Source organism: Lucilia sericata, unplaced genomic scaffold (assembly GCF_015586225.1).
Source record: "Lucilia sericata isolate MDLA Ls3-8-SP2 unplaced genomic scaffold, ASM1558622v1 Contig001310F_arrow, whole genome shotgun sequence".
NCBI classification, from domain to species: domain Eukaryota; kingdom Metazoa; phylum Arthropoda; class Insecta; order Diptera; family Calliphoridae; genus Lucilia; species Lucilia sericata.
In genome coordinates this window covers 1-72,089 of record NW_023995257.1, presented here as the reverse complement: position 1 = coordinate 72,089, position 72,089 = coordinate 1, and the positions used below count along the sequence as shown (strand labels likewise).

Here is a 72,089-nt window from a genome sequence, read left to right as displayed (position 1 = left end):
TTGACTATAGATTAGTCTATAGTCTTCACTATAGATTAGTCTATAGTCTTGACTATAGATTAGTCTATAGTCTTGACTATAGATTAGTCTATAGCCTTGACTATAGATTAGTCTATAGTCTTGACTCTAGATTAGTCTATAGTCTTGACTATAGATTAGTCCATAGTCTTGACTCTAGATTAGTCTATAGTCTTGACTATAGATTAGTCTATAGTCTTCACTATAGATTATTCTATAGTCTTGACTATAGATTAGTCTATAGTCTTGACTATAGATTAGTCTATAGTCTTGACTATAGATTAGTCTATAGTCTTGACTATAGATTAGTCTATAGTCTTGACTATAGTTTTTATAGTCTTGACTATAGTTTAGTCTATAGTCTTGACTATAATTTAGTCTACAGTCTTGACTATAGTTTAGTCTACAGTCTTGACTATAGTTTAGTATATAATCTTGACTGTAGTTTAGTCTATAGTCTTGACTATAGATAAGTCGATAGCTTGGACTAGGATTAGTCTATAGTCTTGACTGTAGATTAGTTTATAGTCTTGGCTATAGGTTGGTCTACAGTATTGATTATTTCTATAGTCTTGAGCATAGATTAGTCTATAGTGTTGACTATAGTTTAGTCTAAAGTCTTGTTTATAGATTAGTCTATAAACATTGACTATAGTTTAGTCTATAGCAATAACCAGATTTTTCTATATTCTTGACTCTAGTTTAGTCTATAGTCTAGACTTAGATTAGCCTATAGTCATGTCTATAGGTAAGTCATAGTCTTGACTATAGATTAGTCTATACTTTTAACTATAGTTTAGTCTATAGTCTTGACAACAGTATATTCTATAGTCTTGACTATAGCTTCTACTATAGATTAGTCTATAATCTTAAATACACATTAATATATAATCTTGACTATAAATTAGTCTTGACTATAGTTTATAGCTATTATAGATAAGTGTTTAGCCGTATATATTTACTTTTATATTAGAATTTGATTTATATGAAGTTTGGGTCTTAAATCTTTCGTCAACTCTTCAACAAACTTTTCATTTCCACAGTTCTCATAAATAAATCGTTTTAATAACAAACATTTAAATGACAATTTTCATGAATTAAAAAAAAAACAAAACATTAAAATAAATTTAAAATACAACAAATTTTTCGTTTTGGTGAGAAAATTTATGATTTTATTATGAACACAACATAAATTTAAATTAACTGTCAACAACAGACGAAAACCAAAAAAAAAAAAAGACTTCTTTTACAAACAACATAAATCAAGCAAAATTTAACAACAACTTAAAATTTAAACAAAAAAAAACAAATTCTCATGTTGGAGTAGAGTTTTTAAGGTAATGAAAAAAAAAACTGAAAATTAAAAGAAGCCGCTTATTTATTAATAACAAAAACTATACCTCCAGACCCAAAAAAAAAGAAAGAAATTTCACTTTCATTTAGAGAAAGAAAAAATATATAACGTTATAGGAAACCCCTCTGAGTTTAAAAGAATTAAGAAAAAAACGAAACTTTTATTAACAACAAAGTAACGAGAGTAATACTCCCTAAGGACATGTTAACAATATTTTATGTTTAAAGGAAAAAAAGATGAAGAAAAAAGCCAAAACAGAAGATCCCTTTCTACGGCTCCCAACAATTGTCAAAAATTGAAAAAAAGCCCACCCATGCAATTTGGTATCTTTATTTTGTTTTTTTTTTCTCATTTTAAAACAACAATGATGCCATTTAATGATATTGTCTTCCCAATTGCCTTTATTTTGTTCCCTTTTTGGTGGCGGTATCTTTAACACACTCACACCACTACACTGTTGCCAACTTTTTTCCCAAAAATATCGCTAAAGTCGACTGAAAAATAGCTAGAAAATAGCTAAATTCAAGACATTTTGAAAAATTTAGCGATAAATCGTCAAAATAATATTTATTATATGATTCTGAAAACAAATAGCTAAAAAAACTAGATAAATTTTTCAGATTTTTATATTATTCTAAAAAGTCAGCGATTTATCGCTAAAATCTATATACATACGTAGGAATGGGATAGTGATACAAACACATCTTATAACAAACACATAAGAGAACCTTTTTTATGTTAAATATTTTCACTTTGGGTTAGGAAAAATGTCAAGTTGAGGTTAATTTCGATATGCGACCCTATACAGATTGCTTTAGAAATGTTGTAAAGATAAATTGAATTTCGAATTGCTGGCCTTTATGGATCGAGAGTATTATTTATTATTCCATTACAATACAATTACAAATTATATTCTTACCTAATTTACCGAGCAGGGTGACGATAACCATACGACCGTTGTAGTGTAGCAGACCAGGATCTCTGCTGGGAATCGAACCCACAACCCTCAGACTGACAGGCTAGCACACTACCAACTAGCCTACCGGGGCACCCAAGATTATTATTATACACTCCTTTTGTGGGAATTTTATCTGCAATATCGATATGCGGCCCTATACGCCTTAGAAATGTTGTAAATTTTTAGGACTTCATGGATCGATCCTTTCGTCACTTATTTCCAATGTTCACTAATTTTTAGAATTATGGTAAATTTTATTATCATATCACTCATTTACTAAAAGACTAGAATAATTAAATATTCGTTTTTTGAGTACAACAAAATATACCCCTTTTAAAGTTTTTCGTATAACTTTACCTGTACGCACAAATATTTGCTCCTAATTATGTTCTTCAGAACATTCAAAATAAGTATAATACACACAGCTAAAACTGAAATAATTTACATTGAATGCATATTTTTATATACATACATATATGTAAATCGTCATTCGTAGCAACTTTTAAGCGATATTATCAAAATATAAATGAATAAAAAATGCCTTAAAATCTAAAGAAAAATCGCTAGATTTCCCGCTAATAGCTAAATCATATTTTTCCCCGCAAAATGGGATTAAAAATCGCTAGATTTGACGAGAAAATAGCTAAATTGGCAACAGTGCACCACTACCAGCAACAACAACAACTTGAAAACCCTTTAAGCCAATAATCATACTACATGCACGCACATTAAGTTGTACGAGTAAGCTCAACTACATGTTGCATCTTTTCTGATTGTCTTCCTCCAGAAACTTACATGACCACACAGTGCAAATTGTATATAAACGCCTCAATGATTTTATAAATGATATCGTACGATTTATATCATTTCTTCCTTTGTTTAACTTTATTTTTAAGAGGGGTTTAACTCAAAATGTGTGTAAGTTAAAGACTTAACTTACACCGCCGCCAACCACTAGCACCACTATTATCCCATGGTAAGGAAATACATGCTCAGTTACTGACCAACCGACCAACCATTCTTTCGTTTATCATATTTTTATGCGCTACACCACTATAGTGGAAAGGAAATTATGAGTTTTGCTGATGTTTGTAACTAATAGAAATATTAGTTCTACAATATCGGTTCATATTTTTCTGAGTGGATTTATCTGTCCGTCGAGACACCTATTTAAACCCTAAAATCAAATTTTGGATCGCAATTTTGAAGATGTTGAATGTTTAAGGTGTGGATCAGCTCATAATTGCTTATAGCTACCACAGCAGGCCCACTACCAAATATCGGCTTAACACTCCAGAATCGAAAGAAATGTAGGTGCCGAAATAAATTAAAAAACAAAAAATATGTAAAGAATTTTATTATATGATTCGTGCAGTCAGGCATTACTAAAGAAAATTATTTTCATAGTTAGAGGGTTCCCAAAAGGCGAATTTGACCGTTTTAACTTTCTTGCTTTTATGATGTTTAAAATTATTTAAAGTTTTGTATGTCTGTATATTTGATTTTGAATTTAACATTTCAAGAAAATGAAATATGTATATTTCTCGAGATGCATTGCAGCATCTTTTCTGTTTCGTTGGTTGGTCGTATGATAATGTAATAAATTTTTAATGAAGTTGTCATGACTGGCTGGTTGGTCCTGTCATGTCACAAAAAAAAAAATTTATTTTATTCAAAACGTACCAATAAAATTTTCATAAGTAGAAATTTATAACCGATTATGGCCTATATAGGCTAGGTTATTGAAATAAAGAATTTGATATTGATAAATAAAAAATTAGATTGGAGTGGATATTGACCAGAAATTCTCATACTGATAGTTAGGTGCTTTTTTTTAATTAAATGTCGCAATATAGGTCAAATTATTCCCGATATTGGTAAACTTATCAAAAGTTTTTTTAATTTTACCCATAGGGTCCACATTTCTTTGTGGTCTTTCAAAATATACATCTAAAATGATTTCCACAGTTACCAGTAATAAATGAAATCAAGGTACTCAATTGAGGCCTTTGTAGGCCTATAAGACAAGATGATCTGAGCATATCCATACTAAGCCATCAAGACCCAGTGGTAGTGCAAGAAAGTACTTGTTCTCTTTTGAAAATATAAATCTTAAACAGAACTAGAACAGAATTAGAACAGAACTAGAATAGAACTAGAACAGAACTAGAACAAAACTAGAACAGAACTAGAACATAACTAGAACAGAACTAGAACAGAACTAGAACAGAACTAGAACAGAATTAGAACATAATTAGAACGGAACTAGAGCAGAACTAGAACAGAACTAGAACAGAACTAGAACAGAACTAGAACAGAACTAGAACAGAACTAGAACAGAACTAGAACAGAACTAGAACAGAACTAGAACAGAACTAGAACAAAACTAGAACAGAACTAGAACAGAACTAGAACATAACTAGAACAGAACTAGTTATGTTCTAGTAGAACAGAACTAGAACAGAATTAGAACAGAACTAGAACAGAACTAGAACAGAACTAGAACAGAACTGGAACAGAACTAGAACAGAACTAGAACAGAACTAGAACAGAACTAGAACAGAACTAGAACAGAACTAGAACAGAACTAGAACAGAACTAGAACAGAACTAGAACAGAACTAGAACAGAACTAGAACAGAACTAGAACAGAACTAGAACAGAACTAGAACAGAACTAGAACAGAACTAGAACAGAACTAGAACAGAACTAGAACTAGAACAGAACTAGAACAGAACTAGAACAGAACTAGAACAGAACTAGAACAGAACTAGAACAGAACTAGAACAGAACTAGAACAGAACTAGAACAGAACTAGAACAGAACTAGAACTAGAACAGAACTAGAACAGACTAGAACAGAACTAGAACAGAACTAGAACAGAACTAGAACAGAACTAGAACAGAACTAGAACAGAACTAGAACAGAACTAGAACAGAACTAGAACTAGAACAGAACTAGAACAGAACTAGAACAGAACTAGAACAGAACTAGAACAGAACTAGAACAGAACTAGAACAGAACTAGAACAGAACTAGAACAGAACTAGAACAGAACTAGAACAGAACTAGAACAGAACTAGAACAGAACTAGAACAGAACTAGAACAGAACTAGAACAGAACTAGAACAGAACTAGAACAGAACTAGAACAGAACTAGAACAGAACTAGAACAGAACTAGAACAGAACTAGAACAGAACTAGAACAGAACTAGAACAGAACTAGAACAGAACTAGAACAGAACTAGAACAGAACTAGAACAGAACTAGAACAGAACTAGAACAGAACTAGAACAGAACTAGAACAGAACTAGAACAGAACTAGAACAGAACTAGAACAGAACTAGAACAGAACTAGAACAGAACTAGAACAGAACTAGAACAGAACTAGAACAGAACTAGAACAGAACAGAACTAGAACAGAACTGGCGCTATTATAAAGTCTCAAATATGGCCTAAAAAAGGGTTGTTTCAATTATAACGACATGATGTCTGGAAAACATGATGTGATGAAGAAATTCTGAGGCCAAATTCAGATAGTCGCATTGTGTTATTAGAGATATTTTATAACTGCATTTAAACAGTTTCCAGTAGCAATTTTTAGCATGATTTCTCCAATAGCTTAATCTTTTTACTAATAATAATAACCCAAGAGGATTCTCTAATAATAATTACAAGTTCAAAGCTTTTTGACCTTATTACCCTAAGTAAAATAATTACATATCAAATTATCTAATTTAATTTATTAAAACAAATTAACCAAAAAAAAAAACAATTGTATTAAGCCACTTTTGGTTAATATTGTCCAAAAGAAAAATACAAAGAAAAAAAAAATATTTTAAATGTAACAATTTTGTCAATTTGTATATTTACAGATCCCCTGACAGCAATGATTACCGATCGCAACAAATTGAATTTTGTTACGATACAATGGTTGTGGTTTTTATGTCTCATATTGGTTGCATTTAGTAGCGGCAACACATGGATACATTATGCCCAGGCCACACAATCGCAGACGCCACAACAACAACAACAACAGCAGCAGCAATTGCAATCAACTTTACAACTGCAGCAACAACAACAACAACAAGAAGTAGTAGCAGTAGAGAGCAATGGACCAACAACAACAGCAGCAGTACAACAAAAACAACAAGATGTAACAGGTATGATGACGATGCCATAAGTTTTCATAGTCATACTCCATACTAGTAGATGCAAACATAGTTAGATATAGAGACTGAATGAAAAAAATTGTCTTAAAAAATTAAATAACCATTATTGGTCACAAAAAGAAAACCAAAAATCATCATCCAGAAAAACAGAGTCATAAATAAAAAAAATAATATTACAATTATTATGAGTGATTTAAATGGAGAGCAAAAAATATAAATAATATCGTAAAAATGATTGCAATTTTTATTGTTGTTAAAAACAAATCAAAAACAATTAAGCCGCCATAAACTCGCTAGACATGTCACATTGATTGACATTGACTGGGAAAGTGGGAATTTTTTCAGGTTCAACCGATTTAGTGAGTTTTTTTTATATTTAAGAAAATATTTTATAAACTTAATCTTAAATCTTTGAAAGTGTAAAATGTTCTAAATTTTTCACTACTTAATGTTTTGATTCAATACAAGAAACCGACATATTTCTTTGAATCTATTGCATGATCGGTTGTTAAGAAAAGGATTATTATATTGCCAACTAAATATTGAAAAACTTCACGTTCCGAAATCAAAATTTTTCAATCGGATCACATGTTTTGATTTAGACTACAAAGATCGCATTAATTCAGCAAAATGATATTAGTTTGCCAACTTACCTTGTATGAAAACTGTCAATTTAACCTTAGGATAAAATATAACCAGACATTGAGATAATGGGGGTTAATGTTGGTAACTTTTCGTAAGGTTAAAGCCTTAATTTCACGATCGCATTATAATCTCACACTAACCCATAACAAACTCAATCATTATATGTAGCTCTACTTGCAAATTTATAATTTAATCATATTTATGATGAAATTTTAATGATAATTGTAAATTATTTTCTAGTAATAATGTAAAATAAAAATACATAGAGATATTAACAAAACATTTGAAATTTTAATGCAATCAAAACAAATCCTATTAGAGAAATAGTTTTATTTTTGTTTTAAAATTTATATTTGATTTTGAAATCAAAAGTAGTAGAAAGTAGTTTTATTGTTTCTGCAATTATGCAAGGATTTCATCTTATGTGTGTTTTTTCAGAAAAAAAAACTGTCTATTTACTGTAAATATAACTGTGATTATAAGCACAAATAGAGTAACTCGAAAATTATAGATAGACAGACAGACAGACAGACAGACAGACAAATAGATAGATAGATAGATAGATAGATAGATAGACAGATAGATAGATAGATAGATAGATAGATAGATAGATAGATAGATAGATAGATAGATAGATAGATAGATAGACAGATAGATAGATAGATAGATAGATAGATAGATAGATAGATAGATAGATAGATAGATAGATAGATAGATAGATAGATAGATAGATAGATAGATAGATAGATAGATAGATAGATAGATAGATAGATAGATAGATAGATAGATAGATAGATAGATAGATAGATAGATAGATAGATAGATAGATAGATAGATAGATAGATAGATAGATAGATAGATAGATAGATAGATAGATAGATAGATAGATAGATAGATAGATAGATAGATAGATAGATAGATAGATAGATAGATAGATAGATAGATAGATAGATAGATAGATAGATAGATAGATAGATAGAAGATAGATAGATAGATAGATAGATAGATAGATTAGATAGATAGATAGATAGATAGATAGATAGATAGATAGATAGATAGATAGATAGATAGATAGATAGATAGATAGATAGATAGATAGATAGATAGTAGATAGATAGATAGATAGATAGATAGATAGATAGATAGATAGATAGATAGATAGATAGATAGATAGATAGATAGATAGATAGATAGATAGATAGATAGATAGATAGATAGATAGATAGATAGATAGATAGATAGATAGATAGATAGATAGATAGATAGATAGATAGATAGATAGATAGATAGATAGATAGATAGATAGATAGAATAGATAGATAGATAGATAGATAGATAGATAGATAGATAGATAGATAGATAGATAGATAGATAGATTAGATAGATAGATAGATAGATAGATAGATAGATAGATAGATAGATAGATAGATAGATAGATAGATAGATAGATAGATAGATAGATAGATAGATAGATAGATAGATAGATAGATAGATAGATAGATAGATAGATAGATAGATAGATAGATAGATAGATAGATAGATAGATAGATAGATAGATAGATAGATAGATAGATAGATAGATAGATAGATAGATAGATAGATAGATAGATAGATAGATAGATAGATAGATAGATAGATAGATAGATAGATAGATAGATAGATAGATAGATAGATAGATAGATAGATAGATAGATAGATAGATAGATAGATAGATAGATAGATAGATAGATAGATAGATAGATAGATAGATAGATAGATAGATAGATAGATAGATAGATAGATAGATAGATAGATAGATAGATAGATAGATAGATAGATAGATAGATAGATAGATAGATAGATAGATAGATAGATAGATAGATAGATAGATAGATAGATAGATAGATAGATAGATAGATAGATAGATAGATAGATAGATAGATAGATAGATAGATAGATAGATAGATAGATAGATAGATAGATAGATAGATAGATAGATAGATAGATAGATAGATAGATAGATAGATAGATAGATAGATAGATAGATAGATAGATAGATAGATAGATAGATAGATAGATAGATAGATAGATAGATAGATAGATAGATAGATAGATAGATAGATAGATAGATAGATAGATAGATAGATAGATAGATAGATAGATAGATAGATAGATAGATAGATAGATAGATAGATAGATAGATAGATAGATAGATAGATAGATAGATAGATAGATAGATAGATAGATAGATAGATAGATAGATAGATAGATAGATAGATAGATAGATAGATAGATAGATAGATAGATAGATAGATAGATAGATAGATAGATAGATAGATAGATAGATAGATAGATAGATAGATAGATAGATAGATAGATAGATAGATAGATAGATAGATAGATAGATAGATAGATAGATAGATAGATAGATAGATAGATAGATAGATAGATAGATAGATAGATAGATAGATAGATAGATAGATAGATAGATAGATAGATAGATAGATAGATAGATAGATAGATCAAATACGAAGAAATACACCTAGGCCTTCATCTGGCATGCTGTACGCTCCTTTACCTATGTCTCTGGTGTTAACCGAATCCCCAAACTGCGGTCTGACAGGACTGAACACTAACTAATAAAGTACCAGAGGCACACAACTCGAAAACAATATATTTGTTGGGAAAATATCTATATATCAATAAAAATTAATGTGTGTTAGTATGTTTGGACTTTATAGATAGCTAAACGGCTGGACCGATTTTTCTGAAATTGTTACAGTGCCTTTCCCATATGATTTAAATATTAAAGTTCGTTTATCTGAGAAAATATTGGAGATAGAATCTTAAAATTTGGCACAAAGTTCTTGAACATCCACGTGCATATTTAGGAAAAAAATGGTCGGACTTTCATAAGGGGGTCTTGGTATCTTCCATATGGATTGAATATAAAAATTCGTAGATCTGTGAAACTATTAGAGCTAAATTTTTTTAAGTGATCTTAAACGTATAACACTTGTAACCACAGATCTAATGATATTTATTAGTATGTGTGTGGTGTTTTTTTTTCTTCTTTAATTTGAACACTTTTCTTTAAATGTCCATCATAAGAAAGAAAAAAACCATAAACGAAATAATGTTCAATAGACAATAACACTTTGTTGTTTTAAACAATTTACAAACGACAATCTCATTGCCACAATCATAACTGTCATCAGTGACACACGCTGTTACATTATTACCATCACTTCGTCTCCACTTCATCATCATCACCATCACCATCATCATCTTGGTGGTAAACATTTTGAGCTTTTTTTTCCAATTTTTTCTACTTTTTTCTATTTGCTAACACACGTATAATCTCAATTTCTATGGCCATCAAGTTTTGAAAATGTTAACATGTTGCAAGTAGTGAACAATAAAAAAAAAAAAAAAAACAAACAAAACACAGTGCCTACTGCTGTGCCGACCTGTCTTGTTAGATTGTCATTTTAAAACATTTTTGTTTGAGTTCATTTGCAATTCTCAGGAGGATACACTTGTGATTTATTTTATACGTTTATATTTTCGTTTAAAATTTCATACAATAAGTTGTAATGCGATTGAAATGGAGAATGAATGATGTCTTGAGAGAATAAAAACATTTGTATTTAAGTTTTATATGTTTACGACAGATATTGGGGAAAGAAAAAGAGTTAATTGTTTTCAGTATTTCTGAAAGATCAATTTATGAGGAGGAATTTTATAAAAGAAAGTAAGTTTAATATAGGTATTTCATAAGTTATTATGGAATATTTTAAAAGGTTATATTATTTAGAAGTATCAAGATTTTGGAAGAAAAAGGCCAAAATTCGATGAAAACTGCTTAGATATAGCACGATCGGTATTAATTTGCCAACTTAATACAAATAACTTCCTATAAGGCTAATATCTTAATTTGACGATCACGTTGCGATATCTCACTATTTACGATCAAAAAAAATTTGATTCTCGTTGAAACAATTCCTTGATCGGAATTTTACGATCAGATCCTGATCATTAATAATCTAATGTTTTAAAAATTTTTACAAGATTCTTAAAAAAATTCCAATAATTGCAAAATTTGTTCTAATCGATTGCATGATCGGTTTACAACTTAATGAAATTAGTTTGCCAACTAAATGTAAATAACTTTTTGTAAGGCTAAAATCTTAATTTGACGATCGCGTTCCGATCTCTCCCTATTTATGACCAAATTCATAATTTTTCAAAATTTCTTTGAAACAATTGCCTGATGGGCTTTTTACTAAATGATATGATGTTAACAACTAAATTTTGATAAATTCACGACTTCACGATCATATCCAGATCATTAATAATCGATTGATTAAAAAAATCGAATTAATTGAAAATTTTATTTCAATCAACTGCATGATCGGTTTTCCACTTAATTAAATTAGTTTGCCAATTAAATGTATATAACTTCTTATAAGTTTTAAGTCTTAATTTGACGATCGAGCTCCGATCTCTCACCATTTACGACCATAATCAATATTTTTCAAAATTTTCTTGAAACAATTGCATGATCGGTTTCAAACTCAATGAAATTAGGTTGCCAAGTCAATGTAAATAACATCCTATAAGGCTAGTCTTAATTTGGCGATCACGTTCTGATCTCTCACTATTGACAATCAAGATCTAAATTTGATCGACTGTCTACTAAATATTGATAAATTCGTAATATTACGTCCATCGACAATCGAATGTTTTAAATTTTCTTCCATAACAATTTGTTCGGAACTTTATACTTTAAGGTCAAATTCAGTCTTATAGTTGATGATCGTATTTACCAATAGAAATATATATCAGGTCTCACAAGATACACAATTTGTTTGATCATTACTACTTTGAGGGCTTACTACCAATTCCTCTGGTGTCAGGAAATCAAAACTTGAAGTAGTTTTAAATTAACAACTAACTACAGCCTAGTGCTGTAATATTCTACTACTTTTGATTACTCAATACTACTCAATACTTTTCGTTTGGGTACTCAATACTACTCGATACTTTTAACGGTTTTATTTTAAATTAAAAACGAGGAATTTTTCCTTTTTTTAAGTAAAGTTAGACCAGACATCACACCTCTTTTGAGACATTTTATTTTTTTAGATAGCGTCGATAAATATTTGTAACTTTTTAACTATTATTGCAGTGTTTAAATTATTTTTACATTGATTTGATATTGCTAAGAGTTGCATTTCTAATAATGATATGGTCTATATTAGATTTTAGAGCTGTATTTTTTCACATCATAGCCGTTAAATTTAAATAAGTTAAATCCATATACAAGTCTGAAAGTATTGAGTAACTACTTTTTAGTATTGAGTACCCAAAAAATAGGGCAAATACTCGATACTCGATACCCACTACTCAATACTTTAACAGCACTACTACAGCCCTACATAATGAGAACTTGGACTTGTCCTGTTTTCTCGGGGCTGCTACCGGTAGGGAAGGGGTTTAGATAACTTTTGCAGGAAAGCTGTTTTCTCGGGGCTGTTACCGGTAGACAAGCGTTTTAGATAACTTTAGCAGGAAAAACTGTAATAATCCCTTCAATATTCTTACAAGGATCACCTCGATCGAAGATCTTCATCTTCGAAAATTGAAGATCTTATTAACGAATACGCACATGATTCCCTGGATCAATATTACAAAAAGTTAAAACAAAGCAAAATAATCAAACAAACTTACTTTACACAAAAATTAAGTTTTTATTTAAAAACTCCCAGCATTTATGACATTTGTTTACAAACATTGAAAAATTGTCTAACATAACAGACAGATCGTTTGTCTAGTAGTATTTGTATTAACAAAACATAAACAAACAAATATTTGTAAACAAGCTCCCGAGGTAAAAGACCTAAAACTTGAACTTATAATAAAAATTTAATGAAAATAAACTCTCATAGAAAAAATTTTTTTCAACAGAGTATACTAGTATAGAAAAAAAAAAGATTAAATGATCTTACTTACATAAATTCGTGAGCAACAAATAATAACTTTAGTTTAAAGTTGCCACATAATTAAAATGAAAAATTATTATACAGAAAAAACCAGGTGTAAAATTTTGTCATTCGAAAGCGATGGAAATCTCTATTAAAATATTTTTTCAAATTTAATTGTAATTACGAATGTCAAAATTTGAAACCTATTCTCATATTAATACTCAAATCTGGCAACAGTTTCTATAACAGCCGCAACAACTTTATGTGGTTTAAACAAAACGACAACAACAACAACAACATATTTCTTAGCCCAACAAGATCATGAATCAAAAAAACAACATATTGAATAAATTTTCATGTCTGTCTTAGAAGTTAAACAGGAAAAAATTACAAAAACAGCAACAAAATTAGACAAAAAATCACACAACAACTTTAAAAATATTGCAAAAAATAATTTTCGAAAACAAATGGATATTTCACAAACAACAAACACCAACAGAGAGGATCACAACAAAAAATCTATTTTGATGGTCAATCACTCAAAGATCACAACAACTACGACAAGAAAAAAAAAATTAAAAATAGAAAAATAAACAGGCAATACAGACAGACAGATAGATATGAACGTATAGAGATATAGACACATCAATAGTTTCAGTTACTTGGTCAGTCACTTAAAATACATACACTTTGTTATTATTTAAAGCCACATTTTACATGTGAATAACTGAATATGTGACTGACTGACTAGCCGGCTAAATGACTATTGACTGACAACATTATGTTGGAGCAGGTGGCACACAAATAGCAGTATGAATTTGTATACAAATATTTATAAAAGAAAACTAGTAAAAGTGTTATATTTGATGGGAGAAAATGATCAATACTCTCAATTGTCATATTTTCAGTTTTTTTCTCTTAAACGATCACTTTGCGATCATTTGTATTAATTTAAGTTTTCTTTCAGGAAAGCATTGATTGTTGATAGTCTGCTTGTTAACTCTTATTTTCTTAGGGGAAGTTATTGTTGTTTGATCGGTAACATTTCTTATAGAAATCTATCGATCACTTTAAGATCAATCCAATCCACATCTCCTTTTTGAAAAACTCAGTAAAAATGTATGTTCTTCGAGAGAAAATTATCGTCCTTGTCAATACTCTTATTTGTCTTATTTATATTATTTGATCACAAAAGATCACTTTCGATCATTTGAGTTTGGTTAAACACTCTTGCTCTAAAATGTCAGTGAAACATTTTCTTTAAAAAACTTTAATTTTTCTATTAAATTTCTATCTATTGTTGATTGATCGGTAATAGTTCTTATAGAAATGTATCGAACTTTTAATGATCAACTGAATCATCTTCTTTTTCTTTATAAAAAAAAAGAAAGTGATCGCTCTGATCAATGCTCTATTTTTTCTTCGGGAGAAAATGATCATATTGATCTATACTCTCAATTGTTATATTGTATATTATTTGATCACAAAAGATCACTTGCGATCATTTGAGTTAAGTTAAACTCTCTTGCTCTAAAGAGTGAAACTATTTTCTCAAAAGATATCTTTAATTTTCTTATGGGAATTTTCTCTCGGATAAAGGTAACTTTTCTTATAGAAATCTATCGATCACTTTAGGCTCAACTGAATACTCTACTTCTTCTTCTTTATAAAATCTATGTAAAATTTTATGTTCTTAGAGAGAAAATTATCGTACTAATCAATACACTCAACTGACAGATTTATATTTTTTATCATAGAAGATCACTTGCGATCATTTGATTTTAGTTAAACTCTATTGCTATAAAAGTAGTTGTGAAACGATTTCTTATAGAAATCTATCGATCGTTTCCGACACAGCTCAATCCTTTTTTATCATTTAAAAAAAATCAGTAAAATGTGATGTTCTTGAGGCGAAAATAATCTTTCTGATCAGTACTCTCAATTGTAACATTTTTATTTTTTCATTATAAAAGATCAATAGCGATCATTTGAGTTAACTTGAGCTCTGTTGGTCGAAAATATCAGTCAAACGAAGTAACATTTTTATGGGAATTTTGTGATCGTTAAAAGATCACTTTAGGCACATGCCAAGCTATCGTCTATAAAAAAAATTTATAAGTTAATAGTTTGATTTTCAGTGATCGTACAATTTTATAGAAATTTTCTAAAAGAACATTGTGCGAATAAAGTTTTTAACTAAGAACATTTTCATAACGTAGAGACATTCTCGCATTAACACTCCATTACTGTTATATGCTTTGTATAGGGTGGAGATCAGTATATCCTAAAATAAACTACCTTGATGTAAGCCGATTGTGGCATCAAAAAGGCGCAGCTATATGTCACGATCAATTCTTTATAAAAGTATTTAATGATACAAAATCCGAAATAATTTTAGTATTATTTTTGGATTTTCTGTGGGATATGAAAAAACAAGTCAAATTTAAAGACCCAGAGCTATGTTACAGATGGTAATGACGCATCATGATACCGTTAGACCTTCATACGTGTTATGAACGAAAGTTCCAAAAGCTAATTTAAAAAGCTGACCATTTCTTGTTTCTATTAATAAATCCTATTTCTTTGTAATTTAGATAATGCAGCGGTAAAACTATCTTTAGAAATCAAACTTTGCACAATGATTTCTACAACAATAACAGATAACCGCGATCACTAAATTTCACATCACACTAAGTCATTTGATCCTTACAAAATCGTTAAAATAAATTTAAATTATTTTTAAGTTCTCAAGCCTTCTGATCGTGAGACTTTAGCGTATTGCTTTCCAATACTTTTTAAGATCGATACGATCGATTAATTTATCATTATTTAGCATTACAAAATAAATATTATAATAGAATTTCTGTAAAATATAAGAAATCAAATTTATTTTTTTATTTTTCAAATTGAATTCTCTGCAATTATGTGTGACAAAGTTGCTTCCATCATCATTGTCATCTTACCCAATCGTTTAATATTAAAATGGAAAGCGATTTGTCTGGTTTTGGTAGCGAATAATTTATCAACTTTATGTATAGTTGTTGTAATTTTTTCTATGATTTAAAGAGTTTTAAACGTTGCACAGTGTATAAAATATTAAAAAGTTTGAGAATAATGAAAGAAATACTTATAACACAATTTGAAAAGCAATTGTGTCAAATGGTTTAAACAAAAAGCTAACGAACGAATATCTTCAGTTTCAGATAGAGTTCTTTTCATGATCATTTTACTCGAGAAAACCTTATCGATCGAAAGATTTTTCTATTTTGGAAATTTTTAATTAGCCATTGCGAGTTGTTTGTTTTAAACATCTAGATCTAATGCTCGAGATTCGTCTGTGTAAATAAGCTTCAAATATCGTATGAGATTTATCGTTTTAGAAAATTTTGATAGTGATTTTCCTTATAAGATAATCTTAAGAAAGATTGATGAGCGTCTGTATATTTTAGGAGAAAATAATGATCACGATCTTTCTGTTTAGAAGATCTTGAAGTAAAGACTAAGATTTTCTTGATTAGAAAATTTTGATCTAGCGATCGAGTTTCCTCAGAAAATCGTGTGCTATTGATTAGAATTGTGTTTTGAAGAAAATATTACACTTCTGATCGAGGTTTTCCAGTTGAGAAAGTCTTGCAGAGAAAATAATCAGCTAGAGATCAGTGATCGACATTTTATTAAGAAAATCCTGAGCTGAAAATTTTTCTGTTAAAAAAATCTTAAAATTTTTGATCGTGAGATGTTGAGAAAATGTTGAAATCTTTGATCGTACAATTATGTACTTATAAAGTTTTAATTTTTCATTTACTAAAGGTTGAGAATAAGAAACGATCGATTTTCTAAACTTTAAACAAAGAAAAATAAAGTTCATCATTCGCCATTGATTAACCATAATGTTTTCGCATTGAAAAGTTAGAGCTAACGATCGATTCGTGAAGGTCAGAGATAGTGGCACAGTTTCTGTTAAGAAAATATATTATTGATATTGAAACAAAATGTGTACCCATTTTCTCATTGTCTAGTTATATTTTATCGAAACGATAGATTGACAGTTTTTATACAAAAATGATCTACTGGTTAAACGATAACCGGAGGTTGAGACAACGGCCCTAAATGTAATGATCGAGTATTTCTTCGGTAGAGCTTTTTAAAGTTTCCGCTTATAAAAGTTTCAACTAACGATCAAGTGACCTTAAAGAAAGCCATTTCCTGTGGATGCCAGTAGCTCAAGCTTGATCTAATGATATTTAAAAACATGTTCGGTTTGGTTGTTTATTAATGTTAGAGGAAATGATCGATTTAACTTTGGAGAAGATCAAAGCTGGTGATACATTTCCAATTAAGTTCGGTTATAACTTAATCTTGAAGAAGATCGGAGCTAGTGACGTAGTTCCAGTTTAGAAAGTTTTGATAACAATGAAAAACGTTTAAACTAATGATCGAGTTTTTGTTCGGTAAAGCTTTTAGCCTTTAGGAAAGTTTAAGTTAGCGATCATGCAATGAAATTTAAAGCAAATTATACAGTTTCTATTTGAAAATATTGATCCAGTGACCCACTGCTTTTATATTGGAAAACGCTGAAACTAATAATAAAGTTTGCATTTAGTAAAGCTTCACCTTGCAATCGTTTTGGAATGCTTGTTCTAGCGATTAGATCTACTGATCAAGTTTCAGCTAAAGATCGACTTGAAGAAAGTCAGAGAAAGTGATACAGTTCGATCAATTTTAAAGTTTCTGCTTATGAAAGCTTCATCTAGCGATTAATTTGCTTAACCGTTAAAGAAGGCCAAAATAATAATTCAGATTTAACTTGAAAACCTTGATCGAATGGCTTAACATTGAAGATTACTAAAGTTAAGCTAGCAACAATGAAGAAATCCAAAACAATGATCCAGTTTCAATTTGAAACCATTGATCGAATGGCTCAACATTGAAGTTTGCTAAAGTTAAGCTTCCAACAATTAAGAAATCCAAAATAATGATCCAGTTTCAATTTGAAACCATTGATCGAAAGGCTCAACATTAAAGATTGCTCTTGGATAAGACAATCGATAAATTTCCTGTTTAGAAACTCTTCACTTAGTCACTAAGTTTCTTTTCGAAAAACTAATGATCAAGATTACATTACGAAAAACTTCATCTAGATCTTTCTATATAACAATTTCTCCGTTTAGGAGAATATTTGAATACCAAACCCACCATGACCTTTTATAAACTTTCATACAAAAACCAAAATTATTTAACACAACCTGTCTTCTAAAATTGCATTTTACATTAACACTGTTTAATTTACAACAATTACAATAACAACTGAAAATTAAATAAAAAAAATCCTTTGCTCAAGGCTACAATTATATGATCAAATTACTCTCTAAATGGAGCAAAGTTGTTAACGAAAATTTTGCTCTTGTAATCTTAAAAATGTCTAAATATTCAAGCAACTATTAAATCAGTATAATTTGTCTGAAAACCAGACACTCCTCAGACTATGGCCAGACATCATAGTGGTTGGTGTTCACTCATACAGAAGCCAACAACAGTAGTTTTTTTTTATAGCACTACAAGCAACAACAACATACATACACAGATACTTGAGTTAACTGTGTTAACTGTGCAGACTAGATAGATTTTATTTAGACAATCGTAGACGACTTGATGGTAAAGTAGTCATAGTCACAATCATATAACTACTACTAGCATCTGAGTAAGTAAGTGAGTGACTGACTGACTACTTGCTACAAAAAGTTGAAAAAAAAAACATACATACGTGAAGGTGGTTGGTGACGATTTTAGGTGATGGTGGTCATATGAGTAGTGTCGGCGGTGGTGGTGTTGTCTATGCCCAGGTTGTGGCAAACATTTGTTAACACTTTAACAAGTTATGATTTAAGATACAGAAAAAAACACTGTACACCAGTTGCAAGAAGGTGCACATATCATGCCACTTATACAACTGATTTAGCACGACACAACACAGCAGCATAACACCAGCTTAGACAGTCTAGTGGTAATAGGAGAAGAAATTAAAAAAAAAAAACTTAAATGAATTACAAAGTTTTAATATACCCTACAACAATTAAATACGTTTCGTCCTGATGTTGGTAACGCATAGAATTATTGGTCTTACACCCAGCTTAAAAAGTATCGTTTCAGATTCAGGTTATGTTCTTCCGTCAAATATCAAGTCGAAACTTTGAAAATACCTTAGCGAAGCTTGTGATAACCGGCCCCGAAATGGTCTTAATTATAACTATGATCAGTTGTGAACCGATCTTTACAAAATGGTTGAAGCTTACTTCCGAAAATCACTTACAAATGAAGGATCTTTTCCACCAAAAAAGAAACATATTTCCGTAGTTATTTTATCCTCAAGTTGACTTCGGTCTATGATTGAAACTTGTATCAGGTTTAGGGGTGCTGATGTCAAGCTAGTTAACGATATCAATCACATGATCGGTCATTCTCGAGGTCGACTTGACTTCCACAAGTGTAATGTTCAGTATTTTATACTCATACTCTACGATCTTCTCTTCCAAAAATAACCTTCTGTCTGTAGTAATTTTAGGCTTAAATATATGGTGTTCTGTCTAGCCAGTCTGACAACCCCGGTAACATTGCCGACTATCAAACCCAGGCTGTCCCTCTGGTTATCGTTAATATAGCTTCATCTCTTGTAGTTCACCAGTCTTTCTTGTGCAGTTCTCCGCCCTTTTGCGATTAGGATTTTCCACATTTAGCGGATTAGAGTTCATGAACAACTCATCGGCGGAGCAATGGCAAGTCAGGACTCATGGCTTGACAGTTTGGCTAACCGGATTACAGTGCAGATTACCTAACCCGGGGTGTCCGTCTGGTTAGTGTTAGTCACAGTAGTTTCAACGTCTAAAAAAGACGTGTTTATACGTCGCCCATCTATTTCGTTCAGTTTTCCACATTCAACAACTCTTTTTCGTTTTCATAGAGGTTTGATCCTTGCATACCTAAGTTCCAAATCTAAGTTGTCCTGCCATGTCAGTCTGGCTGACTATCGAACCAAGAGTGTCTGTCTGGTTAGTAGTGGTCTCAGTAGCTTCACTAGTATTCAGACATGAGACCTTCGTTTAACTAACCTCCCTACCACCTCCACCCTAGAAAAAGGCATATGACCGCTTTTCTCCTACCATTTCCATAAAGATAGGATGGAGGTAAACAGTTTATACCTCAGCTTTAGGTAAGAAAGAGTGCTACTCATCTAAAGTCAGACGCTGACCAGGATACCGATCACTATGAATCACACCCATCATCGATTTTTAGAAATTGATCCACAAAAATTCGAAATATAAAAATCGAATCGAACACTATGAGAAAGACTACATGCCCTTGAAATAGCGAACAAATACTACTAAGTCAATGTATCAGTAAAGCAGACACTGGTAGTGCTTAGTTGGATGATTAAGACTCTGCACCGTGTTCGATGACTAAATGAATGTTGCGTAATTGGCCTTAGCTCCGATGTAGGACCTAAATCTTTATACCACTGTAGGCTATCATATAGTCGTACTTTACCAAGACTTTACTTTCATACTAGTTTCATCTGCCATACAATCAAGATTTTGCTATAGGCCACCAATGTAAATTTGATGGCAATTATAACAATCATGTAATAATCATTGTAAAACACATGTCCAATAATTGTACATCTATACTCAATACAATATTTTGGAAAATATTTTTTAAATTGCATTATTTTCTTCAAAACTCTTTACAGTGCGCAACTTTTCGCCACGCATGGACTACAACAACAATGAATGGCGTCCAGTAGGACGTGGAGATCCCTTGAAAAATGATCCTACATTTGATTATAGTCCTCCCACCCTGGATCGTGTTAGATACTGGGCTGATTCGGATAAGGAAAAAGACAAAACGGAAGAGGTATCAGCAGCCTTAGTAGATGCAAAGCTAAAAAAGGCAAATCCGGGTAAAAACGAAATCTTATTATTGGGTGTTACAGGCGATAGAATGCGTGGTGGGGCACCGGTGCAGCAACATGTACCGCATGTGTTAAAGAATGCTAAGGGTGAAACGCCATTGTTACAACCAAAATACACTTCGATAAGACGCTCATATTATGCTCATCAATTGCCCACCCATTTGATGCCACCACCCATGCAACCAATGCAACCAGCTACACAGCAAAATCAGTTACCATCATCTTCTCAAATGCAGCAACATCAATCGCAACAACAGCAGTCACAATCTGCGGCACAGTCACATTCCCAGCATCATCAAGTATCAGCAATGCATATGGTAAAACCAGCTCATTCGGAATATCGTCATAATATGCCGGGACATTCTTATATGACCTCATCTCCCATGAGCTCTATGAGTGTTCATTCAAAACCCTATTATATGTCTACTGCCACACAACCTTGGATGCATACCACTAGTTCAGCTTCCAAGGGTGGGGCATCCACTTCGTCTTCTTCCGGCCATTCTCCCTTAATGATGTCTGGCAATTCTCATCGTTATTCACATCCCCAGACACATGATTCTCACCATCAAGAGTCTGTCAACTATGTAACCTATCACACTCGCCCTAGTCTAACGAGTACACCCTCCATTATGTTGGGCATGAATATTGCCAGCATGGGACATCATGAAATCTATTCTCCCAATTCGATTAGAGGTGCCTCTAGTGGTCATCATAAATCAACGTTGTCTAGCTCTAGGAAACCTTGGATACACGATTTATTACAAAAAGAATTCATCAAACCCGTAAAACCTACACAGAACCCCAATTCATATCATGTGGAAACTATTAAATCTTCACATATGGAGCCACAGCAGCATTTCGAACCGGTTATGCGACCACAAGGTATTAGCACTACCTATGCTCCAGTAACATTTGTAACACCTACTATGCCTAGCACCACTAGCACTACCCAAACTGTTTATATAACCAGTACTACCCAAAAACAAACTACTACAACTACACCTCCCTCTCCCATGTACAGTTCAACTCCATCAACGTATACAACTACCCATGCTCCCCGTACTACTACCACTTTAAGTCCAACCAGATTATTAATACCGAACACCAGTAATTTAGCTTATCGTCCAACTGTGGCACCCGTTAAAATGACTACCGACTCATTGTTCTCGCATTACAATCAACCGGAGAAACCACTACGCGGACCCATGTATTTGATTATTGAGGGTCATTCGAAGGTCAAAACTTATGGTAAAGATGAATTAGATCCTCATAAACCGAAAATTGTACCCGTTATACCGAAACGTGAACCAGTGGTAAGAAAGGCTGATCCCAATGAAAAGCGGGGTACACCAGAAACTTTCCAAGTTAAACATTTGCATACAAAAACCACGAAGCCTATGGAGACATCAGCTACAAAACCAACAACCACAAAACCAGCAGTAACAAAAGCTACAACTGCAAAACCTGCCGCCACAAAAGCTACCACTGCAAAACCATCGGCTACAAAAGCTACAACTGCTAAAGCAGCCGTTGCGAAAGCTACAACCACAAAACCACCTACCGCCACAAAAACTACCACCAAGCAACCTGCAATGAAAACTACTACCACTACTACCGTAAAGCCTAAAACTACCGTCAAAACCACAACAACTACAAAACCAACACCTAAGAAAGTAATAACATCTACAACAACCACAACTACCAAACCTACAACAACCAAACCTGCTCCCAAAATAAGCCTTACAACTACGGCCATCCCAGCAAAACCTAAATTTGAAAAAATCGACAGCAAAGAAGTCAAAAATTCCGCTAAGAACGAGTTAAAAATGTCTGCCAAACTTACAAATCCCAATGCTTTAGAAGCTCCACAAAAACCCAGTCAAACCTTAATTAACGAACCTCCCACGGGTATGCAAGGACTTTTAAGCTTTTTAGACTCTTCTCTTGATAGCATTTTTAAAGAAGAACCCATAGCTGATAACGCTCCTAAAATGGAAATTAAGGATAGCACAACCAAACTAAAGCCTATAGCAATGAAACCCAGCAGTCCTCAACAAATCGAGGCCAGAGTTAGCACAAAATTGGAAGCGATAAAAGCAGAAGACTATGAGGATTATGTAGATGATAACTATTTCCAAATGACTACCGAGTATATACCACGTGAAACTCGACAAGTTTTTGACTACGATCAATTACCCGAATCGAGAATAAACCTTAAAGATGATGCCAATTTCGGAGATTTCTTAGAACAAATTGATGATGAAGATGATTTGTCGACTTTTAATTTCGATGATGAATACGAAGATGAAGATGAGGAGGAAGTTGAGGGTCAAAAGCCTACAGCTGTAAATTCCTCCAATAAACCGCACAATCTCATAAAACGTATTGATTCCCTAGTTAGCAGCAGTGTAGAAGATGACTTTGATGATCTTTCCTCTTTAGTTGATGGCGATGATGAAGACGCTTTATCCGATTTGGCTAGAAATCAACCACGACAACAACAACAACCCCAGGCTAAAAAAGCGTAACACTAAACTTGTAAAATTTTTGGCGAAAACGAAAACAACTATTTTTAGTTTTATTTTTAAAGTTAATAATCTATAGTTTAAAAGTATTTTTTTATACTGTTCTATACCAAATCTTAAAATATCTTTGAAATCTTTTTTATTTCTTTTTGCACAAGTTGTAGTATTTTTTTTTTATAATTTATTTTTTGTATTGTTGTAATTGTATATAAAACAGCTTTATTTTGCAAGAGAAATCAAGTAGTAACAGATGCAGAAAAATCCTCTGAAGAGTCGTTTAAATTTAAGTTAAAATACCATCACGTTTATTTTTGTGATTGTTTATTTATTTTAGAATTTAAGTGTAAATTATTGAATAAAAATTATTTATTAAATAAAAATTTTTAAAGAAAATGTCTTTTATTGGGTAATTTAGAAGGGTTTATCAGTCGCCACATATGTATTTAGATCGGGACAATAATAGGTTGACGAAAAACAGGAGAGAGAGGGAGAGAACTTAATAAGCCTGAACTCATGGTTGCCAATTGGCGATTTTCCTAATCTAAAGATACACTATAGACTAGTCTATAGTATGGTCTATAGTTAGTCTATAGTTTAGTCTATAGTCTAGTGTAGTCTATAGTCTAATCTATAGTCTTATAGTTTCTAGTCTATTGTCTGTAGTCTATTGTCTCTAGTCTATAGTCTCTACTTTATAGTCTCTGGTCAATAGTCCCTAATCTATAGTCTCTGGTCTATAGATAGTCTCTACTCTATAGTCTCTAGTGTGTAGTATCTAGTCTCTAATCTATAGTATCTAGTCTATAGTCTCTAGTCTATAGTCTCTAGTCTATAGTCTCTAGTGTGTAGTATCTAGTCTATAGTCTATAACCTCTAGTCTATAGTCTCTAATCTATAGTCTATAGTATCTAGTCTTTAGTATCTAGTCTATAGTCTCTAGTCTGTAGTCTCTAGTCTATAGTCTCTAGTCTATAGTCTCTAGTCTATAGTCTATAGTCTCTAGTGTGTAGTATCTAGTCTATAGTCTATAGCCTCTAGTCTATAGTCTCCAGTCTATAGTCTCTAGTTTCTAGTCTATAGCCTCTAGTCTATAGTCTCTAGTCTATAGTCTCTAGTCTATAGTCTCTAGTCTCTAGTCTATAGTCTCTAGTCTATAGTCTCTAGTGTGTAGTATCTAGTCTATAGTCTATAGCCTCTAGTCTATAGTCTCCAGTCTATAGTCTCTAGTCTCTAGTATATAGTCTCTAGTATATAGTCTCTAGTCTATAGTCTCTAGTCTATAGTCTCTAGTCTCTAGTCTATAGTCTCTAGTATATAGTCTCTAGTCCATAGTCTCTAGTCTATAGTCTATAGTCTCTAGTCTATAGTCTCTAGTCTATAGTCTCTAGTCTATAGTCTCTAGTCTATAGTCTCTAGTCTGTAGTCTCTAGTCTCTAGTCTAGTCTATAGTCTAGTCTATAGTCTAGTCTATAGTCTAGTCTATAGTCTAGTCTATAGTCTAGTCTATAGTCTAGTCTATAGTCTAGTCTATAGTCTAGTCTATAGTCCAGTCTATAGTCTAGTCTATAGCCTAGTTTATAGTCTAGCCTATAGTCTAGTCTATAGTCTAGTCTATAGTCTAGTCTATAGTCTAGTCTATAGTCTAGTCTATAGTCTAGTCTATAGTCTAGTCTATAGTCTAGTCTATAGTCTAGTCTAAAGTCTAGTCTATAGTCTAGTCTATAGTCTAGTCTATAGTCTAGTCTATAGTCTAGTCTATAGTCTAGTCTATAGTCTAGTCTATAGTCTAGTCTATAGTCTAGTCTATAGTCTAGTCTATAGTCTAGTCTATAGTCTAGTCTATAGTCTAGTCTATAGTCTAGTCTATAGTCTAGTCTATAGTCTAGTCTATAGTCTAGTCTATAGTCTAGTCTATAGTCTAGTCTATAGTCTAGTCTATAGTCTATAGTCTAGTCTATAGTCTAGTCTATAGTCTAGTCTATAGTCTAGTCTATAGTCTAGTCTATAGTCTAGTCTATAGTCTAGTCTATAGTCTAGTCTATAGTCTAGTCTATAGTCTAGTCTATAGTCTAGTCTATAGTCTAGTCTATAGTCTAGTCTATAGTCTAGTCTATAGTCTAGTCTATAGTCTAGTCTATAGTCTAGTCTATAGTCTAGTCTATAGTCTAGTCTATAGTCTAGTCTATAGTCTAGTCTATAGTCTAGTCTATAGTCTAGTCTATAGTCTAGTCTATAGTCTAGTCTATAGTCTAGTCTATAGTCTAGTCTATAGTCTAGTCTATAGTCTAGTCTATAGTCTAGTCTATAGTCTAGTCTATAGTCTAGTCTATAGTCTAGTCTATAGTCTAGTCTATAGTCTAGTCTATAGTCTAGTCTATAGTCTAGTCTATAGTCTAGTCTATAGTCTAGTCTATAGTCTAGTCTATAGTCTAGTCTATAGTCTAGTCTATAGTCTAGTCTAGTCTAGTCTAGTCTATAGTCTAGTCTATAGTCTAGTCTATAGTCTAGTCTATAGTCTAGTCTATAGTCTAGTCTATAGTCTAGTCTATAGTCTAGTCTATAGTCTAGTCTATAGTCTAGTCTAGTCTATAGTCTAGTCTATAGTCTAGTCTATAGTCTAGTCTATAGTCTAGTCTATAGTCTAGTCTATAGTCTAGTCTATAGTCTAGTCTATAGTCTAGTCTAGTCTATAGTCTAGTCTATAGTCTAGTCTATAGTCTAGTCTATAGTCTAGTCTATAGTCTAGTCTATAGTCTAGTATATAGTCTAGTCTATAGTCTAGTCTATAGTCTAGTCTATAGTCTAGTCTATAGTCTAGTCTATAGTCTAGTCTATAGTCTAGTCTATAGTCTAGTCTATAGTTTAGTCTATAGTCTAGTCTATAAATTTAACCAATTTAAAAAGTAGGAACTTTTTAAACCTGAATAACTACTAAATAGCAATTTTGTCCGATCTTTCCAAAAGGATTAATTATGCTAAAATAAAAATTGGCGAAAACCTTAAGTCTAATCTTCGAAATTACTTCCAGAATACTTGATGCCTCGAATAAGTTTCGGATGTTTTATAGAAAAAATTCGAAAATCACTGGCACCTCAATTCCACACCTATGAAAATGTGGAGGAGAAGATTGTATACGACGTTTAAAAGAAGAATTTCCTGACAGGGATGAATTGTGCCGAAATAATCTAGTTTGAAAAAACAAATTTCCTCTTTACACCTCAAACTCTTACCGTAAATGTACTTACTAGGGTGATCGACTCGATTTTTCAACCGGTTTTAAAACCGGTTTTTTCTGCTTTACCAGTGTCGGTTTTTTCTAAATGTTGATTTTTCGAATATCGAATAACCCGGTTTTTTCACTTTTTAAAAACCGGTTTCGAATACTTTTATTTGCTTTGTATTCAAAGATTATTTAAATGAAATTTTGAAGTAAATAATACAGCCCGTTTAAAAATATTCGAGTCCAGGAACTAGGATATATTTTTATTTGTAAAATTGATAACTGTTTAATAAAATTTTATTAATCTTAAGATTATATTCCAATTACAATAATTAATTTACCGCTGAAATATTATGGAAGTGTTGGAATGCCTATGAAAATTTCCTAAAAGGGCTTTAGAATAAGCTAGGATTACATAGTACCTTATGTTTAACAGAAGTGTCCACTTTTTTCCTAATTTTTTTTTATATTAAAGAAATAATGTAAATCAGACGACTAGATCTAAAGTTATAATCTGTTAAACTGTTAAAAATCATTTCGGGCCATGTTTTATTAATCAAATTTAATCATAAACATTAATTTCTTCAAATTAACATATATTTTTTTAATTGTTATGAAAAACCGGTTAACCGGTTTTTTCTGAATTTGAAAAATATCAACCGGTTTTTTTGAAATGTCAACTATTCGAACTATTCGAAAACCGGTTTTTGGAAAATGTCGAATAATCGATCACCCTAGTACTTACATACATACAGAAGTAAAAATGGAATTAGTTCCAACGACTAAGTCTTCAATTCCTGGGTTCCTTAAGGTTTAGTTCTCTCTCAAACAATTTGTTTAATTTTCATAAACTATTTATTACAATCAGTCTTTTGTCTATCATATTATACTGATTGATAATAACTTCATTGTAGTTGTCACATAATTTCGTCTAATATTTGACAGATGTGAACTTAAAATATTTTACATTTGACTTACATATGTATATCATTTAGTGAATGTTCCACAGCGTGTTAATTTTTTTGTGTATCTACAAGTTTAAAATTTATAGTTTTTAGATACAAATGTATCGACAATAAGCTATAATAGCATACTTTTAGGTTTTATTATTAAAGATATTTAAGTTTGAAAGTCACTGCAAAATTTTACAACAAAATTGAAGTTTTAATGAGAATTTAGAAAATTAAATCTCTTAAAAAGTAAATATCTAAATATAACAAGTGTACTCCACGTTGTAAGATGATGCAACAATATCTTTTTCCAAACATATGCTCTAAAATCTGTCAAATTACAATAAACTTGTTTTCTCTTTTTTTTAGTTTGTATCTTTTTTACATTTTTTTTAGACTAATTGGATTTTTTTCCACTTTATCTAAGAAGCAAACTCCCCCATGCAATGACCCCTTTCAAGTGCACATGTACTTACATATACTTATCATATATTCTTTTCTTATTGGAAGCCTATAGAAAATGGTTTAGTGGTGAGAGAGATTTTACAATAAATGCATCAACAAAACATAATCAGCGACCGGTAAATTCTTGATCTTGATGTACATTTTTATTGAAAAAATATACTCTCTCACTCTCTTAGGAAACTTATCAATTAAACGCTCATGAATTAGTGACGCAAAACGATAATTATCTGGTACAAAATTTATTGTTTGGAAGAAAGAAAACGTATTCATACTTTAAGGAAAACGAGAAATATATATGTATATGGGTGGGTTTAGAAGGCGTATTCGTTGAATCATACAAATATATTTTAAGATAATACTTAGGTACAGTGGTTTTAAATATCGATTCAAATATTACTGATTTAAATTTCAACTTTCTAGATCGCTTTATTTTGACCCCATTGCATAGACTAGTCTATGCCCAAGTCTGGTCTATGGACTAGTCCATAGGCTATTCTAGGACGCAGTCTATGGGTTAGTCTATAAGCTATTCTATGAACTAGTATATGTACTAGAATATAGATTAGTATATGGACTGGTCTATGGACTAGTCTGTGGACTACACTGTGAGCTAGTCTATAGACTATTCTATGAACTAGTCAATGGATTAGCCTGTGGACTAATATATGGACAAGTCTATGGACTAGACTAAGAACTAGTAGATGGACTACTTTATTGACTCCCCTATGGTCTAGAACATGACCTAATCTGTGGACTGGTCTATGGACTAGTTTATAGACTATTCTATAGGCTAGTCTATGAGCTAGTCTATGAACTAATCTATGGGCTACTCTATGGACTATTCTATGGAGTAGTCTATCGACTTGTACTATATGGACTGGTCTATGGACTATACTATGTATTAGTATATGTACTACTTATTCTATAGACTAGTGTAAGGACTCTTATATGGACTAGCATATGATCTAGTATATGGCCTAATTTGTGGACTAGTTTATCGACTATACTACTTTATGGAGTAGCCTAGGGTCTAGTCTATGGCCTAATCTGTGAACTGATTTATACACTAGTTTATAGACTATTCTACGGGCTAGTTTATGGGCTGATTAGTCTAGTTTATAGAATATTCTATGGTCTAGTTTATGGACTAGTCAATGGTCTATTCGATGGACTAGTCTATGGACTAGTATATGGGCTAGTCAATGGATTAGTCTATACAAGAATATGCACAAGTTTATGGACTAGTCTATTAATTCTATATGGAATTATTTCATCAAGTTCCGGAGAACCCGTTCATAAATAAAATTCCTAAATAAAAAATTGATTCGGTTACTTATTATTCGAAAAATAAATTAGACCTATTACGTGATGTTTTGGAGATCTTTAAAGAAAAGAGAAACGGACAGCATAAAGAGAGAAAGAGACCAAATAATGCAATGCAGTTCCAGTAAGAAATTCAAACACAAGACAAGGTATGACAACAAAAATCATAATAAAATTAAATTTAAGAGTCCACAACATCAAGATCAGCGATAACTCAAGAAAAAAAAATCAACAATAAATGAATTTTTATCATCATTTCTTAAACGAATTATATAGAAGAAAAAAATAATTTGGAAAAAAAATAAACAAATACAATGTAGAAAATCTAGAAATATAACAAAAAAATATAATTATCAATTAAGAGAGATCCTACAAATATAAAACGACAGAAAGAGAGAGAGGAACACATAATATATTGAAAAACGACAAAGTATAAAGTAAATTTTATTAAAAAAAACCCAGTTGAATATTTAGTTGTTTTCAACGCGTTGATCGGTTAAGATCATACCAAGTCGATAGCTTGCCTCCTCCCTCCCGTTACCACACAAAGTGAGACAGTTTTTATATGGTTTTATAAACCATATATAAATAAATTTTTTATTAATTTCTTTCTTTTACCGGATTGTAGAGAGATTTTTCATTTGAATACAAAAGTGTATGTGATGCATGTGGTTATTGTGTTTAATAAAAAATAAAATTCTATTAAAGAAAGCAACAAGTTTTTTCTTAAATAAAACTAAAAAAAAATAAATCAATAAAAAATAAACATATAAATTTATCGCGTGCTTCACTTTCTTTGTGTCATGATAACAGAAGTGTGCTGCAACATTTACGACAGCAACAATTTCAAACAAAAATATAATTGAGTAACAAATAAATTGGATTCGATTTCGTTTATAACAAAAGTGTTTGTATATTATTGTCATTTTACTTACATTTTTTCTTATTAAACAATTTGTTTACTTTTTTACTTGTATTTATTTTTATTTTTTCTCTATGTTTTTTTGTAGTTTGTTTTAAAAAAGTTTCCAAATTGTATATAAACAAAAAAGCTATAAATTTGTTTTTAAAAAACACTATGTGTTAAAATAATCATAATATTTGAAAGAAATTTAAATAAAAAAGTGTAATAGCCAAACATGTGTTTATAAAAAAAAAAATAATAAAAAACAAATAAGAAAATATTGCCTTAAAGTATGTTTCTTTAGTGAAGTGTTCCAAATTATTCGATTCAAGTGTTGATTCGGTTACCTGCTTAAGCATGTAAAATATTTTTGTTATTACTTTTTTTCAACTTTCGAAAAGTGCCAGTAGTGTGACAAAAATATAAAAATACAACTGTAAACATTTGAGTTAAAATCTTAGAATTTAACCCATTAACGTGGGACCAAATTATACTTTTCTAAAGCAATGAGAATCTGGCCTGAGAATTTATCTATCACATCAGTTTTTCGAGCCAGTTTTTGGCCAGATTTGGAATGTTAAAACAGCGCTAAGACACCTTTATTTGTGAAATCTGTTAAATCATCTGAAAGTCTAAACAGAAGCCGATCCTTTCCATTAAAAATATTTGTGGAATTATCGTCCAATGTTCAGAAACTCAGTTTTCCCGCAGTAGTTTCTTAGAATTTTCCAATCTGTGTACCTTAGGGATTTAAAGTATGGAATAACATCTCTACAATATATCTTGTATAGTTGTGCCCTTAAACCACCACTAAGATCTTTTATTCATAATTAGGAGGCTTCTCGTTCTGCTGTCTACCTTTTTCAGCTCTTTCATTGCAGACTATCCGCAATTGGCCTAGTAGACATATGATGTAAAACTTACTACTACTACATAGATGGCTAAAAACTGGGAGACAAAATGGGTCTGGATATTAATATATAAAAATCGATCTTCTATATCTTCTTAATTGGAGCCATACTTTTAAAAAAGATTCCCTCAAGGTTTTGTTTCCGCCAATTTCTGTTTCCGGTGTGACCGCGCTCAAATCTGTATTCTGTGTGAAACCGTCCAACATCTCCAGTATTAGACATATGATGTAAAATTTACTACTACTACATAGATGGCTAAAAACTGGGAGACAAAATGGGTCTGGATATTAATATATAAAAATCGATCTTCTATATCTTCTTAATTGGAGCCATCCTTTTAAAAAAAGATTCCCCCAAGGTTTTGTTCTAATTTTCTGGGATCACAGTTTCCGCCAATTTCTGTTTCCGGTGTGAGCGCGCTCACGTCTGTATTCTATGTGAAACCGTCCAACATCTCCAGTATTAGAAAGATAATAGTATATCTCGGTTTCCGAGTTTTCAATGTAAATCCCCAGACCCATTCGAGGTTAGAGAAACAACAGGTAACAGCAGTGCATTTGGTGTTTGTGTATAATCGTCCAGCATGTCCGAATACATGTTCTAATGTTCCGCCTGAACACGATCTTCTATATCTCCTTATTTGGAGAAATCCCTGTAAAAAGAAATTCTCGCAGAGGTTTGCTCTAATTTTATGCTTCAACACGATTTCCTATCTGGGATCACAGTTTTCGCAAATTTCTGTTTACGTTATGAGCTCGCTCACGTCTGGATTCTGTGTGTAACCGTTCAACATATCCAGTATTAGGAAGATAGTAGTATATCTCGGTTTCCGGGTTTTCAATGTTAATCCCCAGACCCATTCGAGGTTAGAGAAACAACAGATAGTAGCGGGGCATTTGGTGTTTGAGCATAACCGTCCAGCATGTCGGAATACATGTCGCATCTTATCTTATATATGTTTGGAAAGATATCAGGCCATGTTTTCAGAGTTTTGATCGACTTATATCCAAGCAACATGTACGATCGTACGTTAGATTTAGTAATTAAACCAATTCGATCCCATTTTGAGCTCATGAATCTCCTATATAGCGCCCAACATCGATGTGTTTTGTTGGTTCCATCTTCTATTATAGTTTCCTATCAAGTATAGCACATAGACATTTAACCCGGTCGATGCCTGATATCGTCCAGTCCAAAAACGCTGGTCAGATATACATATCGTTCTTATAAAAAGATATACAGACAGGCTGCATTGACATTCAGCCACCCTGGTTAGGTCTCCTGCTAAGTAATTTCGGATAACTTAGAACTAGCTTCTAAATAAATTTATGAATCTTCAAACTGTATTCTGGATGGACTTTTGTATGGCGGTTTGTGGAAATCGGGAACCCATATTGTACATTTTGAATATCAAGCAACGACTGATATTTCGATTAATTTTACGAATGGAATGGACTTGAAGAAGTTAAAACAATATAAAGTTCTTTAAAAGGCCCTTTTCCGAAAATCTAGTTTTAATGTAGATTATTTTACAGAAATCCAGAGAGTCATTAATGTCTTATAAAAATGTATTTTTGTTGAAGTCATTATGAAATTTGGACCGAGAATTTTGGTTCATAGAAAACTTGTTCGTGTCGAATCTATATCGATCGATTTTGTTTTAACATCTTCACATTAGTTTTGATTCAAATTAGTTTCAAAAAAAGTTTATTACATTTGTAAAGCTCATCGAAATATCGGTATATAATATTCGGCATAGTCGTACAGTTTTACTTCTTTTCTTATACTTGTGATTAATTTCAGCCTTATAAGTTCCCTTCATTTAGACCCTACATCCATGTGCAATATCGGAACAACGATTTTTGTATATTTTGATTCAAAACTTATTAACGATTCAAACTAAATATTTCGTTCTTTTTTGACCAAATATTCGGAAATATGCAAAAATTTTGCATTCTAGATCTTTAAAAAAAATCTCTATGGAAAGATAATTGAATATACATTTCAAAAATCAATATCTAAGAATTTTGGATAATTATCACACTAATTACTTAAACAGCATTCAAAATCTATCTACTCGATTAGCAAATTTTTACCCTCTTTACGTAATTACAATTCAGCATATCTGTTCATATATTTTTACTTTAAAATTCCGGTTCATAGTTTGACATTCAAATTTTTTGTTGATATTTTCCCACCTTTTAAAAATGAATCAACAAATATTCGCTGAACTGAACAGTCAAAATAATAATCAACATTTTGTTAGTCACTATTAAAATGTTTGAACATTGGTAGACAACAATAGTTGTACTTAAAAAAAAAAAAAACAAATAAATAAAAATAAATGTAAACATTATGAAATTATTTTTTCTAAGTCTGAGAGTTTGTCTCTATGCGAGATTTGATAGCTAAAAGAAGACTTTGTACGCTAGACAAAAAATCAATCAAAATAAGGTCTTAAAAAAGCAATTACTATATTGACATTTCTTTTGTTGGAAGAGAAAATATATATTTTTATTTAATATTTTAAAGAATTAATGTTAAAAAATAATCTTTTTAAGGAAATAATGTATGTTTACAAGAGATTTTATGTGAAATTTTATTTTATCGTTTTAAAAACGTTTCAATGGATGCATATTCCTCAATCATAAAAGAAATTTTCAAAGTTCAATGTACTTGTTTTTTGATTCGAAAATATGTACAAATAAACAAATATATAATAAAGATAAATATACAATAACATTCTTAATTTTTGTTTAAATATGCATAATATTTGTTTGTTAAATTCTATAATGTATTTTTATCAAATATGTGTTATAATCTATCAACCAAATCGTATAAAATGCGCATTTTCATGTTATAATAAAAGTAACTAGGAGTAAGCTTAGGGCAATAACTTGTTAAGCCATAAAATGAAAATAAAGAAAACATTTAGAATATATAGTATTATTCTTATAAAAACATAAAATCTATTTTCGAAACCAAATTTTTGCAAAAAAAAAAAAAAAAAAAAAAAAAAAACATTCTGAAGAAGAACAATTTTAATGAAATTTACTTTATCTTTTTAATCAGCTTAAAATTTCTCTTAGTGTAAATACTGTGTTATAACTGTCAGATTGTAAATATAAAAATTATTTTACACTTTTATCAACTTCAAAATAGCCGGCTACGTGCCTATGTTTATGACGTTCTAACGCTTAAAATCACCACTATACACGAACCTCTAAATATTTTATAAACATAATTAAATTGGTTAAAATTAATGTGTAGATTGAATGCAATTGAGTAATATCGTGTTTTAAATAAAAAAATTACACCCATAAACATTTATATTAGGGTGACTTTTATCATAATTTAGAAGGTTGGAATTAGAGAGAAGGGAAGTTGACAATTCTATTTGTAAACAATCGACACAGACAGATGGCCATTGCTAAATAGACTACGTTATCTATAAGAGTTGAACATTTATAAAACCTTCTCACGAAATTTAATAATTGATGTAGTCCAATTATACAAAGTTCAGAGAACAGCATGCATTGGAATAGAAGGTGCTCTAAGAACTAGTTCTTCAAAAGCTCTGAACACTGTATTACATATCCTACCTATAGATCTTCATATAAAGGCCATATCGACTTGCAACGCAGCGAGGCTTAATCCATCCGGAAGGTGAATATCAAGAACATACGGACATGCTATGATTTTAAGCCTACTGCCCTCAATCTGGATCCAACCATCCGACTATATTACCCCCACATACGGACTTTGACATAATTTTTACAGGATCTTACGGTTCTAAAATCAACTGCGGTGTTGGTTCTAGTGTCTTTTGTGAAGAAGCTAGTATAAGTATCTCTCACCCAATCACTGTAGTGTTTTTCAGACTGAAATATTTGCGATTATGTCAGCCTGTAGGGTACTATATAACCTCATATTTGTCTATAATGCATTATCAACTTCTTTCACTAAACTCTTACACTACCACTTCCCTATTAGTCTGGCAATGCAAGAGTGATCTGTCAAGGCTCGGTTGGCTCTCTGACATTAGCCTTGTTTGGCTAGTACTTTGGGAATGCTCTGGATATCTGAAACGCTGTTTCAGAAGCAAATCTGTTTTATCGAAACAGTATCCAGTATCCAAGACAACTTATAACCCGAAATAAATGGGATATATCGAAGATGATAGCTGTAATAACTGAACACTGGATACTACTTACATGCAAGACGGATTGTGCTCCCCTTCAATGAATACTGTCGCAGTTGCAAAGCAGGGAAAAGGTGTATACAGTCTACCACGTTCTCTGCAACTGCCCTGCTCTAGCCCTAAGAGAAACACTTTCCAATTTCTTTATATCCAACTTTGATGAGATATCTGGGTCAAAACTTAATGACCTGAGATTTCACCTACAGGCTGGATCTAATACTGACGAGTGGAGTGGTCCTTGTCAAAACGGATTCCCTTTGACTCTACTAGACTGTTCTCGCGCTATTAACTACAACGATAACCAATCATATATCGAAATGTTCACCCCTATCGCCAATAGAAGTGAAATGTTTGCTCCGTTGAAATTTCCATTTCCCTCGAAAGAAAAATTGCTATCGTGAACTTGCCGTTAACAATTCATTCACAATAGTTGAAAATTTATTTAACCTCAAAAATTGAAAAGGGAACTCACCCTATCACCGAAATACTTATAATCGCCAATATTTTTTAATTCGCTGCTTAAAAACAAAACCAATTTTGAGTTATGCCAGTATTGTAGTAAATGAGCAATATGATAGCTAATTTAAGTAAAATTTTAAATGTTTATTACTTTAATTTGGGAATTTTGAAAAGAAATTATTAAAATTCTCCAAAAAAAGAACTTCCCCTAATAAAAGTAGAAATATGAATGTATATGTATAAACGTTTTCAATAAAATTAATATAATTTTCTACTTATCACTGACTTAATGTTAAAATGTCTGAGCGATAATGATCGACGACAGAGAACGCAAAAATATAACAGCGACAGAGGTAGAAAGAGAGAAATAGTTAGACAAAGAGAAATACCCAATTGTTATATGTCAACAAAATTATTAGATTTTTTTTTTTTTAAATCTTATCACTGCCTGAACAAAAAACCATTAAACCGAAAATATGAGCTTATCACATTTTTTTCTTGTTTGTTTTTAATATTCTATTTTAAAAATTACTAATCATTTAATACATAAATCATGATAAAATATCAAAAATGAAATTGAAAACAGTTAACAGAGTGTTTTTTTTTATAAAACAATTATTAAATTTAGTGAGTTTGTGTTTTTAATGGCTGTGATAAACTATAATAAATAGTTGAAATATACACTATGTGTGTGGTAAATTGCAGTAATTTAGTTAGATTAATTGTTATAATCTATAAGTGTTTTGAAATTTAAAATTGATTTTCAAACTTTAATTCTAAACATGTGAATACTTCTTTATTTTATAATGCAATTTTTCCACAAAATTTTTGTTAAATTTAGATAAGATAGCTGTATGTATTTATAACATAACGTGTTTTAATGTTTTTGATATGATTAATTTTAGTTGTATGCCTAAGAACCGAAAAGTAGTGACCACATAATTTAGAACTATTGCGAATTATCCGATTGAAAGTTATATAAAAATAAAAGATCTTGGCTAAAAAATGTGTGGATAAGGTTTTTCTGACACAGTCCTTATATACGTTTATTCCGAATCTTATATACCCAACATCAAAACATTTGTCAAAAATTTTAATTTAATTTTGGAAGATGGGCCTATATGATTTCCGTAAGAACGGGGACATAGATCAAATCCCATTAATCTAAATTTCAAAGAACCTAAATGATATGGATTATCAAAGTTAAAGGAGTGAAATCGCAGCTTTGATGAGGCCAATTAGTTGGTTAGTTAGCTAGTTAGTTAGTTAGTTAGTTAGTTGTTAGTTAGTTAGTTAGTTAGTTAGTTAGTTAGTTAGTTCTTTAGTTAGTAGTTAGTAGTTAGTTAGTTAGTTAGTTAGTTAGTTAGTTAGTAGTTAGTTAGTTAGGTAGTTAGTTAGTAGTAGTTAGTTCGTTAGGTAGTAGTTAGTAGTTTAGTTAGTTAGTTAGTTAGTTAGTTAGTTAGTTAGTTAGTTAGTTAGTTAGTTAGTTAGTTAGTAGTTTAGTTAGTAGTTAGTTAGTAGTAGTTAGTTAGTTAGTTAGTTAGGTTAGTTAGTTAGTTAGTTAGTTAGTTAGTTAGGTAGTTAGTTAGTTAGTTAGTTAGTTAGTTAGTTAGTTAGTTTAGTTAGTTCGTTAGTTAGTTAGTTAGTTAGTTAGTTAGTTAGTAGTTAGTTAGTTAGTTAGTTAGTTAGTAGTTGTTAGTTAGTAGTTAGTTAGTAGTTCGTTAGTTAGTTAGTTAGTTCGTTAGTTAGTCTAGTAGTTAGTTAGTTAGTTAGTGTTAGTTAGTTAGTTAGTTAGTTAGTTAGTAGTTAGTTCGTAGTTAGTAGTTAGTTAGTTAGTAGTTAGTTAGTTAGTTAGTTAGTTAGTTAGTTAGTTAGTTAGTTAGTTAGTTAGTTAGTTAGTTAGTTAGTTAGTAGTTAGTTAGTTAGTTAGTTAGTTAGTTAGTTAGTAGTTAGTTAGTTAGTTAGTTAGTTAGTTAGTTAGTTAGTTAGTTAGTTAGTTAGTTAGTTAGTTAGTTAGTTAGTTAGTTAGGTAGTTAGTTAGTTAGTTAGTTAGTTAGTTAGTTAGTTAGTTAGTTAGTTAGTTAGTTAGTCTTAGTTAGTTAGTTAGTTAGTTAGTTAGTTAGTTAGTTAGTGTTAGTTAGTTAGTTAGTTAGTTAGTTAGTTAGTTAGTTAGTTAGTAGTTAGTTAGTTAGTTAGTTAGTTAGTTAGTTAGTTAGTTAGTTAGTTAGTTAGTTAGTTAGTTAGTTAGTTAGTTAGTTAGTTAGTTAGTTAGTAGTAGTTAGTTAGTTAGTTAGTTAGTTAGTTAGTTAGTTAGTTAGTTAGTTAGTTAGTTAGTTAGTTAGTTAGTTAGTTAGTAGTTAGTTAGTTAGTTAGTTAGTTAGTTAGTTAGTAGTTAGTTAGTTAGTTAGTAGTTAGTTAGTTAGTTAGTTAGTAGTTAGTTAGTAGTTAGTTAGTTAGTTAGTTAGTTAGTAGTTAGTTAGTTAGTTAGTTAGTTAGTTAGTTAGTTAGTTAGTTAGTTAGTTAGTTAGTTAGTTAGTTAGTTAGTTAGTTAGTTAGTAGTTAGTTAGTTAGTTAGTTAGTTAGTTAGTTAGTTAGTTAGTTAGTTAGTTAGTTAGTTAGTTAGTTAGTTAGTTAGTTAGTTAGTAGTTAGTTAGTTAGTTAGTTAGTTAGTTAGTTAGTTAGTTAGTTAGTTAGTTAGTTAGTTAGTTAGTAGTTAGTAGTTAGTTAGTTAGTAGTTAGTTAGTTAGTTAGTTAGTTAGTTAGTTAGTTAGTTAGTTAGTTAGTTAGTTAGTTAGTTAGTTAGTTAGTTAGTTAGTTAGTTAGTTAGTTAGTTAGTTAGTTAGTTAGTTAGTTAGTTAGTTAGTTAGTTAGTTAGTTAGTTAGTTAGTTAGTAGTAGTTAGTTAGTTAGTTAGTTAGTTAGTTAGTTAGTTAGTAGTTAGTTAGTTAGTTAGTTAGTTAGTTAGTTAGTAGTTAGTTAGTTAGTTAGTTAGTTAGTTAGTTAGTAGTTAGTTAGTTAGTTAGTTAGTTAGTTAGTTAGTTAGTTAGTTAGTAGTTAGTTAGTTAGTTAGTTAGTTAGTTAGTTAGTTAGTTAGTTAGTTAGTTAGTTAGTTAGTTAGTTAGTTAGTTAGTTAGTAGTTAGTTAGTTAGTTAGTTAGTTAGTTAGTTAGTTAGTTAGTTAGTAGTTAGTTAGTTAGTTAGTTAGTTAGTTAGTTAGTTAGTTAGTTAGTTAGTTAGTTAGTAGTTAGTTAGTTAGTTAGTTAGTTAGTAGTTAGTTAGTTAGTTAGTTAGTTAGTTAGTTAGTTAGTTAGTTAGTTAGTTAGTTAGTTAGTTAGTTAGTTAGTTAGTTAGTAGTTAGTTAGTTAGTTAGTTAGTTAGTAGTTAGTTAGTTAGTTAGTTAGTAGTTAGTTAGTTAGTTAGTTAGTTAGTTAGTTAGTTAGTTAGTTAGTTAGTTAGTTAGTTAGTTAGTTAGTTAGTTAGTTAGTTAGTTAGTTAGTTAGTTAGTTAGTTAGTTAGTTAGTTAGTTAGTTAGTTAGTTAGTTAGTTAGTTAGTTAGTTAGTTAGTTAGTTAGTTAGTAGTTAGTTAGTTAGTTAGTTAGTTAGTTAGTAGTTAGTTAGTTAGTTAGTTAGTTAGTTAGTTAGTTAGTTAGTTAGTTAGTTAGTTAGTTAGTTAGTTAGTTAGTTAGTTAGTTAGTTAGTTAGTTAGTTAGTTAGTTAGTTAGTTAGTTAGTTAGTTAGTTAGTTAGTTAGTTAGTTAGTTAGTTAGTTAGTTAGTTAGTTAGTTAGTTAGTTAGTTAGTTAGTAGTTAGTTAGTTAGTTAGTTAGTTAGTAGTTAGTTAGTTAGTAGTTAGTTAGTAGTTAGTTAGTTAGTTAGTTAGTTAGTTAGTTAGTTAGTAGTTAGTTAGTTAGTTAGTTAGTTAGTTAGTTAGTTAGTTAGTTAGTTAGTTAGTTAGTTAGTTAGTTAGTTAGTTAGTTAGTAGTTAGTTAGTTAGTTAGTTAGTTAGTTAGTTAGTTAGTTAGTTAGTTAGTTAGTTAGTTAGTTAGTTAGTTAGTTAGTTAGTTAGTTAGTTAGTTAGTTAGTTAGTTAGTTAGTTAGTTAGTAGTTAGTTAGTTAGTTAGTTAGTTAGTTAGTTAGTTAGTTAGTTAGTTAGTTAGTTAGTTAGTTAGTTAGTTAGTTAGTTAGTTAGTTAGTTAGTTAGTCTCAGGGTATCGAACTCACGACCTCCAATTTCAATGTACAGAACAGCTACTACTAACCTACCGTGGAATTTTCACAACTATTACCTAAAAACTTGTTAAAGATTCAAAACAAATCTTTCGTCCAGACCCGCGGAGGCATAAAACTTATAGTCAATATAGAAAAAATTCCGCTACAAAAAACCTTTAACTTCAAAAGAAGCCAGCATTTGGACACTATTTATGACTGCTTAAACTGTCCGACGGTACATTTCTATAAGGACTAGTTGAGTATTCTGGACCTATACACGGATTTTCAGAAGTGTTAATTATAGTCAGATTCTTAACTATGTTAACCTTGGTTTAATGAAATGCATGAACTTCTTAAAAAATTGAACCTCAATGATTTGCAATTTTACATGACCGGTTATTAACGATAACTATAATAGACTACTGCAATTTATTAAACAAATACAGTTGATAATTATTTAATACCAGTATTTACATGCGCATATTTACAATTTATTAAATTTGTATTTAATAATTCTTTTAAACTGATAAACAAACCTTATTTGCTCTGTCATGATGTATGGAAACTTTTGAGTCATTCTTAAAAAAATCCTACCGAAGTTTTTTATTTTTTTAAATTAGGCTTCATAATATTTTTGACCTACATATGTACATATATAGTTCTTGTAAATCTAGCATTTATAGCTTTCAAAGTATGTATATAGTCAAATATACAAATATTAATCTTAAAGTCTAGTCGCAAGTGAAAAAAGTCGTCGTTGATGATAATAAATAAAAATAATGAAATGTTTGTCTGAATTTTTTTAATCATTTTGTTTTATTATTTATTTTTATTTTAAAATAAATACAGGTTTTATAAAAAAAAAACAAACACGTGAATATTTGTTTTTGAAATCAATGAATATTGTAATTTAAATTTGAGTTGTGGAATATATAATGATTTTTGTTTTATTTTTGAGAGAGAGAACATTAAACATGATATTTACTTCCTGAAATGTTTTAAAAAACCGGATAAATTGTTAGACGAATATAATATCTGGAAATGCAAAAAGTAAACGGAAGGAAGGTCGCGAGTATGACACATATAATTTTTGGACCAGCATTTGAATGTTTTAATGACACGACTAAAAAAGTGTAAATTCATTGCGTTATTTACTTTTTTATGGTGCAAATAATATTTGTCTACAATTGAATTTTGAATTAAATGATTTCAATGAACTTGTTGCTTTTTATTCAAGGACAAGCAAACAACTTAAATTTGTGCGTTATATAGCAAAAAAGTTTGCTGTACCTACACACAAGAAAGATATAGCAAAAATGTGTATATTAAGGTAGTTCAAAGAAAACATTTGGCAAAAAGTTTCCAACTAAAAGAAAGTTTCGGCTATACCGAACTTTACATACCCACTATCACAACATATGACCAATATTTTGTTGTATTACAAAAGCATTGACAACATACTATATTTTAAAAACAAGTGCCACCCTAATGTACTTGGGTATATTCCCCCAAAAATACACGAACTTGCTTGCATTATAATTATTATGCAAACAACGTCTTCACCGAAAAATAACAGAGACCGCACATTGTTATTTTTTTAAAGAATGTTTAACATTTTTCTTTTGCATAAAATACAGGCAATAAACAAAAAAAAAAACTTCATAAATCTTTAATTAGTTTTTTATGGTCCATATAAGGAATTGTTTTTAATGAAATTTTTATAAAAGGGAAAATCTTTAAAACTTTAATATGGGTCATTTACTAACGCAAAACAATATAAACAAGGGCGTATGTAAAACAGATTTTGGAAGGGCATTTTTACGACTTTTTAAGTGATTTCACGTTTTCGACCAAAACGTCAAATTTTTGAAGAATTGTATAGCTATATATTCAAGACTATAGAATAATCTATTGTCAAGACTGTAGACTAATCTACAGTCAAGACTATTGGTGAATAGTGCGGGAGCTAGGTGCAATTGTGGAAAGAATTCATTATTGAATTGATTAATCTTGACTGTAGATTAGTCTATAGTCTTGACTATAGATTAGTCCATAGTCTTGACTATAGTTGGGTTAGTCTATAGCCTTGACTATAGATTAGTCTATAGTCTTGACTATGGATTAGTCTACAGTCTTGACTATAGATTATTCTATAGTCTTGACTATAGATTAATCTAAATTCTTGACTATAGAATAGTCTATAATCTTTACTATAGATTAGTTTATAATCTTTACTATAGATTAGTCTATAATCTTGACTATAGATTAGTCTATAGTCTTGACTATAGATTAGTCTATAGGCTCGACTATAGATTAGTCTATAGGCTTGACTATAGATTAGTCTATAGGCTTGACTATAGATTAGTCTATAGTCTTGATTATAGATTAGTCTATAGTCTTGACTATAGATTAGTCTATAGTCTTGAATATAGATTAGTCTATAGTCTTGACTATAGATTAGTCTATAATCTTGACTATAGATTAGTCTATAGTCTAGACTATAAATTAGTCTATAGTCTTTACTATATTTAGGTTAGTCTATAGTCTTGACTATAAATTAGTCTATAGTCTCGACTATAGATTAGTATATAGTCTTGACTATAGATTAGTCTATAGTCTTGACTATAGATTAGTCTATAGTCTTGATTATAGATTAGTCTATAGTCTTGAATATAGATTAGTCTATAGTCTTGACTATAGATTAGTCTATAATCTTGACTATAGATTAGTCTATAGACTTTATTATAGATTAGTCTATAGTCTTGACTATAGATTAGTCTATAGTCTTGACTTTAGATTGTTCTACAGTCTTGAATATAGATTAGTCTATAGTCTTGACTATAGATTAGTCTATAATCTTGACTATAGATTAGTCTATAGTCTTTATTATAGATTAGTCTATAGTCTTGAATATAGATTAGTCTATAGTCTTGACTATAGATTAGTCTATAATCTTGACTATAGATTAGTCTATAGTCTTGATTATAGATTAGTCTATAGTCTTGACTATAGATTAGTCTATAGTCTTGACTATAGATTAGTCTATAGTCTTGAATATAGATTAGTCTATAGTCTTGACTATAGATTAGTCTATAATCTTGACTATAGATTAGTCTATAGTCTAGACTATAAATTAGTCTATAGTCTTTACTATATTTAGGTTAGTCTATAGTCTTGACTATAAATTAGTCTATAGCCTCGACTATAGATTAGTCTATAGTCTTGATTATAGATTAGTCTATAGTCTTGACTATAGATTAGTCTATAGTCTTGATTATAGATTAGTCTATAGTCTTGACTGTAGAATAGTCTATAGTCTTGACTATAGATTAGTCTATAGTCTTGATTATAGATTAGTCTATAGTCTTGAATATAGATTAGTCTATAGTCTTGACTATAGATTAGTCTATAATCTTGACTATAGATTAGTCTATAGTCTTTATTATAGATTAGTCTATAGTCTTGAATATAGATTAGTCTATAGTCTTGACTATAGATTAGTCTATAATCTTGACTATAGATTAGTCTATAGTCTTGATTATAGATTAGTCTATAGTCTTGACTATAGATTAGTCTATAGTCTTGACTATAGATTAGTCTATAGTCTTGAATATAGATTACTCAATAGTCTTGACTATAGATTAGTCTATAGCCTTGACTATAGATTAGTCTATAGCCTTGACTATAGATTAGTCTATAGTCTTGACTACAGATTATTCTGTAGTATTGACTAAAGGTTAGTCTATAGTCTTGATTATAGATTAGTCTATAGTCTTGACTATATATTAGTCTATAATCTTAACTATAGATTAGTCTATATTCTTCACTATAGAATAGTCTATAATCTTAACTGTAGATTAGTATATAGTCTTGACTATAGATTAGTTTATAGTCTTGACTATAGATTAGTCTATAGTCTTGACTATAGATTAGTCTATAGTCTTAACTATAGATTAGTCTATAGTCTTGACTATAGATTAGTCTATAGTCTTGATTATAGATTAGTCTATAGTCTTGAATATAGATTAGTCTATAGTCTTGACTATAGATTAGTCTATAATCTTGACTATAGATTAGTCTATAGTCTGGACTATATTTAGATTAGTCTATAGTCTAGACTATAAATTAGTCTATAGTCTTGACTATAGATTAGTCTATAGTCTTGACTATAGATTAGTCTACAGTCTTGACTATAGATTAGTCTTTAGTCTTGACTATAGATTATTCTATAGTCTTGACTATAGATTAGTCTATAGTCTTGGCTTTAGATTGTTCTACAGTCTTGAATATAGATTAGTCTATAGTCTTGACCATAGATTAATCTATAATCTTGACTATAGATTAGTCTATAGTCTTGACTTTAGATTGTTCTACAGTCTTGAATATAGAGTTGTCTATAGTTAACTATAGATTAGTCTATAGTCTTGACTATAGATTAGTCCATAGTCTTGACTCATTAGTATATAATCTTAACTATAGATTAGTCTATAGTCTTGACCATAGATTAGGCTTTAGTCTTAACTATAGATTAGGCTATAGTCTTGACTATAGAATTATCTAGACTATATAATAGTGTATAATCTTGATTATAGAATGGTCTATAGTCTTGACTATAGAATGGTTTTTTTGTAAAATTTATCTATTATTTTTCTAAGTGTAACTATTGCTAATAGGTCATGTCATTATTTCGTTTTACTCGTTTTTTATTTTATTATATATTTGATATACCACAGTGTGGTATATCATTGTACATATAGTAATGTAATATTCAGAAACCTTTAAAATATAAATTGTATACAAAATTGAGTGTTAATTATTTCTAAAACGATATTGATACTTCGCATTAGTTATTAATAATAATTTTCCTAATGATAAGACACGAATTTAATTTACAATGGTTTAAACAACGACATATAAACTGATCGCATGAGTGCATTTGATTTGAAAAACTTTATTTTTATTACAAAATGACAACAAATGTGATTAAATAATTGACATAATGGTTTTGTTATAAACAGTTACATATGTATATGGTTACAATTTGTGAAATTAATATAAAAAGAGACAAGCAAAACACCTCAAACTTAATGGGTCTTGCAATATTGCAAGGGTGAATGAAATGAGAGGATTATAAAAATGTTTAATTTGCTTTCGAGTGTCAAAGTTTTAGAAAATACTCTTATCATAAAAAAGTACAATTCAAAATTCACTTTTTAATAGTTTTAAATTATAACTTTTATGACAAAACTTTTGGACGAAATAATATTTTCGATTTTATTGCAATTTAACCTTGCAAACTTGTTGATAAGAACATTTTTGTTGTTAGAAATTTTAATATGGCGCCAGAAAAAGAATTTCTTTAATTCTAATCTTATTGAAAGTGATTAGAAAAAAGAAATTGGACATGCATATATTTGAATACATACAATGTATTTATTATCATATGCAAAAAGTTCAATTTACTAATTGAAATGAAGATCAATATACTCTGTTTTTAAAGATTTCTTTTAGAAAAGTTCAACTTTAATCGATTTCAAAGTTTAGCTTTTAAACGATTTTAATTTGTTTTATTATTAATTAATATTTTTAAACAAAAATTACTTTATAATAATTAAAACTTATATTAACTTTCAGTTATTAATACACAGACAGAAAAATGACTACAAAAGAACCGAATGGACGCGTGGGGATGATTAAAAAACTACGGCGTTCCGCCTCGGCCAGTGAACACAATATGAGCGAATTGCGTAATCGTAAATCAACACAAAATCTATTCGATCAACATGGTACACCTATAGATCTTAAACAATTTCGTAAAGTTTTGGACAAAGAAGACAATAATGGTAATAATACAGAGAAAAAGTCTAGATATCGGAGGACACAGAGTGTAACCCGTGCTGAAGAAATAACAACCAAAGAAGAAAAACAACGTAAGGAACAACCCGATAAACCGTAAGTTGTATTAAATTATATATTTTTTTAGTAAATTCATGATTTTTTTTCTTTTTAGCTGCCATCGCCCCAGAGATTCTTTATTCTCATGGAGTTCTGGTTTTAGCAATTTTACCGGTTTAGTTAATTGGGGTTTCCTGTTATAACCATAGGAGGTTTTAGACTGTGCTTAGAAAATTTATTAAAGTAGGTTGTACTTAGGCAATTATTTGTTGATTTTGAAAAAATATGTCTAATTGTATACTATATTTTTATATTTGTTTAGATATGGCATTAGAATCAATCCAATTGAATGGTATTTCTTTTTAAGTGGCCGTAATGAAGGCGAAGGTCATGCATCGTTATTTTTAATTTCATGTAAGTTAAAATAGTATTGAGTCTTCGATATTTTAACAAAAATAATTACTTGATAACATTTACAAGTCCAACACAAACAAATACTTATTTGCAGATTCCATTATACATTTATCAATTTGCTTGATGGTCGAAAAAGGATTGGCAATGGTAAGTAAAAATTAATATTTCTAAAGTGGCGTTTCACTTTTTTTGGGATACTTTTGATTTTGTGTGTGGGAGAAAGAGATGGTTTATATTTCGCTCTCTTTTTTTTACACACAAAATCAAAAGTTTCCCAAAAAAAAGTTTACCTGTGTGAACCGGCAAAAACTAATTTCCATTAAAAATTATAAAATAATATTAATAAAAGTACTTAGAATCAGGCATGGAAAATTTAGTACTTTTTGATTACTAAGAGTACCGCAGTACTCCCACAACATATAAAGTACATTTTTATATTATAAAATTTGTTTATTACTCGAAGGCTTATCAATAGACTAATAGAATTAGTCAATAGAAGAATAAAAATATCAAGAAGTTCACTGGATAGTCAATAGACTAGTTCATGGAGATGTCAATAGATTAGACATTAGACTAGTCAATAGACGATTCTCAGCCCAGTAAATATACAACAGAGCAGTCAATAGATTTCTCCATGGAGTAGACAATAGACTAGTCCATAGACTTGTCAAAAGACTAGGCAATAGATTATTCAATAGACTTGACAATGGAATAGTCTACAGACTAGTTTATAGACTAGTAAATATACTAATTCATATGCTAGTCAACAGACTAGTTGATAGACTATAGACTTGTCCATAGCCTAGTCAACAGACTTATCCCTAGATTAGTCAATAGTGTAGTTAATAGACTAATCAATAGACTTATCCCTAGATTAGTTAATAGAGTAATCTATAGACTAGTCAATAGTCTAATCCATAGAATAGTCAATAGACTACAAAATAGAATATATAAGATAATAAACTTCATATGGTAGTCAATAGACTAGTTTATAGACAAGTCAATAGATTAAACATTATACTAATCAATAGGCTTCGACTAGACAACAGACTAGTCAATAGATATGTCCATGGACTAGATAATATACTAGTCCGTAAACTAGCCAATAGACTAGACAATAGATTAGTCAATAGACGATTCCATTGACTAGCCAATAGAATAGTCCACACACTAGTCTATATACTAGTTAATAGAATATTGCTTAGTCAATATTCTTGTCCGTAGATTTGTCTTTAGAATAATCAATACTAATCCATAGACTAGACAATAGACTATTCAATAGACTAGTCCATATACAAGTCAATAGATTTGACAATAAACTAGTCAATAGAAGATTACGTAGTCTAATCACTTTCCTAGTCTATAGAATAATCAATAGAGTAGTCTATAGACTAATCCATAGACTCTCCAATAGACTAGTCCATAGACTAGTAGCCAATAAATTAGACAAGGAACTTGTCAATATATTCCATAGTCTGGTCAATAGTCTGGCCAATAGACTAGTCTATAGACTAGGTAATAGAGTAGTCCATAGGCTAGTTGATAGACTAGCCAATAGACCATTCAATAGACTAGTTGATAGACTAGTTAATATACTAGTTGATAGACTAGTTGATAGACTGGTTGATAGACTAGTCAACAGACTAGTTGATAGAGTAGTCAATAGACTTGTCCATAGACTAGGCAATATACAAGTCAATTGACTAGTTGATAGAATAGTCAATAGACTTGTTCACAGACCACTCAATACTACTATTTGATAGACTAGTCCATAGACGAGTGAATAGAGTAGTCCATTGAATAATTGATAGACTAGTCAATAGACTAGTCCATAGACTAGTTGAAAGTCTTGGCTATAGACTAGTTAATAGAGTAGTCAACAGACTAGTTGGTAGAGTAGTCAACAGACTAGTTGATAGACTAGTCAATAAACTAGTCAATAGACAAGTTGATAGACTAGTCAAAAAACTGGTCAATAGACTAGTTGATAGACTAGTTGATAGACTAGTTGATAGACTAGTTGATATACTAGTAAATAGAATTATCTATAGATCAGTTAATAGATTTGTCCCTAGATTAGTCAAAAGATTAGTATACAGACTAGTCAATAGACTAATCCATAGAATAGTCAATAGACATTTCTATATACTAGTCAATAGACTTGTCCCTAGATTAGTCTAGTCAATAGACTTTTCTATATACTAGTCAATAGACTTGTCCCTAGATTAGATTATAGACTAGTCAATACTAATACATAGACTTGTCAATTCTTCTATAGACTAGTCCATAGATGTCATTTCGGAGCCAAATTAAGTCTGATTGATACTGATATTGAAATTTCAAAGTATTCAAACCTTTTCTCCCAGTAATTTCACATAAAACGGCTTTACATTTTGTATATAGTAGTAAATTTTTAATAATTTATCAGTTCACGCTTGAAATAAACAAAAATTTGTGCCTGCATTTTGAAAACGGAACCAATGTATTCATAATTTATGCTTTAAAGTTCAAAAAACTTTTTTAATTTTTATTCATTGATAATTTCACTTAACAACGCAACTTGATTCCCAAATTATGATAAGAACCAAATCACAAGTTTTGTATTAGAAAACCATCAAGAACAAACATTTTTAAGGTAAACATTTAAAATCAAGCGACTATATTCAACCGTCCATTTTTTCTCATTTTCATGAAAATGTGAGTTTGATGGCAAAATATTCGGCAAACAATCCTAACCACATGATATAAATTTCAACGAAAAAAACTTAACGAAACTCCAATACTAATAGTAGTCTGATTGCTTTTGGCTTTGACCTCGACCCTAATGCTTTGCAAACCCTGCTAATATAAATTCAAATTTTCGAACAGGAAAATGTTCAGCCTAATGGCTACGGAAACTGGTTATTTTTTATAGTATATTGAGAATAAAAACTAATTACTTTGCCAGCTAAATTAAAAAATTAAATAAACAATTAAAAAAAACTTACCTTTAAACACACCCCACAACAATTTATGATAATTTTGAATCTTGAAATCTCTTATATGAATCTTGAATATTTTAAAATTCAGCAAATCTGAAATATGTTTGAAGATATTTGATATTTATTTTTGCAATACTTTTACAAGTTTATAATTTATTTAATGCCAAAAAAACAATTGAATAGAAAAAAATAACAAAATTTTGAAAAAATGTAATAATATAAAAAAAACAGTAAAAAATGTGATAGTATAAGAAAAACTTACACAGAACAATTTAAATAATACGTACACCATATTGAGCGCAATATTTTTGCAAAGCCTGCTTATGATGATCACCAATAGCAGACACCATTTGGGGTACTTCACCAGGACGTACCTGAGCCAATTTAGCCAAAGAATCAGCTAAAAATTTACGGCCATCTGTGACTTCTGGCAGGAAATCTTGTGTTTTAGGTTGAGCATAGCTTAGTTGGGAAAAGGCTGCCTGATAACCGGAAGCATCATCGGGTTCAACGAAATTATCACCTTCTAAAGCTGTCTTATCGGGAGGCAATTCGAAGAGCTCAACTAAGGCCTGCAATAATCTAGACCAATTTTGATTGTAGGGTGGTGCCAACATGGCAGGACATTCACATAATATTTTCGAAATGCCAACAGCCACAATTTTGCGCTCTAATTCGAGAGAAACTTTAGCCATATCTTGTATGAAAACACGATCGACTACCATGCCAAACATATTGGCTTGTATTTGATCAATTAGTTCTACCAGAGCAGGTGCTCCCAACTTGGCGGTATAGTAACAGAAGAAAACAATAATACCTTTAACATATTTGGTAGTTTTGGACAATGACAAACGTTGGAATAACAAAGCAAAGATTTGACGCATGCTGGCCTGTAAATCATTGGGTGGATAATAGGTTAAAAGATTTTGTAAAAGGAAAAAGCCCTCATGATCATTGGCTTTAGAAGCAATCATTTTTTGGAATATACCCAAAATGGCATTCTAGAGAGAACAAAAAGAAAGATAAATTTAGAAAAATGTTTAATATTAAAAGATAAAACTAAAACTTACCAATTTCTCCATGGCTACAATTTGAGCTGAACCTTGTTTAATAAATGCACAGAGTAAACGTATAAGAGGGGTAACATTACCCGATCTATCCCATAGGGGAGGAGCTAACAAACAGGGAAATAGAGCCCAGTAAGGTTCGGGTATGGGTCCTGAACCCTCACGTATTTCCAAAAGTAAAGACAACATTTGAAACACATAAGGCATAAATTCCAAAATATCTTGTTGTAAAATGCCCTGGAAAACAGGGAACAAAACCTCTTCGAAAGAACTAACAGCAGCGGTTTCAGTTTTACAAACAATTCTATAAAAATTAGGAAAAAGAAAAACTTACAAGATTTGTGATTAAAATATTTAGTTTAGAACTTACTTGATGGCCAAGGAAATGGTTTCGAATAAATAATGATTGAAATGAGGTCTTGAGGGGTTTTTAGCTACCATAGTTAAAATCTCGGTAAGACGTGGTAAAGCCACACCCATAAAGGGCAGAGAATGTTCTTGTAATGAGGCAAAACTTCTCATTATTGCCTTCATAACATATTCATTTTCATTTGAGCCGGGCAAAGCTAAAGTGGCGAATAAAGCACCCAAAAGATCATTAGCCACTGGCGCCAAATGTTGGGGACCAATGCTAAAAAATAAAAGAAATAGGTATTAAAATACTAATTGAAATCAAAAATGTTGTTAACTTACAGTAAAGCATTTGCTGGATCTTTCATGGTGAAAATTCGCTCCAAAGCACAGGCAGCATAGCTGTGTACGACCACACTTTCAGCGGGTAAATGACGTATTAAATGAGGCATGGCAGCCAAAAGAGTTTGCTGGCCCAACAAACTGCGAAAAACCATGACAAATTTAAGAGCCGCCGATTTCAAAACAGGAAGTTCATTAACTGTAAAAAACAAACTTTAGTCTAATGAACAAACAACTTGAAATTATGTTAAAACTTACTATTAGGCCTCTCTAATTCGGGAACTATCTGTTGAGCACAAAATTCTGGCAAGGGAACCAATTCTGAAGCTTGTGTAATGCCATGTTTTTGGGTGCCACCGCGTGAAGCAAATGATGTAACCAAATAAATAGCAGTATCTTTGGCACGCCAATTGGCTACTGGGTTCTCCTTATATTTGCCCAATAAAATCTCTAAATATTGACCAAATATGCCAAAGATTTTAGATTCGAAATTTTGTGATAAAGTCTTAACCAAATCACAAGCCGCGCGACGTCTAGTATCAATATCAGAACCCTCGATATCACGACGTATATACTCTTCGGGACTGTCTTCGAAAAGTTCTTCATCCGATTGACGGAAATCCAAATTGGGTATAACCACTTTTTCGCAAATATTTGCTAAAATTTCAGGATTTTCAAAAATTTTGCGATATTGTGTACGTTCGGCAACGACAGACAAGAATTGCAAAGCATTGGAAACCAACTAAAGGTTAAAAAATATAAAATTTGTTTTTTATCTTAACTAAAATAACAAAGCACCAAACTTACCGCATCATATTTAGTTTGCATGCCAGTTCTAACCAGCAATTCCCATACGGCAGTAACAAATGTTTCCATGAAAGGAGCAAATTCTTCATCATATTTCTGAGCATACATGCCAATATTCTCACAAACTTGTGAACGCAAATGTTCCAAAACCCCAGCATCTTCATCATCTCCGGTATGCAAACAAGCTACATCTACTGTCAATAGCTCATGGAATGCTTTCATCCAAGTAGCCATATTATCTTCAAAAAATTCCGGCAAATCTTGTGAATTTAACGAATAGAAAACTTTGCACACCAACACCAAAGATCCGTAAATAACTTTCAATGCTTCCGTATTATTCTCGTGAACCTTAGTCAATTGCATAGTGGCCAAAAGTAAATCGGTTAAAGGTTTAGCCATACGATCCAATACCAATTTAATTTCTTCCCAAAGATTTTGTGATTTAAATTCATAACGGTAACGTTTGAATAATGAATGGGCCGTTTGTAAAACGCCATTAATAACATTAAAATCGCCAGTGGCAAATTTATCAACCATTTCATCGATAAGTTGTGGCCATTTCTTAGGAAAATCATATTTACCAATAATACTAACGGCATCACTGAGTTGTTTTTGCAAAGCGGGCGGTGAGCGCAACATAAGGGTGACAATTAGGGTTTTGATAGTGTTACGATCGTCAATGTGTATTTTATCGGGTATTTCAGAGTCCTAAAAAGGCGTTAAAGGAGGGAGAGAGGTATATGTAAATTCCAGTCCGAATAGATATGTATACATAATTTAAATTTTTTATAAAAATTTCAATAATACGATAATCTTGGGTAAATGGTTACAAAATAGTAAATGGCTTGTGCAAAATTTCATTTCAATCTCTAATCCTTCCTTCTCATGCCATCCTTTCAACACAATACTAACCTCATTTATAGCCCAATTACGTTTAATGTAGTTTTTAAAAGCAATGGAACCAGCCACACGTATTGTCATGTCCACATCCGCCTTGTCGATTAGATTCAATAACAACACCGCATAATTACGTTGCGTCTCTGTAGATTCTAGCAATTTCTCCGCTGTAAAAAAAAATAAAATTTTAAATATACATATGTAAAAGGTTCCACAAAAATATTTTTTCCTTTAAAAATCAACACAAAAACTTACCCGGTCTACGAATATTGGGATCGGGACTCAAAGTTTGTTGCAAATAGCCGGCTAACAATTGCAAATTTTCATTATTTACCTCCATTATGAAATTCTTCGGCTGATTAATTTCAACTTCGCACTTTATTAAAAGGAGGAATGTAAATTACTTTTTTTTGGATTGCTTTAACTTCAAATTATTTACAAATCGTTTAATTTTTTTACAAATTATTATATTTTCTCGATAAAAAATGCTTAGTTTATTGCAAATATTTCTTTTCCTTTTAGTTTAAATTATTTTTGCACAGCGTTTCTTTAGTTTTTCTTCAGCACAGAATACACATGCGAGCGGGAGAGAAATTGCAAACAAAAGATAATCAAAAAAATTCCGTTGGTTTAATACAACAAAACAAATAGCAACACTGGGGCAGAGGCCAACGCCGACAAATATTAGCGGCGTCAAAAGCAAAAATTTCAGCGACTGCTTAAAAACGACTGAAAGCCGGCTAAATTTTTATGTTTTTTAAAATTTCCAACAATTTAAATAAAAACGGAATCCGAGAGATTAAAAAGTGGAATTTTGGCAGCAAATATTTTAAAAATCGGAATTATTTGCCATAGTAGGAAATTTTTGTATTCGTGAATACTAATTTATTTATTTCTCTCGTAATGCAAATCATTTTCATGAGAGTTATATTTTATTATGTTGTTATCAAAATATCAAAAGAGAAATGACCAAGTAATAATGCAGATGTGGCCTCAGTTTCTTCTGATGAACTGTTTTCGTGAAACTAGTAAAATTTGCATTAAGAAACTAAAAAATATCGACTCAAAAGAAAAAATCTACTGTAACATAAGATGTCGACACCTTCGGCGGCGGTGGGGCTGGTAAAAATTTTGCGGCTGCTCGGCTAGCCGCCGTTCGCGCAATAAGGATTGCCATTTTGACATTGCGTTAATTAAATAATTTATGATAGTAATTTTATTCTGTTCGAATTATTTCTGTTCTTTTTTTTACAAAATTTCACAATTATAGGTAATACTTATTAACCTTTCCACGTGCATTATATACACTTCAAGCGATTTTTGCACTATAAAAATCAATGAATTTGAAGTATTTTTCGCGGGAATTTTTCCCGCTTGTGGCGGGTATGATGATTTTTGTGCCAGAGGTTGCCATACTATAATAATTGGGTAGTATGCCAATTAAACACAGATGTAAAGGGATTAAAACGGCAAAATGCGAAAGATTATTTTTAAATAAAAATTTAAATATAGGAGATCATATATTAAGATATTATTAAATTTAAAATTACTAATAAGTTTTATTTTTACAGGAAATCATTTCGGAAGGATTAGGCATGTTTATACAAGTGACTAACATTATTGTTGTAGTAGTCTTGCCAGTAGTTATAATGCATTTAAAAGGACATCTATTCAGTTTAAGTAAGTCTAGCTTTTAATTAAGAAAATATATATATTTAAATTTAACAATATGTACTTAATGCAAATATTTACAGTGGGTGCCACAACTGTGTGTTTCTTTTATTCAATAATATTCCTTAAATTATGGAGTTATGTACAGGTTAATATGTGGTGTAGACAAAACTATCATACTAAGCCCTATAATCCACGTAAAAGACGTCCTAGCATAACATTGGCACAATTAAGTAAGTTTTTCTAACAATTTGTTAATTCAATGAATAATTAATATTTTATCTTTTATCGCTTTAGAAAACGGTCAATTAGATGAAGTAGATGAAAAAGATGAAGATGTTCCCGTTTTGGTTCACTATCCCGATAATTTATGCTACAAGGATTTATTCTATTTCCTTTGTGCACCTACTCTATGCTATGAACTGAACTTCCCTCGTACCACACGTATCCGTAAACGTTTCCTATTGAAACGTATATTGGAAGTAGTGTTTGGTGTTAATGTAGTAATGGCTCTATTCCAACAATGGATTATACCTTCGGTGCGTAATTCTCTAATACCTTTTTCAAATATGGATATTGGTTTAGCAACGGAACGTTTGTTAAAATTAGCGGTATGTTTAAAATTAAGAAAATATATATTTTCTAAAATAATTAACAAATTCTATTTGATTCTTTAGTTACCAAATCATTTAGTTTGGTTGTGCTTTTTCTATTTAACCTTCCATTCCTTCTTAAATGCCATGGGTGAAATATTACACTTTGCTGATCGCAATTATTATAATGATTGGTGGAATGCTAATAATATTGATACATTTTGGAGAACCTGGAATATGCCGGTGCACAGGTAAATGTTTTTATTAAATTTAACATATTCTGAATGTGTTCTATGATATTAATGTGATAATTTTGCAGATGGTGTGTAAGACACTTATATATTCCTGTCGTACAAATGGGCTATTCCTCAAGACAGGCTTCCACCATTGTTTTTCTGATTAGTGCATTTTTCCACGAATATTTGGTAAGTAGTGTATTTCCCGATTGTTTTGGGACCTGCTAATAACTGTTAATTTTATTACAATTTATTTTAAGGTTTCTGTTCCTTTGCAAACATACAAAATTTGGGCCTTCCTTGGTATGATGGGTCAAATACCCCTTTCGGCCATCTCGAAATCAGTTGAACGTTCATTGGGTCCACGTATGGGTAATATTATAGTATGGGCTTCTATAATACTGGGCCAGCCGTTATGCATTATGATGTATTATCATGACTACGTTATAACTCACTTTAAAGATGCTTTAAATAGTACCGTTTATAAAGAACTTTAAAGGTGTGTGTAACTTTACATTTACCTCTTGGTACTTATGGCAGACAATATTATGTAAAAATAGTGTTTTTAGCGTTCTATAAAAAGTGAAACAAGGGCATAAGGTGGCAAGGAGATTCGGGGGTAAAGGGGGAGGAGGGAGACTAGGGGAAAGGAAAGAGGAAGGAAGAAAAAGGAGAAGAGGAAAGGGAGAAGAGACGAAAAGGGGAGGAGGGGGGAAGGGGAGGGGGGAGACAAAGGAGGGAGAAGGGGGACAAAAGAGGGGGGGAAAAGGGAGGGAAAAAAGCAGAGAAAAAAGGGAAAGAAAGGAGGAAAAAAGGGGGAGGGGAGACGAAGGGGGGGGGGGGGAAGAAGGGAGGAAAGGGAGGGAGGAGGGCGGAAGGGCCGGCCCGGGACGGCGCAGAGAAAGGGGGGGGGGGGGGAGGAAGGGGAGGGAGGGAGCGAGCGAGCGAGCGAGGAGCGAGCGAGAGAGCGAGCGAGCGAGCGAGCGAGCGAGCGAGAGAGCGAGCGAGCGAGCGAGCGAGCGAGCGAGCGAGCGAGCGAGCGAGCGAGCGAGCGAGCGAGCGAGAGAGCGAGAGCGAGCGAGCGAGCGAGCGAGCGAGCGAGCGAGCGAGCGAGCGAGCGAGCGAGCGAGAGAGAGAGCGAGGAGCGAGCGAGCGAGCGAGCGAGCGAGCGAGCGAGCGAGCGAGCGAGCGAGCGAGCGAGCGAGAGCGAGCGAGCGAGCGAGCGAGCGAGCGAGCGAGCGAGCGAGCGAGCGAGCGAGCGAGCGAGCGAGCGAGCGAGCGAGCGAGCGAGCGAGCGAGCGAGCGAGCGAGCGAGCGAGCGAGCGAGCGAGCGAGCGAGGAGCGAGCGAGCGAGCGAGCGAGCGAGCGAGCGAGAGCGAGCGAGCGAGCGAGCGAGCGAGCGAGCGAGCGAGCGAGCGAGCGAGCGAGCGAGCGAGCGAGCGAGCGAGCGAGCGAGCGAGCGAGCGAGCGAGCGAGCGAGCGAGCGAGCGAGCGAGCGAGCGAGCGAGCGAGCGAGCGAGCGAGCAGAGCGAGCGAGCGAGCGAGCGAGGAGCAGCGAGCGAGCGAGCGAGGAGCGAGCGAGCGAGCGAGCGAGCGAGAGCGAGCGAGCGAGCGAGGAGCGAGCGAGCGAGCGAGCGAGCGAGCGAGCGAGCGAGCGAGCGAGCAGCGAGGAGCGAGCGAGCGAGCGAGCGAGCGAGCGAGAGAGCGAGCGAGCGAGCGAGGAGCGAGCGAGGAGCGAGCGAGAGAGCGAGCGAGCGAGCGAGCGAGCGAGCGAGCGAGCGAGCGAGCGAGCGCGAGCGAGCGAGCGAGCGAGCGAGCGAGCGAGCGAGCGAGCGAGCGAGCGAGCGAGCGAGCGAGCGAGCGAGCGAGCGAGCGAGCGAGCGAGCGAGAGCGAGGAGCGAGCGAGCGAGCGAGCGAGCGAGCGAGCGAGCGAGCGAGCGAGGAGCGAGCGAGCGAGCGAGCGAGCGAGAGAGCGAGCGAGCGAGCGAGCGAGCGAGCGAGCGAGCGAGCGCGAGCGAGCGAGCGAGCGAGAGCGAGCGAGCGAGCGAGAGAGCGAGAGAGCGAGAGCGAGCGAGCGAGCGAGCGAGCGAGCGAGCGAGCGAGCGAGCGAGCGAGCGAGCGAGCGAGCGAGCGAGCGAGCGAGCGAGCGAGCGAGCGAGCGAGCGGCTATTATCTATTATCTATCTATCTATCTCTATCTATCTATCTATCTATCTATCTATCTATCTATCTATCTATCTATCTATCTATCTATCTATCTATCTATCTATCTATCTATCTATCTATCTATCTATCTATCTATCTAACTATCTATCTATCTATCTATCTATCTATCTATCTATCTATCTATCTATCTATCTATCTATCTATATCTATCTATATCTATCTATCTATCTATCTATCTATCTATCTATCTATCTATCTATCTATCTCTATCTATCTATCTATCTATCTATCTATCTATCTATCTGTCTATCTATCCACTTATTAATCGTCGAAAACTTTTTAAGAATTTTCATTTTAATTTATGTTCCCTAAAGTACTACTTCACTTCTTTAAGTGTAATATTATTGCCAGACCTTAATTTGTTTATACTTTTAGTTCGTAAAGAAACCATCTGGCAAGCCTAAAAAACGATGCATACAAACAGCGCCGCTGTCGCGCTTATTTTCCGCCGTCTGTCTGTGCAAAAAAAAGTTTTGAGTCCCAAAAAATACTATTTGAAACAAATAATAATTAAAGAGAACTACAAAAAAGTGTTATACAAATAAACTATTAAATATTCAGTTAGTGAGGTGCAAAATTAAGTAAAATAAAATATTGTAAAGCATCAAAAAAAGCTGGCAAATATAGCGGCAAACATTTTACTAAGGTGAGGTTAGAAGAGTTTTTTCCTTAATAAATTCTAAGTCGATATTTTAGTTTTTTTTTTTATGCTTCGCTTTTATAAACGCGAACGTCAGTATACATACATTTTTACAAACATACATTATTTATAATTTTCCGTAATAAAAAATTGTTGTTGTTGGGTATGTGCGTTAAAAACAAAAAAACAAAAAAAAAGAGAATTTATTTTGAGAATTTTAGCAATAGAAGTAGAGAAAAAGTATGGAGTGCATGTGTTTAGCCACACTGTAGAGAAAACCCGGCATTAATAATAAAAAAATAGTACAAAATTGTTTAAATATATTGTAATAATTAAGAAAAAAATGTTATTAATTTCTAGAAAAGTTATACAGCAAACAAAACAGCCTATAAAACTAAAAAGTTTTTTACCGGCACCCGCAAAAACTACACAAGTTTTAGGGGCAAATAACTACCAAGTGTTACGCCAAAAACAAGGAGATTTATTTAATAAAACCTCAATTTCATCAGCTTTAGCAGCAGTGAATAGTCACGTAAGTTGAAAAAAAAACAAACATTTATTTCACTTGATGGAGTATTAAATATGTACTACTTAGACTAATTGTAGTAAATGTATATTTAACAAATTATTTCATAAATTTTAATTTGTTTAGATCATGAGTGGCCGTCAACGTAGCGGTGGTAATAGTGGTCGTTTTGGTGGCAGCGGTGGTGGAGGTTATGGTGGTGGCGGCTATGGAGGCCGTGGTGATTATGATAACTATGGTAATGGTGGTTATAATGGCGGCGGTTATAACGGCAATAATGGAATGAATCCTTTTGGAAATAGTAAGTTAAGATCAAGGTGTTTATACCTACATATATTTTTTCTTATGAAAGACTCCTTTATACTCACGCACTTTTACATAACTAACAAATATTAATTATTGATAACATTAGATGTTTCATCATTTTGATTGTTGATTTTTGCAGAAATATATGGAGGGGATTGTTTTTTCGATGATGTTTTGTTAGGATTTCTTAACTTTACTTAATTTTATAACTAAGAAGTTAAACGCTGTTTGTGACAAATTCATAAATTCTTAATAAAGCTTTCGATGGTTTATTGTAGGAAAATGTGCTTTAAGAAATCGGACGGGGGTTAATATTTCGTTTATTTAACGGGTAATTTACTGAAATTTTTAGTAAAAAGTTTTATCGATTTTCTTTATAAACATTTTTAAAAATACAGTGTTTTTAAATGTTACAAACATCTATAGTACAAACACATAATTCCCTACTCACTATCGATGGTGTCGTATATAATATAAAACAAAATATAAATATAAAACTTTTCTTTAATTTCCTATTTTTAACATTACACAGTGCCCAATAACATGTCCGGAAATGATCTCATGCAAATAATGAATGCAATGGCTAGTGGTTTTAATATGAATCCACCACCGCCACCGCCAATGCGTATGGGCTGTGGTGATTTACGTGTTCATCATGCTGGTATGTTTGTAGAGTTGACAGGACGTTTAATTAAAAAACGTGTAACTCGTTTTATGGAATTGAGAGATCGTGGTAATAGTGCCTGTCAATTAGTAGTTTTGGAAGATCGTGTAAGTAAATAGGGGGAATAGCAATTATTGTACATAATACTTGTATGCATTAACAACTTAGAGAAATGGGGAATAATGTAATATTTTTATGATAACTTATATAAATTACAGCATCCTCGCGTTGCTCGTCGTCTAATTAATATGCCCGAGAATACGGTAATATCTATAGTAGGTTTGGTACAAAGACGTCCGCGTAACTCTTGCAATCAGACAATGCCAACCGGAGATGTTGAGGTGGAGGTACAAGATATACTTACCATCGATTTCAACTCAAATTCCAAACGAGCAGGCGATAAACGTTCTTATAGTACAATGGCCCAACAAAATAGTACCGCTATTACTAGTACTGAATATAAAATTGCCAGTAAGTGCTTTATGGTTTAGATAATGTAAATCTTTTGTTAAACTTGTAACTTGTTTTAGAATCTGAAAATGTATTGAAATATTTTGAAAATCGTGATATAACTTGTAATGATGTTAGACGTCGTGATATTGGCAAAGATGTCACTTTAGTTGGCTGGGTACCTACCGGTAAAACTAATAAATTTATTCAATTAAAAGATGGCTATGGACAAACGCAAATTATTATCGAAGATCAAGCTGTAAGTTGAGAGTTTTTGTAGATTTAGTTTTAGTTGTTTTTAATAAGTTTGTTTTATTGTTTTTAGTTGCAAGATACTGTAACTGGTGCTCCCGAGGGTACGGTTATACAAGTTACAGGCAAAGTTTTAGGTAGACCTCGTCAAAATATAAATATGGTAAATATAATTTGAAACTTTTTTTAAAAATGAAAACAATATTTATAAAATATTTAAATCCTATTCAAGTAGGAATCAAACTCGAGCCTAAAATTATTATAATATGAATAAAATTAAAAAATACTTATAAAGTTAAAAGAACACCTATCAAAAATCGACTTTTCGATTATTTGGAATTATGAAAAGTCGACTTTTCAACTTTTTACAGTTTACGAAAAGTAGATGTTTTGAATTTTTTACAATTTTGGATATGACGACTTATATGAACTTTTGATATCGATTTTTCGACTTTTATTTAAAAAGTCGACCGTTTTCCTATTTACAGACAGACTTTCTTGAACAAAAGTCGACTTTTTCGCCAAAAAGTCGATTGTTTTAAAGTCCATTTATAAAAGTTTAATATAAACTAGCAGACTGAGAAAAGATACATTCCATTTTGCTTTGAGTTTTGAATTTAACATTTTCTATAATTCCTTAAAACATTACAATTTAAACACATTTCTTGCTACAGATAGGATTCGAACTAGAGCCTGAAATATTTGTTCAGTTATTCATAAAAACATATTTTTATAACATACTAACGCGTCAATTAATTTCATAGAAATACGATACTGGCGAAGTTGAAGTAATGGTTGAAAAGGTTAAAATTCTTAATCCTGAGGATCCCTACGATGGTCCCATCAAGGAAAAAGATAAGGTCAAGAAACTTTCTATTAATGACATCGATGAAAATGCTGAAGGTGGTGAGGCCAAAAATGGCGAAGCCACCGAAGATGGTGGTAATGCAAAACCAGCTGGCTCTGGAAATGTTATTAAAGTTGCTGATCTCAATAAGTTTGCCAATCGTACCCATACATGTGGTGAATTGACTAGTGATAATATTGGTGAAAAGGTGTCAATTTGTGGCTGGTTGGAATTTCAACGTATGGGTAAATTTTTCATACTACGCGATGGTTATGGTCAAACTCAGGTTCTTATAACCGACAAGACAAACGGTTTGGATGATAATGAACAGGGTATTGCATTAGAATCTATAGTAAAAGTTGAGGGTACAGTTATTCCTAGACCGGCAGCAACTATAAATCCTAAGATGACTACAGGCCACATTGAGATTGAGGCTGAAAAAATTGAAATACTTAATGCGGCTAAGAGAAATTTACCCTTTGATGTGCGTAAATTCAATAGAGCTGGTGAACGTTTGCGTTTGACACATCGTTATATAGATTTAAGGTAGGCGAGTCTTTTGGAAACTAATTTCAAACTTTTGCTTTAATATAGAACATCTATTACTTGTAGATTTGCCGATATGCAGCATAATTTACGTATGCGCTCACAAGTTATTATGCGTATGCGTGAATATCTTATAAACTATTTGGGTTTTGTTGAGGTAGAAACACCCACACTTTTCCGCCGCACACCGGGTGGTGCTCAAGAATTTGTGGTGCCTACACGCAAACCAGGTCATTTCTATTCACTCGTTCAGAGTCCTCAACAATTTAAACAAATGTTAATGGCTGGTGCCATAGATCGTTATTTCCAAGTTGCTCGCTGTTATAGAGATGAGGCCACACGTCCCGATCGTCAGCCTGAATTTACTCAACTCGATATTGAATTGTCCTTTACTACTCGTGATGATATAATGCAATTGATTGAGGAAACTTTACGTTATTCATGGCCCAAGGAATATACCAAAATTCAAACACCCTTCAAACGTATGACCTATAATGAGGCCATGGAGAAATTTGGTACCGATAAGCCAGATACACGTTTTAGTCTAGCTGTAAGTATTTTTAAATCATTTAATGTTTAGAGATTTTTTCATAAATTCTGTTTTCAGTTAACAAATGTTACCGAAATTATTAAAAAGAATGAAACATTTGTTGAGAAATTCAAAGATTTGGGTGCTTATGCTTTAATAGTACGTGGCAATGGAGGTTTCTGGAATGGTACTGCTCGTAAACATTATGAAAGTCTTTCCAAAGAATTCTCTGGCACCTTGTTCGTTCGCAAGTTTTTGGTAGGTTTAGAAAACATTTAGAAATTTAAGTTAAATTTTAATATTAATTGTATGTATTTTATTATTTCTATAGCAATATAAAGATCTTAAGGATCGTTTAACTAATCTATTAACTGCTGATGTTGCCTCGGAATTAATTACCAAATATGATATAGAAGAAAATGATTTGCTATTTTTGGGTATTGGTGAAAAAATTGAAACGGTAAGTTTGTTTTCTATTTCGCATAATCATAAAAAACGTACTGAACGAGACTTGGAAGCATTCATGATTAAGAAGTAAAATGTACCAGCAGTTAGACAATAGAAAAAGTACCTTTTATAGAAAAGTTATAAGCCTAACATATAAAAAGTACGCAAATGATCATAAAAACGCACTGAACGAGACTTTGATGTATTGATAATACGAATTATAAGAAAAATTGAAAAACTACTTTTTATAGAAAAGGACCTTTATAAGATATAAAAGGTACCATAAATTTCCCTTCCTCAAGATATGCAGAATTCTACCGATCTTTTATTATGCCTGAACAGTACCCTTTCTCTCCGATATGAATTAAAAAATGTTAAATAATTATTAATATGTAGTTAGTATTTATGCTTAAAATTCTTAAAATTTCTTTCAAAATTGTTAAGTTCGAAATGGGAAAATGTAGAAAATTGAACTCATATAAAGCTAAAGCTATGAAACCCCTTGATTTAAAGATTATTTTTAGAGTTAATACAATTTTTCGAAGTTAAGTTCGAATTTTTGAACATAAGAAAAAAACATTATTTTCAAAACTACATTAAAAAAATATAAAAATTCATGAAAACTTTAAAATTTCTTTCAAAATTTTGAAATTCAAAATTGGAAAATGAAAGAAATTGAACTCATAAAGCTAAAACTATATTTTTATGAAAACTCTCTATTTGAAGATCATTTTAAGAGTTTTTAAAAATGTTCGAAGTTAAGTTCGAATGTTCAAACATTCAAAAAAAAAAAACATTTTCTAAAACTACATTAAAAAAACTATAAAAAATCACGAAAATTTTGAAGTTTCTTTAAAAATTTTTAAGTTCGAAATTGGAAAGGCAAAGAAATTGAACTCATATAAAGCTAAAACTATATTTTTATGAAACCCCTTGATTTAAAGATCATTTTAAGAGTTTTGAAAAATTTTCGAACTTTAGTTTGAATTTTCGAACATTCGAAAAAATATTATTTTCTAAAACTACATTAAAAAAATATAAAAAATCATAAAAAATTTAAAATTTCTTTCAAAATTTTGAAATTCGAAATGAGAAAATGTACGAAGTTGAACTCATATAAAGCTAAAACTATATGTTTTAATGAAACCACTCGATTTGATAATTTTAGGAGTTTTTAAAAATTTTCGAAGTTAAGTTCGAATGTTCAAACATTCGAAAAAAACTTTTTCTAAAGCTCCATTAAAAAAAACTATGAAAATTTTGAAGTTTGAAATTGGAAAAATAAGAAATTGAATTTCAACTAAAAATATTTACATTTTTATGGAACCTTGTGATTTAGAATTTTCGAACATGTCGAAAAAAACTTATTTTCCAAAACTTATTTAAAAGTTTTGAAATTTCTTTGTTCAAAAATGATTTTGGCGATCTAAAGTTCTAAAATTTAAGAGTATTTAAAGAAATCTTTAGATTTAAAAATTATTTTCTAATGATTCAGATATAAAAAAAAATTTCGAACTTAAGTTCGAATTTTCGAACATAGCAAAAAAGTCTTATTTCCTAAAACAGCATTGAAAGAATTATAAAAATTGAAGAAAAGGTTATAATTATTTTCCAAAATTTAAAATTCGAAATTGAAAAAAATGAAAATTTGATGATCTAGATAGATAAAAATTTGTTCCAACATAAAAGAATTCTCAAGAAGTCTCATGATTTAGAAATTATTAAAAAAGTTTTAACAAATTTTAGGAGATATGTAATATTGAACGTTTTAATTTAAATCCGAATGCCAAATTGTAAACTAATCCGTTTGCGAGAATTCAAAAACTTTCATAAAAATATACCAGAAAATTTCCGAAAAGTGATTTTATACAAACACAATATCAGTTTAAGACTTATAAACAGTTTAATCCTAAAAAAGTGCTAAAGACTATCCGATGTGCCAAATTACAAAAAAAAAAAAATATCGAAAATCATATAACAAAAGTTTAAGTTAATTCCCTATCGAAATAACTTAACAAATCTGACAAAAGTTTAAAAAGGAAGACGACAAAATACAAACATCGAGACTACAATCAAGACTTTCATCTCACGTACTCATTTTAAACTGAAATTAAAAATTAAAAAAAACAAAACACATTTTTTTCCTCTCAATATAAAGCAAAAACTCTTGGGTAAAATTCGTGTTGACTATCACAACTTTTTGATCGAAAATGGCAGAGCTCGTAAAAATTACGATAATAAATTTGTATGGATCATAGATTTTCCAATGTTTGAACTTAATCCAGAAACTGGCAATTTGGAGAGTGTTCATCATCCATTTACGGCGCCCCATCCCGATGATATGGAGGATTTCATTAATTCTAAATCAGAAGATTTAGTCAATATACGTTCACAAGCATATGATTTGGTATTGAATGGTCAAGAGGTGGGTGGTGGTTCGATACGTATACATGATCGTGATATGCAACATTTTGTTTTGGAACAAATTTTAAAAATTCCCCATGATCATTTGGCACATTTGCTTAATGCCTTGGAATCGGGTTGTCCACCACATGGTGGTATAGCCTTGGGCTTAGATCGTTTAATGGCTATCATATGCCGAGCAGTATCGATACGTGATGTAATAGCATTCCCTAAATCTCTAAATGGACGCGATCCATTGTCCAGTGCGCCTGTACCCATATCTGATGAGGAAAAAGCTCTATATCATTTGTCAATTCTTGAGGGTAACGGTGGTGAGCATGAAGAAGCCCATGGCCAGGAAGATACTGATCCAGATGCTGTACGCGCCTCGCCTTCACCTTCGGCTATGGATGAAGATCAGCCGGCTGTAAACGAAGAAGAAATGCCAGTCGATGAGGAACCACCAGCCGTTGTTGAAAAAACTAAAACTGAGCAAAAAAGCCCGCAAAAAGAAGAAACCGTTAAACCTAAACGTGTTGCTAAGAAGAAGCAATAAGTTCTATATAACACACAAATGCCGCATACATTTTCTCTCTCTCTCCCTCTCTCTCCCAATGAAGCGCAATTTAAACATCATATTCATTCAACATTATTATTATCCTGTTTGATTAAGAATTCTTTATAATTGCTATAGGAAATCATAATTTTGTTGGATGTATGTGAATTATTATTGCCTGTATACTATAAAGGAAGTATTTAATTTTTACCCCCAATTATTATTTTACTTACTTTTTCTTAATTAATATTTAATTATATACTTTTTTTTTTAATATTCACTTACTGTTCGAAGTGATTTTATTATTACACATTTACATATGTATGTTTTAGATTTGTTGTCTCAATAAATTATCATTAAACTATATAACTACATACATACATGCATATATATAAAAGTTTTATTGATTGAAAATACATTTAAAATTAATTATGAAATGTAACAACGGTGTTTTTATTTATTTTAATAATGGGACTTATTTATTTGATAAATAAATTGAAAAAAATAATTTATTTAACATATAAATTCGTTTTTTTATTATTTTCAAATCGAAGTAGTATTCAAAAAGTGATTTTGTTATTGGTTTTCTGGCTTTTGCAGTCTTTAAATGTCTAATTTAAGTTAAAATTTTCGAACAAGAGTAAATTCTGAAACTTCATTGAAAATACTTTAAAATTTATGAACCATTTTTAAATTATCTTACTAAATTTTTATGTTCGAAATTGGAAAATTTAAGATATTGTCCTCGTAAAAAACTAAAATTATAATTTTAGGAATCCTCATTAAAAGCTCATTTTAAAAACATTTATATATTTCGAACATTACTTCGAATTTTCGAAAATTTTTAGAATATTGAATATGAATAATCATTTCATTATTTAAATTAAATTAGAATTTCCAAAAAAAAAAAATCTAATTTAATTTCGAGTTTTCAAAAATACCATTACTTTATGTTCTGAATTTTCATGGAAGACAAATTTCAACCTATTAAAGTTCGAAATTGATTCCAATAAAAACTAATATCTCGTTTTTCTGAATCCAGTTTATGTATTAAGGCATGATTAGTTTAGGTTGTCACATATAGCCGAAAAGAAATATGGCTTCACTAGGGTCTAAAATTAATCCCTTTGTATGAAGGAAATTGAAGTACAATTTGTGGTATTCGTGAGTCGTATAGCGGCCACATGATCTTCGCCTGTCTACAGGTAGCTTCAATCGACCATCTGTATTGAGCAAGATCATGGAGTTTATCACAAATCGAGCGTTTGTAGATTGAAAGCGGTTTGCTGACGAGAGGAGCTGTTGATAACCAGTACAGTCCTAATGTGGAATGTTTCCCCATTTCATTTATGGATGTCTGGAATTCTATGGCCAAGTGCGATGTTGTAAAAACACCCCCTATAGGGCGGCATGACTATCAGTGTATAATCGAATATCATCATTGTATATTCTATAAAATCTGAGTCAGTTTGCAGTCCATTTTATGGCCTGAAGAAGGACACATTCGTCTCAATATGTGCCATATAAAAGCCACCACCATCTATTAATTTAGAGGTATCGGTGACACGAATCATCACGGAGGATTGATTTAGATCGTGTTTAATCGACTATGAAAAGCTTCTCTCAAAAGATAGATTGGGGATTCTATACTAAATGTTGTCTGGGATTTCTCCCAAACAATTGATTATAGTAGAGTAGCCTGAGTCATATGTCATATACGGATTTCACTGAGTTTAATCACTGAGTTGAGGGCAACATCTTGAACCAATTCATCATGACAAAAAGATCTTCTCATTAGCGCTGATGAGCGAATGATTCATTAAAAACTCATATATTCGAAAGAATTTCCACCAGATAAATGCTCCATAGAATTGTATAGCTTTACAACCACAGGAATTCCCGATTGCTCTCCTGCATGAGAATGCTGCAGCAGCCGCTTTGTTAACTATGGATTGATTGTTCAAATCATCAGATTCAGCCTAATTTAGCTTCTCTTAAGACACCATTTTTAGAAAGTAGTTATTTTACCCACCATATGGAATATATGGCAGTCTATTTTCTCTATATTAAGCTTCTAGCTGTTGCAAACTATAAACAATAATCATTTTTGTTTTTCTGAAATAGATTTTATATATTTTTTTGTTTTATTTACACTTCTAATTAGTTTTATATACCACACATTAGTGATAAAGAAAATTAATCGATGATATTAAAAATTTAAACCTAATATTAATGAAAATGTATAAACTAATAACTAATTCTTAACAGCAACTGAAGCTTGGGCAGCTTTTTTAGCTGCTTTCTTTGAGGCCTTTTTCTCTTCCTTAGTTTTGGCATCGATAACACGACGTTTCTTTTTCAACAACCATTCTTCTTTTTCCTTTGATTGTTTTTCGCGTATCAATTTACGGAAAAGATTACGATGTCTAGGCTTAACCATACGAGCCTGCAGACGATGTTCGTCCACTTCACTTTTGCGCAACAAACGTTTGTTTTCTTTATGTACTTTGCCGGACTGTACAGCCATTTTCTTTTTCTAAAGAAAAAAAAAAATAAAATTTTAATAATGCTAATATTTTAGTTAATGTTAACAATTTTAAATTACCTCTTGCAAACGTAATTTTTCTTTTTCATCCAATTCTTCATCATCTTCGCTGCTAGCTTCTTCATCCTCGACTTCATCTTCATTGACATCATCACCATATTGCTCGAATTCTGCCTTTTCCTCTTGATAGGCTTGTTGTAATTGAGCATCTATTAGGTTTTGATTTTCTTCATTATTTTCCATTTCTTCTTCGTTTTCTGAAGATTCAGCATCACTTTGTTCGTGTGTCTCAATCAAAGAAGGATCGTGCAATGATTTCTCCTCAGGAGGTATATAAGCATCACGATTAGCTTCCACGAAGGGCGAAAGATGAGGTGGCAATACTACGCCCATGAAGTATTTGTTGGTAGGCAACAATTGACGTCTATTAATGCAATCAAACACCCATTGTGGCTGAACATAATCTCTTGAAATATATTGTTTACTAAGGCTTGGGCGATCAACAATTTGATGTGTGATGGTTTCATCTGTCTCTTCAAAAGTAGCTCCTGGGAAGACGGTAGAATCCCAAGAAACTTTTCCACCAAAAGAACGAATAAGTATTACCAATGGTTCACGGGGAACTTCACGGTTTATAAAGATTTTAAGACCCTTGAATAAACTCTTTAGACGTGCAATTTCTTGAGCCTCTTGCTTCATTTTCAAAACACGTTTGGAGTCTCCATCCTGTTCCAATAACTCCAAATCCATTTCATTTTCTTCTTCATCCTCTTCCACTTTGTCAGTGCGCATAAGTTGGAAATTTAAAGCAGCTATGCGGTCAGAAACGAAAGATGCTTCATCCTTTAGGGTCTCTTCGCTGTCATTTAAGACACCAGTGGGAAATTGTGGTGGATAAGCAAGATTAATGCTGTTATATAAACGGAAATTGACGAAACCCAACATGACAGTGTAGAATTCAACAAAAATTGACATTACTTTAAAGTCAACCTCGGCCTTAGAATGTGGTTTGAATGGGTAGTAATGAGGTACTATCCAGGTTACTTTTTGTCCCTTTATATCGGCTTGGAAATAATAACCTTTTATTGAAATGAACACCTTTCTCAATGACTTGGAGGCAATGATATAATGTAAAAATTCGATAGTCAAACGACGGCACAAAACAGACTGCTCACGTGGAATCAATCTCAAGGAAGGGAAGGTACTGAATAGGAACAACAAAGTCAGACAATCGTCCAAATCTTTAATAGCATCTATAAAGGTAGGATAACGTTCTTTAACAATATGGTCAATTTTTAATTCAGGAAATTGAGCCAAACGTCTTTTCAAGTTGCGGAAATCTTTAATAGCACGATCGCGTCCGGTCTTTTTGGCAAAAATCTAAAAATGGAGAAAAAAAGTGGAAATTTAAATAGTGGTTTCACGTTTTTTACATCATGGAATTAACAGTTCTGACTTGACTGCAAATTACCATGTTAACACGTCTTAAAAATTGTATTTAACTCACTTTGTAATCACGCAAAGTCCAAACTATAGGCTCGTGTAATAAGAATCTTATATCCTTAGCATGATAGAGAATTTTTATATCTGAAGAACCTTTCTGTGCACGGCGACGATGTTTAGGTTCTCTGGGATAGACACCTTTAACAATGCACAAACGACGAAAATCATTTAGGGACAATTGTAATTTTCGTAAAGCAGCTCTACGTGTGATATATTGGGTAGCCTCACCGGATTCATACTGTAATTATTAAAATTGTTAATAATTTAATACATTTTTTTATTTATTTTACACCTACCTTCTTGGGACGACGCATTTCTATATATTTTTCACTTTTTATTCACTAAATAATTTAAAATAAACTAAAATAAGAAAACACGTGTGTTGTCTGCTAAAGTTTTTTTTTATTTTGTAAATGCTCGAATTGAATGGGTGTGTGAAAACGTAGTTTTTCTAATCAGCAGGGCAGTATTTATTGGTAGCGCATGGTGTTGCCACATCCTTGGAAAATATCAATGGATTTTTTTTATAGAAAAACAAATGTTGGTTGTGCAAGTTTTTTTTGAAAAATTTGTTATTGCAGGAAATTTAATAATTAAGCTTTTCATCAAGTATAATTTCGGATAGATTTAAATGCCTAAAACTGTATTTTATTTTTTCTTTTTATTTATATGTATATTTTAATTACTATATATTTTCAATAATGCCAATCCGTTTGTAATTTAAACAATATAATTTTTTGGCCCCTTGTATTTTCTGGACCGACCCAAATCTTCAATAATTCAGAGAGAGTCTCCTATATAAAATCCGTCCATAAATAACGGAGAATGTTAGTTCATGGTTTGAAAATGAAAATAACAACAACATACGCTCTATCTATCTATCTATCTATCTATCTATCTATCTATCTATCTATCTATCTATCTATCTATCTATCTATCTATCTATCTATCTATCTATCTATCTATCTATCTATCTATCTATCTATCTATCTATCTATCTATCTATCTATCTATCTATCTATCTATCTATCTATCTATCTATCTATCTATCTATTATTATCTATCTATCTATCTATCTATCTATCTATCTATCTATCTATCTATCTATCTATCTATCTATCTATCTATCTATCTATCTATCTATCTATCTATCTATCTATCTATCTATCTATCTATCTATCTATCTATCTATCTATCTATCTATCTATCTATCTATCTATCTATCTATCTATCTATCTATCTATCTATCTATCTATCTATCTATCTATCTATCTATCTATCTATCTATCTATCTATCTATCTATCTATCTATCTATCTATCTATCTATCTATCTATCTATCTATCTATCTATCTATCTATCTATCTATCTATCTATCTATCTATCTATCTATCTATCTATCTATCTATCTATCTATCTATCTATCTATCTATCTATCTATCTATCTATCTATCTATCTATCTATCTATCTATCTATCTATCTATCTATCTATCTATCTATCTATCTATCTATCTATCTATCTATCTATCTACATCTATCTATCTATCTATCTATCTATCTATCTATCTATCTATCTATCTATCTATCTATCTATCTATCTATCTATCTATCTATCTATCTATCTATCTATCTATCTATCTATCTATCTATCTATCTATCTATCTATCTATCTATCTATCTATCTATCTATCTATCTATCTATCTTCTATCTATCTATCTATCTATCTATCTATCTATCTATCTATCTATCTATCTATCTATCTATCTATCTATCTATCTATCTATCTATCTATCTATCTATCTATCTATCTATCTATCTATCTATCTATCTATCTATATATCTATCTATCTATCTATCTATCTATCTATCTATCTATCTATCATCTATCTATCCTATCTATCTATCTTCTATCTATCTATCTATCTATCTATCTATCTATCTATCTATCTATCTATCTATCTATCTAATCTAATCTATCTATCTATCTATCTATCTATTCTATCTATCTATCTATCTATCTATCTATCTATCTATCTATCTATCTATCTATCTATCTATCTATCTATCTATCTATCTATCTATCTATCTATCTATCTATCTATCTATCTATCTATCTATCTATCTATCTATCGATCTATTATCTAGATATCT

At 31.5% G+C, this 72,089-nt stretch overlaps 5 protein-coding genes across 7 annotated transcripts in view; 3 read left to right on the top strand and 2 right to left on the bottom strand.

The window, feature by feature from the left end:
- Positions 1 to 23,982, top strand: part of LOC119610933 (flocculation protein FLO11) — a 31,780-nt gene extending 7,798 nt beyond the window's left edge. The window contains exons 2-3 of the mRNA XM_037966357.1: positions 6,204 to 6,491; positions 20,856 to 23,982. Of these exons, the coding sequence (XP_037822285.1) occupies positions 6,218 to 6,491; positions 20,856 to 23,608 (3,027 nt within the window). The 5' untranslated portion in view covers positions 6,204 to 6,217 and the 3' untranslated portion in view covers positions 23,609 to 23,982. The remainder of the gene's footprint in view (positions 1 to 6,203; positions 6,492 to 20,855) is intronic.
- Positions 23,983 to 30,192: 6,210 nt separating this feature from the next.
- On the top strand, positions 30,193 to 56,088 carry LOC119610931 (diacylglycerol O-acyltransferase 1). The gene is given in 12 exon segments (XM_037966355.1): positions 30,193 to 30,470; positions 45,878 to 46,195; positions 46,254 to 46,336; positions 46,339 to 46,381; positions 46,461 to 46,552; positions 46,647 to 46,699; positions 54,569 to 54,677; positions 54,752 to 54,901; positions 54,966 to 55,279; positions 55,346 to 55,512; positions 55,581 to 55,686; positions 55,758 to 56,088. Coding segments are annotated over 11 exon segments (1,650 nt in total). The 5' UTR covers positions 30,193 to 30,470; positions 45,878 to 45,899; the 3' UTR covers positions 55,995 to 56,088.
- On the bottom strand, positions 49,633 to 53,624 carry LOC119610930 (exportin-2). The gene is made up of 8 exons (XM_037966354.1): positions 53,253 to 53,624; positions 53,013 to 53,164; positions 52,101 to 52,808; positions 51,552 to 52,035; positions 51,294 to 51,492; positions 50,971 to 51,231; positions 50,604 to 50,904; positions 49,633 to 50,534 (listed from the first exon to the last, which is right to left on the bottom strand). Exons 1-8 carry the CDS (start codon positions 53,335 to 53,337, stop codon positions 49,806 to 49,808), a joined length of 2,919 nt encoding a protein of 972 aa, XP_037822282.1. The 5' UTR covers positions 53,338 to 53,624; the 3' UTR covers positions 49,633 to 49,805.
- A 2,045-nt stretch (positions 56,089 to 58,133) lies between the features above and the next one.
- LOC119610929 (aspartate--tRNA ligase, mitochondrial) lies at positions 58,134 to 66,329 on the top strand. Of its 3 annotated transcripts, none has more exons than XM_037966352.1 (12): positions 58,134 to 58,369; positions 58,724 to 58,895; positions 59,016 to 59,190; positions 59,728 to 59,966; positions 60,078 to 60,330; positions 60,390 to 60,568; positions 60,635 to 60,724; positions 61,326 to 61,954; positions 62,021 to 62,504; positions 62,562 to 62,741; positions 62,815 to 62,943; positions 65,089 to 66,329. In XM_037966352.1, exons 3-12 carry the CDS (start codon positions 59,019 to 59,021, stop codon positions 65,887 to 65,889), a joined length of 3,156 nt encoding a protein of 1,051 aa, XP_037822280.1. In that variant the 5' UTR covers positions 58,134 to 58,369; positions 58,724 to 58,895; positions 59,016 to 59,018; the 3' UTR covers positions 65,890 to 66,329. The 3 variants fall into 3 exon arrangements, with proteins under 3 accessions (XP_037822280.1, XP_037822281.1, XP_037822279.1); XM_037966353.1 differs by having other exon boundaries at positions 58,162 to 58,374; XM_037966351.1 differs by lacking the exon at positions 58,134 to 58,369 and having other exon boundaries at positions 58,707 to 58,895; positions 65,089 to 66,324.
- Positions 66,330 to 67,994: 1,665 nt separating this feature from the next.
- On the bottom strand, positions 67,995 to 70,372 carry LOC119610928 (pescadillo homolog). The gene is made up of 4 exons (XM_037966350.1): positions 70,234 to 70,372; positions 69,942 to 70,175; positions 68,495 to 69,814; positions 67,995 to 68,425 (listed from the first exon to the last, which is right to left on the bottom strand). The coding sequence occupies exons 1-4, from the start codon at positions 70,249 to 70,251 to the stop codon at positions 68,144 to 68,146; spliced, it is 1,854 nt and encodes a 617-aa protein (XP_037822278.1). The 5' UTR covers positions 70,252 to 70,372; the 3' UTR covers positions 67,995 to 68,143.
- Between the last annotated feature and the right edge of the window lie 1,717 nt (positions 70,373 to 72,089).

Coding starts and splice junctions, on each gene's coding strand:
- LOC119610930 (XM_037966354.1), bottom strand. CDS start 53,337: ATGGAGGTAAATAATGAAAATTTGCAATTGTTAGCCGGCTATTTGCAA. Junction 52,809..53,012: donor GTAATTGGGCTATAAATGAG/GTTAGTATTGTG, acceptor ACGCCTTTTTAG/GACTCTGAAATACCCGATAA. Junction 51,232..51,293: donor GATCCAGCAAATGCTTTACT/GTAAGTTAACAA, acceptor TTTATTTTTTAG/CATTGGTCCCCAACATTTGG.
- LOC119610928 (XM_037966350.1), bottom strand. Junction 69,815..69,941: donor GGACTTTGCGTGATTACAAA/GTGAGTTAAATA, acceptor CTCCATTTTTAG/ATTTTTGCCAAAAAGACCGG. Junction 68,426..68,494: donor AAAAATTACGTTTGCAAGAG/GTAATTTAAAAT, acceptor TTTTTTCTTTAG/AAAAAGAAAATGGCTGTACA.
- LOC119610929 (XM_037966351.1), top strand. CDS start 58,707: ATGTTATTAATTTCTAGAAAAGTTATACAGCAAACAAAACAGCCTATA. Junction 60,569..60,634: donor TTATTATCGAAGATCAAGCT/GTAAGTTGAGAG, acceptor TATTGTTTTTAG/TTGCAAGATACTGTAACTGG. Junction 62,742..62,814: donor TGTTCGTTCGCAAGTTTTTG/GTAGGTTTAGAA, acceptor TTATTTCTATAG/CAATATAAAGATCTTAAGGA.